At 43.2% G+C, this 72089-nt stretch overlaps 1 pseudogene; it reads right to left on the bottom strand.

Moving 5' to 3' along the window:
- Positions 1-28015: 28015 nt before the first annotated feature.
- Positions 28016-28133, bottom strand: LOC126189370 (5S ribosomal RNA; annotated as a pseudogene).
- Positions 28134-72089: the final 43956 nt, after the last annotated feature.

Below are 72089 nucleotides of genomic sequence, written 5' to 3'. Positions count from 1 at the left end.
GAGGTATCGGCGAGGACCATTCCCAACCGTCTCCATGAAGCTGGGCTACGGTCCCGCACACCGTTAATCCGTCTTTCGCTCACGCCCCAACATCGTGCAGCCCGCCTCCAGTGGTGTCGCGACAGGCGTGAATGGAGCGACGAATGGAGACGTGTCGTCTTCAGCGATGAGAGTCGCTTCTGCCTTGGTGCCAATGATGGTCGTATGCGTGTTTGGCGCCGTGTAGGTGAGCGCCACAATCAAGACTGCCTACGACCGAGGCATACAGGGCCAACACCCGGCATCATGGTGTGGGGAGCGATCTCCTACACTGGCCGTACACCACTGGTGATCGTCGAGGGGACACTGAATAGTGCACGGTACATCCAAACCGTCATCGAACCCATCGTTCTACCATTCCTAGACCGGCAAGGGAACTTGCTGTTCCAACAGGACAATGCACGTCCGCATGTATCCCGTGCCACCCAACGTGCTCTAGAAGGTGTAAGTCAACTACCCTGACCAGCAAGATCTCCGGATCTGTCCCCCATTGAGCATGTTTGGGACTGGATGAAGCGTCGTCTCACGCGGTCTGCATGTCCAGCACGAACGCTGGTCCAACTGAGGCGCCAGGTGGAAATGGCATGGCAAGCCGTTCCACAGGACTACATCCAGCATCTCTACGATCGTCTCCATGGGAGAATAGCAGCCTGCATTGCTGCGAAAGGTGGATATACACTGTACTAGTGCCGACATTGTGCATGCTCTGTTGCCTGTGTCTATGTGCCTGTGGTTCTGTCAGTGTGATCATGTGATGTATCTGACCCCAGGAATGTGTCAATAAAGTTTCCCCTTCCTGGGACAATGAATTAACGGTGTTCTTATTTCAATTTCCAGGAGTGTAGATTGTTAGTGAGTCTATAACACTGTCATACTCAAATTTACTCGGAGTGGCGTTAAGAAAGAGGTTTTGAATTAATCTGAACTCTGCACTTCCTACCTTGTATAATAGACACGGAAGTTCCCCAGTACTAGCAACATTGTGCTCCAGTAAAAGTGCCTCGAACTGTGCTAACCATTCGAGCCATTCCTGTTTAAAAAATTGTCGAAAAGGTGGTATAACAACTGTAGTGCTTGTTGTGGCAGGCGAGCAGCGTTGGCCAGTAGCTGCCGCACTGTGTTGTGTAACGTGGAGATTTGTCGAGTCTGGAACTGAAACATTTCATTAGCTGTGTGGCATCTAATGCCTGGCGCCTGAGCAGGGGCGAGACAGGTGGGAGGGGCACTTTGGAAGACCGAAATCTAACAATTAGGCGAATATATGCACAAAGAAATGTTATGCAACGCCCACCTGAAAACACTGATCAGCAAAAACGACAAGAAACGGTTAAAGCAAAGCGAGTGCTCTTGCAATGTGAAGACAAGAGAGAATTAAGGCACCTGCTAAAAAACGGAGTGCCGTCGCCGTCAGGCACTGGATTTGTTTGTAACACCTCGTCACCAGTTGTTGGATCTTGCCCAGTCGTCGCTTATAGTGTGCCTAAAAGATGCTGCATTCTCGTAATGCTCTACAACAATTCAAGCAAATAACATTAGTAGTTTTATTTCTATAAAGCAAATTTGACAATACTTACCTTTGGAGTTACATCGGTGTCGTAAGTGACATGCAACAGTAATGTTCGTCTCTATAGACAGAGTCGAGACAAATAACTGATAAGGATCACAACCAGTAGTTCTTGTAACGCACTCCGCAAATACGTTCCACTAATGTCGGTACACTGAGGGGATTTGAGCGGCCGAGCTGGCAGAAGCGGCGCTTATACTCACTTCGTGCAGGAGGCGCTACTGGCGAAGCTCGGTCCTTGTCAGCGGACTATTGGCTGACGTTTCCTCACCACCTTCTCTTATTTTCCGTTCTTCATCTTCGTTCCGGCGGTTGTGGTTACGAAATAACACTTTAAATACTGTCTGCAGCAGTTTATCAATAGTGCAGTCGTACGGTAGTGGCTTTCATTTCTTTATTCTTTATTCGTGTCAGAAGTACACTACAGTATTCACCCAGAATTGGGAAACTTTGATAGCACTGGGTGCTGTAGAAGTTAAGTCCTTCATGCTACAGGTGGTTGGGCATGAGTTACATTTGAAGAGATGCCGGGTTGTCTGCAATTCACCGCATTCGCACAGTGCTGTGTTGGCAGTTGGAAGTTCCATTTAAGGAGATTGTCCATCGATCTTGCGACTTCCGTCCGTAGTCTGTTCAAGGGCTTCCAGATGACCTACTTCTCCATGTGTCCAGGCGGCTGGGATTCTTGTGGTGTCATCCAGTTTGACAGATGTTGGCATCTTTCTTTCCACTTGGTGAGTTGGGTAGAAGCAGCTGATCCTTCTGGGGGCTGTGAAGTTGTTAGGAAGGTCTTATGTATGCATAATATGTTACATTCATCTCCATGCAAGGTCAGCTGCCAGAGCCTGCATCATTCATCAATTCTCTGAAAGTCATTCCGCAAGTTGATCTTGTCTTCTGGCGTTGCTAATTTATTATATAGAACCACATCATTTGCAAACAGTCTTAAGCAGCTTCCGACGCCTTCTACTAGATGATTTATATACTGTGAAAACAATAACAGTCGTATCAGATTTCCTTGGGGTACTCTGGAAATTACCTTTCCATTCGTCGGTTTTGTTCTGTTAAGAGGGACATGTTGAGTTCTATTGGGAAGGAATTCTTGAATAGGGTCGCAAATCTGATGCGATACTCGAAAAGCTCACTAAACGGCAGTCCGGGACTGTGTCGAATGCCTTCCTGAAGACAAGGAACACACCATCAACCTGAGCGCCGTTGTCTACCGGACTACCAATCTCTAAGACGAAAAGAGCGAGCTGAGTTTCGCAAGATCTCTGTTTGCAAAAGCCATGACGATTTTTATACAGATATTCCTTCTCCATGAGCGTCATATTTATTGAGCGTAAAACATGTTACACAATTCTGAAACAGACTGACGTCAACGATGTAGGTCTATAATTGTGCGCATTTGTCACACGGCCCTTTTTACAACAGGAATGACATGCGGTTTTTTCAGTATCCGCCATTTCTGCGCTCATGCGATGGTTGAAAGGATGAACCATATTAGGATCTTCCCATGTGAAACTGTTTCAGAAGACTGAATTTCGGCCTTCACACTTTAATCAGTCTCGTTCTGTATTAGTACGGGCACTGATCGGTCGAATAAACCATTCCTATTCACTAACTGTGTCTGCGTAAGACAAAAGCGTCAGATCATTCGTCAAAATTTTATATTCCAACTCATCTACTGCTTCTCGCGTTGCTTTAATCACAATACGGTACGTCTTCGTTTAGCTCTTTATCAAGTAACACGGGACTTCGCCTACTTTCCTGGCAACTTCCTAACAAGATTACTGAATCGCCGTGGGTGTTGTGCGTCGCCCACAAGCTTTCTCGGCATGTATTTGGCGATAATAGCACTTTTTCATCTAACACGGTGATAATGTTGATGATGATGATGAGGTCCCATACTCCTTGACAGAGCGTAGACCGATGCGGTGGACCCGCACCGCAAGGTCCTAGCGGAGGTGGTATACCTCCGACTGCAGTGGGGATGAATGATGATGATGATCATGATGACGACACAACAACACTCAGTCATCTCGAGGCAGGTGAAAACCCTGACCCCGCCGGGAATCGAACCCAGGTCCCCGTGTTCGGGAAGCGAGAACGCTACCGCGAGACCACGGTAACAGTCTTCAATTCAGTAGCCCAAAAGCGTGTCTAAAAAAGCGGTATCAGATGCTGAGAGACGGCACAATATTCAGTTTCGAGAAAATATATTGCATTCTGTGGAAGTGATGGTATTTATATTGTCAATCTACAACAGAAATCTCTTGTGTTGGCGCTATGGGCTGCGTTGTAATGTTTTCTCCCTCTCTCTGCAACTTTCCTTGCACTGAGTAGCTCTTCTTCCTCCTTCCTCCCCTTTCTTCTCTCTCTCTCTCTCTCTCTCTCTCTCTCTCTCTCTCTCTCTTTTGACGACTCGACACAGCGTATGCGATTCTTCCGTTCAGAGAAAAGAGATACGCGTCACTGAGCGCTACCTTTATTTCTCACTTGCAGCCGTATCCCAGCCAACAATCGACCGGAGGAGCGGAGAAGCTGTCGGACGGGAGGACAGCGACGGACGAGAACGGCGAGGAAGAGCTGGAGGATGGGCAAGCGGGAAGCGGGCAATATCCTCCCACCGCCGGCCCCCAGTGCCGGGGTGCGGTTCACGCATCATCGGACCCTTTCAGGCGTGGCCTCCCTGCTCCGGCGGAGCAGGGCCCAGATCGGCCGCCCGTTTAAGATAACGCCGGTCGCAGGACTGCCGCGTAGGGAGGGGTGCGCAGAGGGTTCCAGTTCTGGAACTAATAACGAGCACGAGCAGCCGAAACGAGGCTCCGAATCACACAAAGCGGACACAACGGATCTGCAGTGGCGTTGTCCCACAGCGGCAGGATGTATGCTATGCGAGTGACTGCCTCGTGAGTGGTATTCTATAACCGGAAACCAGTAATTGGCTCCGTAGTTAACTACAAGTCGACGAAGACGGCGGTGGTGAATGAGAGAGTCGTCAATACCCTAGCTGCTAACGTTAAAAGAGAGAAAACAGTTTCGTTTATCATGTGATTAAGTACGTCATAAAAACTAGGCGTTTCAGAAGTTTTTCACTTATTACAAACATTCATAAGGCATAAAATATGGCATATAGACAAACAGTTTTTAAATTGATTAGCATATGCAAAATCAAGTCTTTGTGTACATACATACAAACCGTTATTTTGTTTGTTACAGAGCCTAGTGACGTAACAACACCGGAATCGGACACCTTTTCTACACAACATGCCCTGAAATCAGGAGATATCCCAATGTGTCTTTTGATATCAGGAGGTGCAGCCACCAAAAACAATCCAGTCAGAGATCAAGAAAACAGGGAGCATGTGTGCTCTCCCTAGCCAGGAACTAATCAAATGGCTCAAATGGCTCTGAGCACTATGGGACTTAACATCTGAGGCCGTCAGTCCCCTAGAACTTAGAACTACTTAAACCTAACTAACCTAAGGACATCACACACATCCACGCCCGAGGCGAGATTCGAACCTGCGACCGTAGTGGTCGCGCGATTTCAGACTGAAGCGCCTAGAACCGCTCGGCCACTCCGGCTGGCAGAGCAGGAACTTATGCGGAGGCAATTGAGGCTGTGAGAGTGGCCTTTGTGAGAAGTCCCAAGAAATCGCCCCTCAGAGACGCACTTGACTTGCAAATTCCAAAGACATCAGCGGAGCGTATCCTACACAATCAACTCCTTTTCCGTGCGGACGAAGTCCTGATCGTGCAGTCCCTCTAGTCAGCGGATTACAATGCTCTTTATGACTTTGCAGTTGCCATGCTGTTTGAAATTGAGGAAGATGATTACTATCGGGTACTTGTTCCTTTCTCACATGACTCCACATATCATTTGAACAGTGTTATCAACACAATACTAGCATATATGAGTCCGAGAATCCCCATCCTGCAGCCGATGCAATAAGAGACAGCCCAAAGCTGAACGTGTGGTGCGATCTTACGCACAATAAAATCATAAGACCTTTTTATTTCAGCGAAATGACAGTCACAGCCGATGTCTATCCTGGTAAATTGCATTCATTGTTGTGCCACAGATTCTGGATATCTGGGACTTAATTTTCTTATAAACTGGTGCGGCATCTCATTGGAGATTACAAGTTTGTGCCCATTTGGATACAACATTCCGTGGTGACCCTATGAACCGGTCTCCGCGATCAGCAAACACAACACCACTGAATTTTTTCCTTTAGGGTTATGTGAAGGACCAGCTTCAGCAAACATCAATGACGACATAGCAGCAGAATTATGAAGTCGTAACTTCCATCGCCTCATGATGTGTTGACAGCCGGCCGGAGTGGCCGTGCGGTTCCAGGCGCCACAGTCTGGAGCCGAGCGACCCCTACGGTCGCAGGTTCCAATCCTGCCTCGGGTATGGATGTGTGTGATGTCCTTAAGTTAGTTAGGTGGTTTAATTAGTTCTAAGTTCTAGGCGACTGATGACCTCAGAAGTTCAGTCGCATAGTGCTCAGAGCCATTTGAACCATTTTTGAAATGTTGACAACATATGGTGGAATTTTAATATTGACTGGATATCTTCCGGTTAACGAAATGAGCACACATGGAAATGTTTTAACTGAGTGTGTGTGTGTGTGTGTGTGTGTGTGTGTGTGTGTGTGTTTGTGTGTACATAAAACCAGAATATCTTACCTTCACTTCAAGATAATAGTTATGCGTCTGTATGTCGTACATTGTGCCATATACGTATTTGTCATCAGGGAAGGATTGCTGGGACACCCTCTATTTTCTTTAGTAACATTCGTCACTAGCAATACGATTATATGCTAGGATATCCTACTCGATCCTAAACCATAATTTTCTATCAGAAAGGTTCGTGGTAATTGATGGAAAGTCGTCTAGGGGAAGTCAAGATATGTGAAAGATTCCCCGCCCTCTACTCTTTGTAACCTATAATAAAGGACTTACGAGACAATCTGGTCAGCTTTCTCATGTTCACCACTTTTCTTTTTTCAAAATTACGTTTACGGTGGCAACTGATCTTCTAACCATACTCTTCGTTACGTTTAATTAGGCGTCATATTCCATCAACGGAATTTCCCGGTAGATAGGTACTGAGTTAGAAAAGTGGCACTGTCCAAATAAATAAGTGTATAGTGGCTTATAGTGCACCTCTTTCAATACAACAGTAAATTTTTGAGGATGTAATGAAAATTCTACAATACATATCTCACGAGCAGAAACTGTACGTAAGCCTGTTTGCTTATAATGAATAATATAAACTGGCACTACAATATCCTTCCGGAGTAAACTGGAAGCTAGTTGTCTCATCAGAATCATAAGGTTCGAAAAAGGGGTCATCCATTACATTCAAATTTGACTACTGGTCACACTCGATGGATGAAGTATGTCATGGAGGTGTGTATTGCTTCATTCTAGGGCCAATTGCAACATACCAACTCCACGACAGAATGCTTAAATCCGTGATAAAGTAAAGCAGTTTTTTGTGTCTCCTGAAAACTTTACTTCCTTCTCCAACTCACCAACTTGATTACAAAATGATTTAAACAAGATATCTTCATGTTACCAACGTTTCCAATTGACCTCGAACAATATGAAGTGCCCTCAGATGTGTAGGTACTAAAATTTACTAGGTGCAAGCAAGGTTAATAAGGCCAAGGAAATGTTATTTCGACGATAACAAGTCATTTAGTCAGATCCGACATTTTTTGAGATGTATATAACGCTCTTAAACATGAAATAACTTTTTCATTCCCTACATTACATCCTACACTTTTTGGATTTGTACATTTTATTAATTTTCAGTTGAGATTGGCTATAAAGCCGATATAATGATTGTGTGGAATAAATGCATACAGATCCGTAGTCAAATGGTAGATAGTTCAAGACTGGGTTTGACCGTCCTCTTTTGGAGTACTACTGGGCAGTAAGGGCCACTTATCAGATATGATTCAAGTGGTCGGAAAATTTCGAAGGTGTTTAACTTGCAACATATATCCGCACGAGAAGCCTGCGACCAGTACACGAATATTAAGTATGTCCATATCACAGCTTTTGGGCCACAAATAATTCGAATCGTTACGCGCTAGGCCCATGGCCCATCAAAATATCAGAGAAAAGAACTTAATACGATCGTGTCAATTCGTCTCTGTCGTACACATTGGCGCTCAATCTTTTAACAAGCACACTATATTGGCTCAAATGGCTCTGAGCACTATGTGACTTAACAGCAATGGTCAGCAGTCCCCTAGAACTTAGAACTACTTAAACCTAACTAACCTAAGGACATCACACACATCCACATCCGAGGCAGGATTCGAACCTGCGACCGTAGCGGTCGCGCGGTTCCAGACTGAAGCGCCTAGAACCGCTCGGCCACAACTGCCGACAAACCACTTCCAGTTATTCCTGTAGATGTAGAAGATAGTTTCCGCTACTTCGTGAATTGTCCCTATCCCGTCTTCAAGAATTGCATCTACTTCTACATTCTGAAAACCACTGTGAAGCGCATGGCAGGGGACTCTTTCAACTGTGCCGCGTATTTGGGTTTCTTCCCGTTCCTCTTGCGTATGTTGCGCGGGAAAAAATAATTTGTCAAATGTTTCTACTTAAATGCGTTACAACGAGTCCAGTCATTACTTCAAAATTACTACGAGAGTAAGGGACTTGTATGTTCCTAGGCTCCTTACTTGACACTGTTCCAACAACTGTATGCGTCTATCTTCAAACGACTGCACAAATTTTTTTTTTTTTTTTTTTTTTTTTGTGACGCTCTCCTGTTCATCAAACAAACCTGCCACTATTGTTGGTGACCTTCCTTGTATATGTTTAATATTGTCTGTTGCTCCTGTTTCGTACGGCTCCCATACACTGGTTTTTCACGCAATCTCTTTTGTAGACTCGATGCATTTTCCCAGTTTCACTACTAATGGACCAAAGTGTGGCACCAGCTTCACTTATGACAGAGCCTACGTGATGATTCCTTTTCACAGCTCTACAGATTGCACCATATTGATATTTATTTGAGTTCAGTGACTCCATACGCGAGTCACTGATGTAATAATCATAGGATACTACGTTTCTGCCCTTTATGAACCGCACAATTTAACAATTTTGAACATTTTATGCAAGTTTACCGATATTTACGTCGATCTGATAGTGTATCAAAGTCTGAGTGAATATTTGTGCAGGTTATTTCACGCAGTACTCAACCAGAAATAATTGCATCCTTTGGAACACGTCTGCGGTGAGTATTAATGTCGTCCACAGGTCATTACTATACATCATGAACAGAAAGTGTCCCAGCACCCTTCCCTTGGGCTCTACAACATTTTTCGATGATTCTCCATCCAAGATCTGCTTACAGAATGAGTACTTCCATATCTATTCTTATACAAATGTTTCATTCATTACTCACGCTATGGTGTGGCCTACGACTGCTAATGAAAATGAAAAGATGGATTTCTAAGATGAAACCATCATCAAGTGGAGGGCACTCCTATGTAGAGGTTACTTGTGACAAATATTGGTGATACCTTCGTGAAATCGCAGTAAAACCCCAGCTAGGCCATGAGTCTGTGTTGCGTCGGTACTTCTGCTACATTTTAAAGTGGAAAACTGAATAAGACGCTTTTAATTACATAACGACTAACGTAATGTTCTGGTATTGTTGCAAAGAAATTTTTAGTGACAATGCTTTGCTCTATACGAGATTAACAAAACTACGTTGTACATTGACTTGAAGATAACCTTGTGTTGTGGTTGAAACATAAAAGTATCATTGTAATTGTTACAGCACATAAAACTTCATCTTTTTTTCTGCTTTCTCTTATTCTGCTCTTACATTCAGCGTAAGGTATTAAATTGTTACGACACCCATCTTTTCCTCCCTCTTCCTTGTTTTGTTCTCGTGTTAGGTTTATACCTCAGGGTTTTGATGGGTAGTCTTCGGCTGCTTCCGATTTTATTTATTTATTCACACGTCTAGCTCCGTAGGACCAAATCGAGGAGTAGATATCCAAGGTCATGGAACGTGTCAGTACAGGAAATTACAACATAGAAATAATAACACATAAAAAAGTTTATAAACCCACAAAAAAGACAAGCCATCAGTTTAAGTGAACGCAGTCAACAAAATAACATAGGAATCAGCTTAATTTTTCAAGGAACTCCTCAAAAGAATAAGAGTGACCCATGAGGAATACAATTTTGCTGTGTTTTCATGGATTTTATTTACTTTTTTACTGATGTGTTGTACATTTAAAATGTCACCGTTATAAATTCTATCTACTGCTTTTAACTGCTCTAAGATTCTTATTATTTCTGTTTTCTGAATTGTATACCGTTGTTGTTTACGCACTGGTGAGGTAAAACGTTATAAACACATTCGTAATAGATCTGTCCAGATTTAGGACGCAATAAAATGCACGCGTAGTCTAGGGGTCGAAGGCGTGGTAGCTCAGCGTGTTCGGTCAGAAAGCTGGTTGCTCTGTATCGTAATAACAGAAGAAAAAAAAGAGTGAGGCGATCAACAACGAACTTCAGCGGATGTCATCTGACATCTGCTATGACCAAATGCAACGAACAATAAAGAACAAAATAAAAAAAGGGGGTAATACCTTTAGTAATCAAAACGTACTCGGTCCCGGATTCGAAACCCGCCACCGCTTAAATTTTGATTAACAATCAGCATTGGCGACGATGACTTGCGGCATAAGAAGTCAATCTCATGCTGCCAACGACCTTATCAACGGCAGTGGCGGAGGAGACAGAGGTTCAGGGCATTCTCTAGTCTTGGGGATGAAAACTGGCCCTTAAGGCGGAAGGATCAGCTGTGATCAACAGCATGAGGATGGAAACCACTGCATTAAGGACACTTAACACGTATGTAGGGGACATGCGCCTGTAATTGAAAAATTGTCTTGATGATCTGTCCATTGGCCAAAGATTTCGGAATATTCACCCATTCAGAACTCGGGGAGCTAATCGCGAAGGAGGAGGTGATCGTGAGAAGAAGATTGAACAGTCAGCGAAAGGATAACGTCCTACAAGTCGGGACGTAGAATGTCAGAAGCTTGAATGTGGGGACAGTATGAAAAGGGAAACGCAAAGGCTCAATCTAGATGTAGTAGTGGTCAGTGAAGTGAAATGGAAATAAGAGAAGGATTTCTGGTCAGATGAGCGTAAAATAAGATCAACAGCAGCAGAAAATGGTGTAACAGGAGTTTCATTCGTTATGAATAGAAAGGTAGGGGAAAGAGTGTGTTACAGCGAACAATTCAGTGATAGCATTTTTCTTATCAGAATCGACAGCAAACCAACACCGACAACAATAGTCACGTGTACGTGATGACGTCTCAAGCTGAATATGAAGAGACAGATAAAGTATATGAGGATATTGAAAGGGTAATACGGTTAAAATGGAGATGAAAATCTAATATTCATGGGGGACTGGAATGCAATTGTAGGGAAAGGAGTAGAAGAAAAGGTTACAGGACAAGGAATGAGAGATTGGAAAGACTGAGTTCCGTAATAAATTTCAGTTAGTAATAGCGAATATTGTGCTAAGGAATCACAAGAGGAGACGGTATACCTGGAAAAGACCAGGTGATACGGGAAGATTTTAGTTAGGCTACATTATGGTTAGACAGAGTTTCCAAATTCAGATACTCAATTGTAAGGCGCACTGTAGTTGATACAGACTTAGATCACATTGAGGTAGTGATGAAGAGTAGGCTGAAATTCAAGAGAGTAGTCAGGAAGAATCAACACGGAAAAATGTGTGTTACGGAAGTACTAAGGGATGACGAGACATGCTTTAAATCCTATAAGGCTATAGATACAGCAATACTGAACAGCTCAATAGGCAGTAAGGTTGAAGAGGAATGGGCATCTCTGAAAAGGGCAATCACAGAAGTTGGAAAGAAAAACATAGATACAAAGAAGGTAACTGCGAAGAAACCATGGGTAACAGAAGAAATACTTCAGTTGATCGATGAAAACAGGAAGTACAAAAATATTCAGGAAAAATCGGGAACACAGAAATACAAGTCACTGAGAAATGAAATAAATAGCAAGTGCAGAGATGCTAAGGCGAAATGGCAGTTTGAAGAATATGAAGAAATCGGAAAAGAAATAACTGTCGGAAGGACTGGCTCACCACACAGGAAAGTCGAAACAACCTTTGGTGACATTAAAATAAGGGTTGTACCATTAAGAGTGCAACGGGAATACCAGTGTTAAACGGAGAGGGGAGAGCGGATATGTGGAAAGAGTACATTGAAGGCCTCTATGACGGGGAAGATTTGTGTGACGTGCTAGAAGAAGAAACAGGAGTCGATTTAGAAGAGATAGAGGATCCAGTACTATAATTAGAATTTGGGAGAACTTTTGAGGACTTAAGGTCAAATAAGGAAGAAGGGATAGATAGCATTCAATCAGAATTTGTAAAATCGTTGGGGGATGTGGCAACAATACAACTATTCAAGTTGGTGTGTTGAATGCATGAGCCTGGCGATAAATCATCTGAGTTTCGGAAAAATCCAAATAACTTCGAGGACTGCTAGAGCTGACAAGTGCGAGAATTATCGCACAGTCACCGGAACAGCTTATGCATCCAAGTTGTTGACAAGAATAATAAACTGGAGAATGGAAATGAAAACTGAGGATGTGCTAGACGACGGGCAGTTTGGCTGTAGCAAAGGTAAAGGCACGATGGAGGCAGTTCTGACACTGCGGTTGATAATGGAAGCAAGATTAAAAAAAAAAATCAAGGCTCTCTCATAGGATTTATCGTTCTGTAAAAAGCCTTCAACAATGTAAAATGGTTCAAGGTGTTCGAAATGGGGGTAAGCTATAGAAAGAGAAAGATAATATACAATATGTATAAGAGCCAAGAGGGAATAATAAGAGTGGACGAACAAGAACTAAGTGCTCGAATTAAAAAGCTTGCAAGATAAGGATGTAGTCTTTCCCCCCAACTGTTCAACCTGTAGGAGTGGAATTAAAATTCAAGGTGAAGGGATATCGAAGATACGATTCGTTGATGACATTGCTATCCTGAGTGAAAGTGAATAGGAATTACGTGATATTCTGAATGGAACGTACAGTCTAATGAGTACAGAATATGGATTGAGAATAAATCGAAGAGAGGCGAAAGTAATGAGAAATAGCAAAAATGAGAGCAGCGAGAAACTTAACATCATGATTGATGATCACGAAGGAGATGAAGTTGAGGCATTCTGCTACCTAGGCAGCAAAATAACGGGTGGCGGACGGAGAGCAGAGGACAGCGAAAGAAGACTAGCCAAGAGAAGTCTACTAGTACCAAACATAGGCCTTAATTTGATGAAGAAATTTCTGAGGATGTACGTCTGGAGCACAGCATTGTATGACAGTGAAACATGGACTATGGGAAAACTGGAACAGAAGAGAATCGAAGCATGATGTGGTGCTACAGGCGAATATTGAAAATTAGGTGGACTGATAAGGTAAGGAATTAGGGGTTTCTGCACAGAATCGGAGAGGAAAAGAGTATGTGGAAAACACTGGTAAGGAGAGGGGACAGTGGGACAGACATCTGTTATGGCACCAGGGAATGACTCCCATGTTTCTAGAGGGAGCTGTAGAGGACAAAAACGGTAGAGGATGACAGTGATTGAAATACATCCAGCAAATAAGTGAGGACGTATATCGGAAGTGGTACTCCGAGATGAAGAGGTTGGGAAAGGAGAGGAATTCGTGGCGGGCCGAATCAAATCAGTCAGAAGACTGATGACCCAAGAAAGAAAAAAAAGCATCGTTGGTGCGTGCGTGGTATGGATTCCACAAGTCCTTGCTGGAAGTATGTGAAACAGATTTCTACGCATTCGTCACGCTGGTTTAGTATATTACGGGAGGATTATTTGTGGGCGTGGAACTGGTGCCCGACGTCATAGCATACGTGTTGCATCGGGTTCAGACCAAGCGAATATGGGGCTCAAGACGTGCCCTAAAAGATACCTGGCGGTGTGTTGTCACTGTCTGCAGTGGTCTCAATGGTTTGTCACTTCAGTGTGTTCGTCATGTTTACCAATTATAAATGACAGTGGGAGGAGGTCATTCGCAGGTAGGATTGCAGGATTCAAACGGGTGGTTACTTCGTATCAGGCTCAGCTTTATATGCTTCCCAAGCCATTGCACAGTGTTTTGTGAAAGGCTACTTCGTACCAGTATTATCTATTTTTGGTCCGATTCTGCTCTGCGAGGGGCAAAACGGGCATCCTGGCCAAGAGAAGTCTACTAGTACCAAACATAGGCCTTAATTTGATGAAGAAATTTCTGAAAATGTACGTCTGGAGCACAGCATTGTATGACAGTGAGACATGGACTATGGGAAAACTGGAACAGAAGAGAATCGAAGCATGATGTGGTGTAAAGGCATATATATATATATATATATATATATATATATATATATATATATATATATATATATATATATATATATATGACCCCAAAATTCTCTTATTTTCGTAGTTGCTACACAATGGTGGCAGAGATATTTTCACACAATCCTATTCGAAGTTGTCGAAATTTACCCAACATGGATTCGTAGGAACTATGTCGTCATTCTTCCAAGAATTCCGATCCAAGATCCACGAGCACTTTCGTTCGCACTCTATTGACCTGTTACGATAGTAGCAGGGCCTGTCTGAACTCATTTGATGTGTAATGTCTTGCATACGTAGTAACGACTGTAAGCACTGGAACAATAGCTTATTCTAGAATTGGTAGCAGTAGCGTATTGCACTTGTTTACCTTTACAGGTGCCACAACACTTCAAGCACACCTTACGCCTCAATTGGCTTTACTTAACATTGATTTTACGTTGTCGACTCATATCACATCGCTTCTTAGCATTACCACTTTTACTTAAGATTTGAAGTGTCCAAGATAGCAGCTGATATTGTAATCCCTTAGTATCGAACTACTCAGGGAAAATATTGGACGGTTCTTTGTATCACAAGCCGTAGTTCTTGCAATATTTGAAGTAAATTTAAGGATGATCCTTTCAAAGTTCGTTCTAATAGAGCGAGGTATTTAATAGGTGTGCAGCTACAACATGAATCCTAATTTCCCTAATAACACACTTATTTGGAGACAACTGAAAGCAGAAGAATCTCCATCGTGAGAACCCTTTCTTGAGACATTTATTACGGAGAATACAAAATATTCCTTCATTTATTTTCCAAATCTGTTACCTTTTAGTGGAATGTTATTTGCTAAGTTCAGTGGGCTTTCATGGAGGAGTAGACCTTTGTGGTTCCTTGTAATACAATTGGTCGATCTAAATAGTTATTCCGTATGTTACACGTTATACAACATACGGAACACATTGAGTTGTAGCCCCGCTATGTATATGTGTACACGCAGTAGCCTACAAAACGTTGCCTGAGTCTTAATCACGACCATTTAGATCGATCGACTGGATTAGAAGTGTGAGTACTGCGATCATATTTGAAATGAAATAAGCAAAATAAAAAAAAAACTGAGGCATAATATAATAGGACGTGAGATTATACGCAGTTATAAGCATCAAATAACAAATTATTACGTCTTCAAGCGGTTTCTGTAACTATCTTTCGAAATACGCAATATCAGAACTCACTGGGACTCAATTGTATCGTGTCTTAAAGGGAACAAAACACAATGACCGATCTCATGTAACTCTAGAAGCTTTCGTGGACTTTGCCACTGAAGGTAAAATCGTCTGCTGTAGTGTTAAGCGTGAACACCAGAAGATTTTCAAGAACATCCCAGCAGTGCAGTCGAATCGCCGATCACGGAGAAGGAACTGATGTGTAACGTGAATCAGCATAACCTTTTATCTTTTAACTTTAAAGGACAATTATTTTCTATCGATGACACTCTAAGCCTAAAATCAGTTGACAAGGTGAATAAATACTACAGGTCATCGCACGATTGAGGAATTGGAATTCAGTTCACTGTGAAAATAAACGAAGTAAAGCGTGAGGAAATAGGAAAGCTTTTAGAGCCCGCTACGGTTGCTCTGACTTCTGGACTCGTAAGACGAATGGATCCAAATACCACATTCATATTCTGCATCAACAAGAACTGTAATAATACTGGGGCCTGTATTGTACATTTCATCGTCTGTTTAAAAAAATTGCATGTAAAGGCAACTAATAATAGCTTGGTTTAAAATATAACGAAGTTATGTATCATAGTCTATTTAGTTAGGGTTACTTTTGTGAAAATTGCAGATTAAGATTTATGTATACTGTGGGAGCACTCAGCATAATGTCCGCACCACTTTACTTTCTCATTATCTTCTTCTATAAAAATGTAATGAAAGGCAAAGTAAAAAGTTTACAGTACTGTAATTAAGCGTAAATCATGTTAAAACCCTGCAGATCTTCATAAAGGCAATGAATTATGGGTCTCGTTGTATATATAGGTCGATTTATGATAATTTTGGGAGAATAATAGCTCCATTAATCTGCAAGTGAGTGTTTAATCGAGTGTTCCACTTCGAAAGGTAATTGGAAAATTAATTATAGATGGGCCGTTAACGCAGGTCTCATCGGGGTCCGTCTGATTAAAGGGCAGTTTTGCGCTCTGATTACCAACCAACTGTTGGGCCATGAAATGGATTTGGGTGGGGGAAAGGGGGCTGGGGAGGGGGGATGGAGTTGGCTACAATTCTCCCGCTGGGCCTTGCTGCAGCAATTGTGTTAGCAGCGGCTATGCCTTGCCCAGACTCGGAAACCAGTGGTGTAAAGCGCTAGCCTAGTGCTTATTATACCAAAACAGTTGCAATTCCCCATTCAGCACTTACAACGTCTCTACGGTTGAAGTAACTTTCTTTGAATAATAACACTTGAATCTCGAGTGTTGCAGAAGTTTATGTGAGGAACCGGGTCGGAGCCGTTCTAAAACGTAATTATATTATCATGTATGAAATTTTATTGTGTGTAACATCAGTCGTTTACTCCTCGGAATCTTTCGCGACGGCATACATGAATAAAACCTTGTCAGTCGGTGAACTCCTGACGACGATGGCGGAGATGGCCATCGAAAGCTCGAGGATTTTATTCGAATTGACGCGGCTGGAAAATCGAGAACGTTTTATTCATCAGACGTTTACTATTATATTACCTGGAGACAAGTCTTGCCATGACCTCGTAATGGAATGGCTGAAGTGGTTTCCTATTTACTTTTCTGTATAAAGCATTTCTTCCTGTCCCAAACATCGCTAAAATATAATTTTGGCGACGATCGGGTTGATGGTAAAGATGACGTAGCACTACAGTGCTAATGCATTATATTAAATCGTATCGCGTGCCCTTCTGTTGCAATACGTCTATTAAATGTTAAGAGAAATAAAAATCTTAGTACACACATCAAAAAAGGTTTGCATCACCTCGGTTCCGAGAGTTCCGAAGCCTGTATAGAAAACTGGAATAGAGATCAACATAAATATCATTTCCGTTCCTTTTATTGCATGTTGTACCAGCATACAGCGAGAGCTTCAGAGGTGGTGGTCCACATTGCTGTACGCACCGGTACCTGTAATACCTAGTAGCCGGCCGGGCTGGCCGAGCGGTTCTAGGCGCTTCAGTACGGAACCGCGCTGCTGCTGCGGTCGCAGGTCCGAATCCTGCCTCGAGCATGGACGTATGCGATGTCCTTAGTTACGTTTAAGTAGTTGTAAGTCTAGGAGACTGATGACCTCAGATGTTAAGTCCCATAGTGCTTAGACCCATTTTTTGAATTCCCAGTAGCACGTTCTCTTGCAATCATGTATTACACTCTGTATTCGTCGTGGCATATTATCCTCAAGTTCATCAAGTCACTGTTGGTCCAGACTGTCCCACTCCTCAACGGCGATTCGGCGATCCCTCATAGTGGTTGGTGGGTCACGTCGTCCATAAACAGCCCTTTTTAGTCCATCCCAGGCCTGTTCGATAAGGTTCACGTCTGGAGAACTTGCTGGCCATTCTATTCGAGCGATGTCATTATCCTCTAGGAAGCCATTCACAGGATGTGCACGATGGGGACGCGAATTGTCGTCCATGAAGACGAATGCCTCGCCGATATGCCACCGATATAGTTGTATTATCGGTCGGAGGATGCCATTCACGTGTCGTACAGCCGCTACGGCGCCTTCCGTGACCACCAGCGGCGTACGTCGACAGCACATAATCCCATCCCAAAAACAGAAGGGAACCACCACCTTGCTGCACTCGCTGGACAGTGTATCTAAGGCGTTCAGCCTAACCGGGTTATCTCCAGACATGTCTCCGACGAGTGTCTGGCTGAAGGCATATGTGACACTCATCGGTGAAGAGAACGCGATGACAATTCTGAGCGGTCCATTCGGCATGTTGTTGGGCCCATCTGCACCGCGCTGCATGGTGTCATGGTTGCATAGAGGGGCCTCGTCATGGACGTCGGATGTGAAGTTGCGCATCATACAGCCCATTGAATCGTAGCACGGCTTCCTGTGGCTGCACGAAAAGCATTGTTCAACACGGTGGCGTTGCTGTCAGTTTTCCGCAGAGCCATAATCCGTAGGTAGCTCTTGGGTGGCCTGAGGCAGGCATGTCATCGATAGTTCCTGTCTCTGTATCTCCTCCATGTCCGCACAACATCCCTTTTGTTCACTCCGAGACGCCTGGACACTTCCCTAGTTGAGAGCTCTTCCTGGCACAAAGTAACAATGCGGACACGATCGAACCGTGGTATTGACCGTTCAGGCATGGTTGAACTACAGACAACACGACCCGTGTTCCTCCTTCCCGGTGGAATAACTGGAACTGATCGGCTGTTGGACCCCCTCCGTCTAGTGGGCGCTGCTCATGAATGGCTGTTTACATCTCTGAGCGGGTTTACTGACATCTCTGAACAGTCAAAGGGATTGTGTACGTGATACAGTGTGCACAGTCAACATCGGTCTTCAGCAGTTCTGGGAACCGGGGTGATGCAAAACATTTTTTGATGTGTGTATATGTGTACACAATTAAGTCGAGAACGGCAAGTAATCTTTTCAGTGCAGATGCACGTTGGGATCGAACTCTTACGGAAATTTGCAAACTGTTGCGAGTAATGAGGATAACGGGCAGTGGGGACCAAAACTGTACTATGTGTATAATTTGACAATTTGGGTCTGACGGAAAGCGTGCTGGGTCATCCGCGCTTTTAAGATGATCACTGTGGGTGGATGGCTCATTACTCTGAACATCTGCCTAGTAAGCAGGAGAATGACAATTCGGCACAGATTTTCATCTTTTCCCATTGATTTACATGACTGTTCACTCGCAGCCAATGTCAGTAATTCCTTTGTGTCTTAAAAATCATACTGATGAAATCTTCCACTGATTGGTAGAACATATTGATATTTATCGAAAAAATAGAAATAGCCCTAAATTCTATCTTTGCTTCCTCCAAATAAAAGGGATTATTTCAGAGCAACTGTTTAAAATCAGTAACTACAGGGCAATCTCCTTACAAGTAAGTCACACGCATTCAAAACGAAGAAGGTTCATCACTTTTAGTGTTCCAAGATTCACCATCGTCCAAAACTACATAGAACAATTTACAGTTATTAAAGATGGTTTTCGTAACATTACCCGTGGTCGCCGTAAACGGAAAGCCTCATTTTCTCCGTGCAGAAGACAAACATAACGTTTATGACATGTTTGTGGGAAGAGAAACACTGACAGGTGTACATATTGAGGTGTTCCATACAAAAATATTTTCACTTATACCAGTTATTGTTTCACGAGAGATTGTCAAGAATGGACAAGTCTCATTTCTTCTTAAGTGATTTCTTGAATTATTTTATATAGTGTCTGGTTTCCAATATTTATTTGTTCAATGAGCAACTGTTTATTTTGTGTTAAGGGTTTGCGTAGGTGGAAATTTTCTTGGAAAAGGTGGAGGTGTCTGTCTGATGCTCATACCTTTCTCAATAGCACTTGGTCTTTTGTATTCCTGCTTTAGATATTCGGCAAATGTTGGATGGCTTATACAGGGTGATTTTTTCCACCGTGTATAAACTCTCGGGAATACAAAATGTCTCGAAATGCATGGTTTCCATGCTAGATATAATTTTTCAGTCATACATTTTCACAGAATCTGCAGTCGAATACACGCTGTACCATGGAACCACAGTTACAGCAAGTGTTGAAAGTTTCTGGACGTAAGCTTGTACACGCCGTAGTATGTTCTGTCATAACGTTCACATCGGACAGGCTGTATCCGAACAGACAGTATGAACACGTTGTTCCAGTGTCTCCGCATTTGGAATGCGCTCTGCATACACGACACTTTTGATATCGCCCCATAAATAGAAATAGCGGGGACTGAAATCCGGTGAACGAGAAGGCCATGCAATTGGACCCTCTCGTGCGATCCATCGACAAGGGAGGACACGACTGAGTTGCATCTGGACGTTAACGACGAAGTGGGCTGGAGCGCCATCACGTAGCAGCCACATAACCCTTCGAATCATCACCATAGCATAGTGGCCCATGAACCATGGACCCTGCCGTTGGTGAGGAGGCTTGCGTGCCTCATCGATACAGATGGCCGTACCGTAGGTGTAACCACAACGGAGGGGTATCTGTTGAGAGGCCAGACAAACGTGTGGTTCCTGAAGAGGGGCAGCAGCCTTTTCATTAGTTGCAGGGGCAACAGTCTGGATGATTGACTGATCTGGCCTTGTAACAATAACCAAAACGGCCTTGCTGTGCTGGTACTGCGAACGGCTGAAAGCAAGGGGAAACTACAGCCGTAATTTTTCCCGAGGGCATGCAGCTTTACTGTATGGTTAAATGATGATGGCGTCCTCTTGGGTAAAATATTCCGCAGGTAAAATAGTCCCACATTCGGATATCCGGGCGGGGAATACTCAGGAGGACGTCGTTATCAGGAGAAAGGAAACTGGCGTTCTACGGATCGGAGTGTGGAATGTCAGATCCCTTAATCGAGCTGGTAGGTTAGAAAATTTAAAAAGGGAAATGGATAGGTTGATGTTAGATATAGTGGGAATTAGTGAAGTTCGGTGGCAGGAGGAACAAGACTTTTGGTCAGGTGAATACAGGGTTATAAATACAGAATGAAATATGGGTAATGCAGGAGTGGGTTTGATAATGAATAAAAAGATAGGAGTGTGGGTAAGCTACTACCAACAGAATAGTGAACGCATAATTGTGGCCAAGATAGACATGAAACCCATGCCTACTACAGTAGTACAAGTTTATATGCCAACTAGCTCTGCAGATGATGTAGAAATTGATGAAATTATTCAGGTAGTGAAGGGAGACGAAAATTTAATAGTCATGGGTGACTAGAATTCGAGAGTAGGAGAAGGGAGAGAAGGAAACATAGTGGGTGAATATGGAATGGGGGAGAGAAATGAAAGAGGAAGCCGTCTGGTAAAATTTTGCACAGAGCATAATCATAGTTAACAATTGGTTCAAGAATCATGAAAGAAGGTTGTATACATGGACGAAGCCTGGAAATACTAGAAGGTATCAGATAGATTATACAATGGTAAAACAGAGATTTAGGAACCAGGTTTTAAATTGTAAGACATTTCCAGGGGCAGATGTGCATTCTGACCACAATCTATTGGTCATGTACTGTAGATTAAAACTGAAGAAACAGCAAAAAGGTGGGAATTTAAGGAGATGGGACCTGAATAAACTGACAAAACCAGAGGGTGTACAGAGTACCAGGGAGAGCATAAGGGAACAATTGACAGGGTTGGGGGAAAGAAATACAGTAGAAGAAGAATGGGTAGCTTAAAGGAATATAATAGTGAAGGCAGCAGAGAATCAAGTAGAGAAAAAGACGAGGGCTAGTAGAAATCCTTTGGTAACGGAAAAGATACTGAATTTAATTGATGAAAGGAGAAAATACAAAAATGCAGCAAGTGAAGCAGGCAAAAGGGAATACAAACGTCTCAAAAATGAGATCGACAGGAAGTGCAAAATAGCTAAGCAGGGATGGCTAGAGGACAAATGTAAGGATGTAGAGGCTTATCCCACGAGGGGTAAGATAGATACTGCCTACAGGAAAAGAGACCTTTGGAGAAAAGAGAGCCACTTGTATGAATATCAAGAGCTCAGATGGAAACCCAGTTCTAAGCAAAGAATGGAAAGCAGGAAGGTGGAGGGAGTATATAGAGGGTCTTATACAAGGGCGATGTACTTGAGGACAATATTATGGAAATGTAAGAGGATGTAGATGAAGATGAAATGGGAGATACGATACTGCGGAAGATTTTGACAGAGCACTGAAAGACCTGAGTCGAAACAAGGCCCCGGGAGTAGATAACATTCCATTGGAACTACTGACGGTCTTGGGAGAGCCAGTCGTGACAAAACTCTACCATCTGGTGAGCAAGATATATGAGACAGGCGAAATACCCTCAGACTTCAAGAAGAATATAATAATTCCAATCCAAAAGAAAGCAGGTGTTGACAGATGTGAAAATTACCGAACTATCAGTTTAATAAGTCACAGCTGCAAAATACTAACTCGAATTCTTTACAGACGAATGTAAAAGCTGGTAGAAACCAACGTCGGTGAAGACCAGTTTGGATTCCGCAGTAATGTTGGAACACGTGAGGCAATACTGACCCTACGATTTATCTTAGAAAATACATTAAGGAAAGGAAAACCTACATTTCTAGGATTTGTGGACTTAGAGAAAGCTTTTGACAATGTTGACTGGAATACTCTCTTTCAAATTCTAAAGGTGGCAGGATTAAAATACAGGGAGCGAAGGGCTATTCACAATTTGTACAGAAACCAGATAGCAGTTGTAAGAGTCAAGGGGCATGAAAGGGAAGCAGCAGTTGGGAAGGGAGTAAGATAGGGTTGTAGCCTCTCCCCGATGTTATTCAATCTGTATATTGAGCAAGCAGTAAAGGAAACAAAAGAAAAATTCGGAGTAGGTATTTAAGTCCATGGAGAAGAAATAATAACGTTGAGGTTCGCCGATGACATTGTAATTCTGTCAGAGACAGCAAAGGACTTGGAGGAGCAGTTGAACGGAATGGACAGTGTCTTGAAAGGAGGATATAAGATGAACATTAACAAAAGCAAAACGAGGATAATGGAATGTAGTCGAATTAAGTCGGGTGATGCTGAGGGAATTAGATTAGGAAATGGACACTTAAAGTAGTAAAGGAGGTTTGCTATTTGGGGAGCAAAATAACTGATGATAGTCGAAGTAGAGAAAGATATAAAATGTAGACTGGCAATGGAAAGGAAAGCGTTTCTAAAGAAGAGAAATTTCTTAGCATCGAGTATAGATTTAAGTGTCAGGAAGTCGTTTCTGAAAGTATTTGTATGGAGTGTAGCCCTGTATGGAAGTGAAACATGGACGATAAATAGTTTGGAAAAGAAGAGAATAGAAGCTTTCGAAATGTGGTGCTACAGAAGAATGCTGAAGATTAGATGGGTAGATCATATAACTAATGAGGAAGTACTGAATACAATGTGGGAGAAGAGGAGTTTGTGGAATAGCTTGACAAGTAGAAGGGACCGGTTGGTAGGACATGTTCTGAGGCATCAAGGGATCGCAAATTTAGCATTGGAGCGCAGCGTGGAGGGTAAAAATCGTAGAGGGAGACCAAGAGATGAATACACTAAGCAGATTCACAAGGATGTAGAATGCAGTAGGTACTGGGAGATGAAGAAGCTTGCACAGGATAGAGTAGCATGGAGAGCTGCATCAAAACAGTCTCAGGACTGAAGACAACAACAAGAACAACATAGCATGGGGGATCTGCAAGCTATACCACAGATGACTGTTACGAAAGCTGGATATCACTCCGCGTAAAGGTGGCCTCATCTGTAAACAGGATGGATGATACGAATCCCTGAATCGTGGTTGTCTGGTGAAGAAACCACCGACAAAACTGCTCCTGATGTGGAAGTCTGTCGCTAGTAAGCCCTGCGCTCGCTGTAAGTGATAGGGTAGTAACAATTGTCATGAAGAATGTTCCACACGGTCGTCTGGCGTAGCCTATACTGGCAGGCCAATTGGCTGGTACTGAGACGGCAGTCGCCTTTCACAGTATTGACCACCACGTCTAGTGTCCGAACAGTTCTGAAACGCCCTTCATGATTTGCTGCTACCCCTGTATCAGACAAAATTGTTGCAAGCACTGCATGCTGTATTTGTTGTAGGCGGGGATAGGTATTCCTGATACAACCTTGCTGCCCGCCGCCGGTTTCCATTTGCCTTACCTTTAAGTAAACACTATGTAGGCAAGCTCTTTATTCGAATACGGAGCCATTGTGTACAGCGCTATTATCACATCAACTACAAGGTGCGTCAGCAAGAGAAGTGAATCTGACATAACACTACCATTTACTGTGGTAGGAGAGGGCGCTAGGGCATGGCGTATGAAAGCAGTACCAACCTCTCGGAGGAAAGGATGCATACTGTAACTGTGGCTGCATGATACAGTGCATATTAGACTGCAGTCTCTGTAGCAAAGCGTGACTGAATAAATGGTCTCTAGCCTGCAAACCATGCGTTTCCAGACATAAGTTCATTAGACCTATTTTTTTCCGTATCCTGTCATCGTTCAATCCCTAGAGATTATACAAAGTGGAAAAAATCGCCCTGTACCGTCTGTCAGTGCTCTAATGTTTTCTTTATATCTTGTGTCAAATGACCTGACAGTCCTCCCAATGCATATTTTTTCACAATCCTTGCTGCTGAACTGATAGATACCAGATTGTTGGTATCTCACTGGGATGGGTTTGATTTCAGTTTTTGGGATGTGCTTTCGTGTTCACTTTTATTTTGTAAGCACTGTTTATGCCTTGTTTTTTGAAGATGTTACCTATCGTAAGTGTGAATCTGCTTTTCTAGTTGACTGCAAGCCATGTTTGTAATAGTTTACGTCGTATGTTGTGTGTTGGTGTGATTTGGTTAATTTCATTCATTATTTCTGCTTGGTTTCTTGCCTACAGAATTTACCGTAAGTTAAAACAATGAATTGTTAAAGAACTGTCTCCCAACCTCGGAAACAGATCCGGCTGTATATCTTTGATTACAAACCACTGACGATGCTTTACCTCAATAAATCGAGACGTGTCTCATGAAAAAAAAGACCACTCATTCACTTATGGTTGTAAGGACGGGACGAACATACTTCAGGTGTTGACGATTTGATTCCTGTTCCGAGTAAAATGATTTATAAAGTTGAATTTTACGCGCCCTTTCGGTAGACCGGTCCCCTATAGTCAACTGTTTTATCGATATGTAGTAACAGGGGAATTAAAAGACGAAGATTAACCGGGGGATACTCGTATGCCGCCTGACCTGCTCTGACTGTTTCCGATATTCTGGGGCGCTCCTCTGTCGCTGGTGGAGTACTGGGTATTCTAACTGTACTGATAAAAAAAAATACGTACTTATAAGACAAACTAGGCAGTCGACTAATCTGAGAACCGCTCTTTGGGGTGGCTACGTAAAATTCCTTTAAAAATCATTTTCTTGTATGGGAAACAAACCGACGCTTTTCGTAGACGCTAGAAGTCACATGAAAGACGAGATAATCGTCTGGTAATTAGACTGCGATTCCGGAATGTGCGTAGATAGTGGTGTCACAATACTGCATAATCATAAGTATTATCCAGATCACGTGTCACTGAATAAAGAACTTCATGGCACCGATTTCCATAATCGGTAGTGTTTTGTGAATGTGCACGTCAACAAAAGCAAACGATCCCCACGTTTTTGCAGAGGTACTATTTTCCAATGAGTCTACATTCACAAACCATGGTAGCTCTAACCGGCATAACATGCAGTACTCAAGTGTAGGCAATCCCCACTGATTACGGCTAGCTGACCATCAACGTCCTTGGTCTGTTAAGGTATGTTGTGTCATCATGGAGAACAAACTCACTGGTCCGCATTTTATCGACGACACGTTGAATGGACGCAAATACCGATCTTGTTTGGGAAAGGAACTACCGGTGCTACCACAGGATGTCGCCCTGGACATTCGACAACATATATGCTTTCAGCGTGACGGTTGCCCAGCACATTCGCAATTAAAGCACGGGAAGTATTAGAGCGTGTCTGGACTGGGTGGTGGATTGGCAAAAGTGTCCGTAATAACTGGCCCACTAGCTTGTTGGATATGACTTCACTGTGTTTCTTTCTTTGGGGATATTAAAAAGATAAGGTGTACCAGCAACTGAAGACAGGCCATGACACAACACATGAACACAACAGAAACGACTATGCTGAATTTCAAAGGTATTCTTGTGCCCTGTGTACGGTCACTTGAATAGCGGACCACTAAATGTGTTGAAGTTAGCGGTACTACGTTTGTGCGCTTCCTCTAACTCGAAAAGTAGAGTAGCTTTCGCATCGAACCACGGCCACAGTGGTGCGTCCAGTACTATGATTCAAAATGGTTCAAATGGCTCTGAGCACTATACGACTTAACTTCTAAAGGTCAGCAGTCGCCTAGAACTTAGAACTAATTAAACCTAACTGACCTAAGAACATAACACACATTCATGCCCGAGGCAGGATTCGAACCTGCGACCGTAGCGGTCGCCCGGTTGCAGACTGCAGCGCCTAGAACCGCACGGCCACTCCGGACGGCCCAGTAGTATGCTGTTCGATATTTCGTTGGAACGTAGCGAATGGAGTTTCCAATAAGAAGCCATGAAATACTGGCCTTTCCTGCCTTGCAACATAGGATGGTCGAGTAACAAGTCGGAAATTATGGTTGTGTACCCGTTCTATTCCTCCGATTACAGCGCCATCTATGGCCAATCGAAGAAAATGCTTCAGACAAGACGTACGTAGATTTTTCTTCAGAATCGCAATCTACAATAAAAAATTGGGGCTCCCACTGAATATTTCAAAGTTAACCGCTCGGTCCCGCACATGGTTTCGGGGGCTCCAAGTGTGATGTCATTGGATGCCCTCCGCTCCCCCCTCCCCCCCCCCCCCCCCCCCGGGGCATACAAATTGGAATTACAACTTTGTTTGATCTGTAGTGTAGTTTTAGAGATATTTCAAAGTCTTCAGTAAAAATGGGCACCATGTGTAAACGGTACCCCAGAGGAATAGTCAGTATTCATGCATGTGACAAGAAGCAAAATATTTAATATGGATTTATGCTCAATTCTGAATGGTTTCCGAGGTAGAATACATTTACCGTAAATTATATGCTGAAGCGTCAAAGAAACTGTTACACGTATGCGTATTCAAATACAGAGATACGTCAACACCAACGCTTATATAAGACAACAAGTGTCTGACACAGTTGTTAGATAGCTTAATGCTTCTAGAATTGCAGGTTGTCAAGATTTAATTGAGTTTGACCGTATTGTTATAGTCGGAGCACGAGCGTTGGGACACAGCATCTCCCAGGTAGCGTTGAAGTGGGGATTTTTCCGAATGTCCTTCTCACAAGTGTATCGTAAATATCACAAATCCGGTATCTTCGACATCGCTGCAAAGAGATCCTGTAAGTACGGGGCCAGCGACGATTGAAGAGAATCGTTCAACGTGACAGAGCTGCAACCCCTCCACAAATTGCTGCAGATTTCAATGCTGAACCATCAACAAGTGTCAGCGTGCGAACCATTCAACGAAATATCATCGGTATGGGCTTTCTATTTCTCTGCCTCGTGATGACTGGGTGTTGTGTGATGTCCTTAGGTGAGTTAGGTTTGAGTAGTTCTAAGTTCTAGGGGACTGATGACCATAGATGTTAAGTCCCATAGTGCTCAGAGCCATTGGGCTTTCTAAGCTGAATGCATACTCGTGTACCCTTGATGATTGCACGACGTTCTTCTCCATAGGTGAGTTGTCAGCAGTGCAGAATGCCATGTGAGGGGGCCGCGTTCGATTCCCGGCTGATCGGATATTTTCTTCGCTCGGGGACTGGGTGTTGTGTTGTCTTCATCAGCATTTCATCGTCATCAACATGCAAGTCGCCGCAGTGGCGTCACCTAAAAGGACTTGCACCAGGCGACCGGCCTACCTGACGGGAATCCTAGCCACACGACATATCATTTCATTTCGTGTTTCAGCAATGGCTAAGTTGTAAAACGTAAATTTTTTACGGCCGGAATTGGAAAAAAGAATAAAATAAAAACCAAAACTAAACTCCACCCGAACAGGCCATATAGGCTCAACGTTAACCGACCGGCCGCCGTGTCATCCACAGGCCACAGGCTTCACTGGATGCGGATATGGAAGTGCTTTTGGTCAACAACACACCGCTCTCCCTGCCGTAAGTCAGTTTCCGAGACCGGAGCAACTCCTTCTCAATCAAGTAGCTCCGAAGTTTGCTTCCCAAGGGCTGAGTGCACACCGTTTGCCAACAGCGCTCGGCAGACCGGATGGTCACCCACCCAAGTGCTAGCCTAGTGCGACAGCGCTTAACTTCGGTGATCTGACGGGAACCGCTGTTACCACTGCGGCAAAGCCGTTGGCACCAAATAATAAAATGTTTCGAGCTATTATGACGTGGTTGAATGTGTTTCACCGTAAAACCCAACGTTTCGTCCCCATTTGCAAAGGACATTCTCAAGGGGGAGACGCACCCCGGCTCGCCACAGACCCAGTAGCGAGCAGGGATGTGAAGGGGGTGAATCGGGTATTCAAAAAAGCTACAATTCCCCTTGAAAATGTTCTCCACAGATGGGGACGAAACGACGGTTTTTACGATGAAGTCCATTTCACGACGGCGTAATAGCCCAGAACATTTTATTAATTATGGCCAAGTTGTTTTAAATGCCATAAAGTAGATCGTTGTCTTTGGGTTGGTTACCTAAGTGGCTTGAATCCGGAAGAGTGTAAAGATTAGTTCCACGGGGTTCTTGTCTGTGTGACAAAAGGTATATTTGTTGGTCTATTATTTTAATCTCTGTATCAGCAAACTGTCTCAGTATGTTCGGGGCGCAAGATTAATTAGTGTTGAGACTTGGTGCCTTTGACGTGGCCAATTGACACGTTTTGGTGGATCCATCCACCGGTTAAGCACATGCCTGTGTTAAATAATGAAGTGAGCCATTCACTCCCTATTTAGAATTCAGTGGCTTGTCATGATTTTGGGTACTGAACTGTAAGTTGAAATTTTCCCAGGAACTGAGCACTGTAAAGTTTCAGTGATTTCAGATCTTTGAATGATTGTCATGGCTAAGTTACCTGAAAGCATAGTCAGCTCTTATTGTGAGCTGTTAGACGTGAAGTAGCTGTTGCTGCGAAACTTCGTTGTATAGAGCGTATTGTATTGTTCATTAAGACAGTTTGATTTCACTGTTTATTCAGCTAGTAAATATTTTCATGTAGGTTACTGTGTTACGAACCCTGACGTCAATTTTGGAGCAGCCATCAAGTGTGTATTTTCGAATCCTTTTAAATTTTCTAAGCTTGGTTTAATTAGTCTTGATGAGTCTTTCATTTATTTTAAAGTTTAAAACAGCCGCTACAGTTGATCTCTGAAGTATATCTTTGCTTGATATCGTTAGAGTAATTAGTACGGTTATACTTTTTTAAGCTATAATTGGCTATCAGTCGGGTCTTATGCAAAAGAGTTTCATACTGGATCTCTGTAATTCGTCAAGATATTGAGTTTGTTTGGTAAATTCGTATTGTATAATAGGTTGTTTCATTTGGACGCCAGAGCATTACCGCTCCTAATAGCTCCCTACCGCCTGACTGGTAACCTATGACACTATATGACAATGGTCACAAGCTGCTTTTCCTGTCGTACTTACATCAAATACGATACACTTAATTACGTAAAGATTGTTTTTAGTACTTAAACGTACTCATTTCAAATTCTTTAACATAAAAATGCGATTAAGGATGCTAAATTTCCGCCTTCCGACCTGAAGACGACATCATTATGAGCTGTCCGTACCGGAGGAAAGATATTAATGACTATTTCACCTTTGGAATACTTTACCCAAGGGAATGCCTTCAGCATTAAATCACACAGTCGAATTGCGTTTCCTAGTAAAACAAAACTGCTCTACGCGATCCTTGCTTTCAGTCCTTCACCGCTCCAAAACAGCAAGGCATACTGGCTAACGTCACAAGGCCAGGTCAGTCAGTCATCCAGACTGAATCTACAGGAACGGCCCTCTTCAGAAACAATATGTTAACCTGACCCTTGCACAGTCATCGACAGTTGTAGAAGCAAATCCGGGTGCGCCAGAGAGAAATGTCCGGCGACCCTTGGTGTCGCACACTCACTTGACGAAAGATATGGGATACTTCGTAATATTATGGCAGACCTCCTTTCGCCCGACGTAGTGTAGCAACTAGACGTGGCAAGGACTCAACAGGTCGTTGCAAGTAACACGCACAAATAGTGAGCCATGTTGCCTATGCAGTCGTCCATAATAGCGCAAGTGTATCGAGTCTACATAAATGTTCTATGGGATTCATGTCGGGCGATCTGGGTGATCAAATCACTCACTCGAAATGTCGAGAATGTTCTTCAAAGCAATCGCGAATAACTGTTGCCCGCCGACATAGCGCATTGTGATCCCTAAAAATTCTATCGTTGTTTTTGAACATGAAGTAAATCACTGCTTGCTAATGGTCTCATAGTAAGCGAACATAACCAATTCAAGTTAACGATCGGTTCAGCTGAACCAGAGGACTCAGTCAGTTGCAACACAGTTCACACCTTAATGGAATCACCACCAGCTTACAGTACATTGTTGACAATTTGGGTACATGGCTTCGTGTGATGTGCACCACACTCGAACCCTATCATCAGCTTTTCCCAACAGAAACTCATCTGACCAGACTACGGTTTTCTAGTCTGTAGGGTCAAACCGATATGGTCACGAGCCCAGCAGAAGCGCTGCAGACGATGTCGTGATGTCAAGAAAGGCACTCGAGTCGATCGTCTGCTGCCATAGCCCATTAACGCAAAATTTTGTCGCACTGTCTGAACGGACACGTTCATCGTACGTCCCACATAGATTTCAGCAGAGTTGCTTGTCTCTTAGCACAGAGAACTATTCGCAAACGCCGCTGCTCTCGGTCGTAAACTAAAAGCCGTCGGCCACTGTATTTTCTATGGTGAGAGGTAATGCCCGAAATGTGGTATTATCGACACGCTCTTGACACTGAGGATTTCGGAACAATGATGTCCGTAACGATTTACGAAATGAAATAACCCACGCATCTAGCTCCAGCTACCATTCCGCCTTTAAAGGCTGTCAATTCAGGTAGCGATGCGATAATCACATCGGAAACTTTTTCACATGAATCATCTCAGCATAAAATGACAGCTCGGCCAATGAAGTGCCATTGTGCACGCGTTACTACTGTCATCTCTATAAGAGCTTATCACCATCCCATGACTTTCATCACGTTAGTTTAAATTAATGAAGTTTCCGACAATATTAGTAGTAACCTCAGAGTTTTAACAAATATTCCAGTCATTTATGAAGAAGTACTGTCTAAGAACTGCTGTAAAAATTTTCTGTCAGATCCTGAAAGGGTTTCCAAGTCGTACAAAGGTTGGGAGGTTGCTTTAGATGTTCATAAATACGAAAGTGTCCACTTCACAATAGTATCAATGAGTCCAAGTGGAATCAGTAAACTCATACTAGTGTAACATTCTGTAGGGATATGAGATGGAACGATTAGATAGTCTCAGTCGTATGTAAGAGCGGTTGCAGACTTCGGTACACTGGTAGATTAGCAAAATGCTTTCAGTCTGCAAAGGAGATAAACAACAAAATACCCATGAAATCCACCTTAGGCTATCGCTTAAGTGAGTGGGATCTGCAACGGTTAGGACTTACAGGGGGTATTGAACTTATACGAAGAACAGCAGCACCAATATTCACAGGTTTGTTTGGCCAATGGGAGAACGTCACTGAGACGCTGAAAGAACTGAACTGGCAAAAGCCTGAAAACAGGCGTTGGTTACTTAGTATGTTTCAAGAACAATCATTAAGTGAGGAATCTAGGAATTTACTAGAACGCTACCTGAAGATCCAGCAGGAATAGCAAAGGTAAGATTACCCTAATTACAGCGCGCATTGAGGCGTTTAAGAATGGAAAATACCCCCTGCCACGCAGATCAAGGTGGTTTTGCAGAGTATGGATGTAGATACAGAGCGTTCATAGCATTATAGTATTGCAACACGGCAGCGATGGTTACTTTAAACATGAATAAATCAATGTTGTTGCTATAAATAATGGCATGACACGTTTTTGTTTTTATTAAATTCATTAATGGTGGCCAAACCGAATTCTAAATGCCTAAGCATTAGCCGGAAATTTATGAAGATGCGATCCCTCGGATTCCGCGGTGACAGTCGTTGTAACCAACTATTACAGGTAACAGCAATGTGGCGTCACATACCGAACTCATAAATGAATTTTAAAAGAGCACTGGATTAGTAATAAATTTTTCAAAAATCAGTTCGACGGCAATGTGGTTGACTCATTAATTCAGTTGGTTTAATGTATTATCTATGTATGTACGTCTGGCCACTATCGGTCCGGCAAATGCATCGGCTTTCTAAAAGCTGTTACGAACAAGATCCACGCTACTGCCCTCTCGTATAAAGAGATACTAGTAACATTACCATTGTAGAAAGTACTGCTATCTGAATTAGGACGAGTTAAGAACTTTGTCTATGTCACATGTTATCTGGATGGGTGCAAAAGGGAACCCAGTAATATAATGTGAAGCTTCCATGAGCCACAACTTGCTTTAGCTTCCATGACTATTATTACATTTGTAAATCAGTGTCGCGTAGTTATTAATTGTTGTAAATAGAAACTAAGTACAATTACACACATTTATTAATTATGAGAAATGAAACGAAAAATTAATAGGAATTGAGCGGCTAAGAGCGTTAAAGATGCATGTGTATTGAAAATTCAACTAAGAGAGTGATTACAGTAGTAGAGGCATTCGTGTAACACCTGTTACGTATGTCATATTATTAACAAGTTTCTTACACAAACTGAGGATGTAGGCAATGACGATGATGTTGCTCGCTATTCGAAAAGTCAATTGTGTAGTTTTGAAATTGTATCCAGGAACGTTACAGGATATGGAAAGAAACCTGATTTTTTTTAATTCACCAGACATCTCCAGGCTTCTGAGTTTAGCCTAGACACTGCTATTCTATCCTGTGCCAACCTCTTCATTTCAGAGCAATGCTTAACACACAAGGACCTCAATAATTTTTTGCATATTTTCCCATCAGTGTTTTCTATAATATTTTCTCTCTACGGCTCCATCAAGTATTGCAAGAGTTGCGTCTTGATGTTTATTACACATGGTGGAATCCTGTCATTTGTTCTACGCAGTGTTTTCTATAAACTCTCCTTCCCGTCGAATCTGTGGAGAACTGCTTTATGTCTTATCTTAGCAATCAACTTAATTTTTAGTGTTCTCCTGTAACACCGTATCTTAAATGATGGTTCCCTTGCGTCCTGCACTGTGTTATAAAGCTACACGACCCCAAGCATCATATTACTGTACACTTAACTGACTTAGGAACATTTAAGAAAGGGAGAGACGTAAAAACACTAGCAAAGAAGAAGCAAAACACGTAAGTTATAAAACACGAAAGATGTAAAACGAATAACACCCACAAAGAGACTGGAATCTATTACGGAAAATGGGAGCTTCAGCATACATTACTCGTACAATCAAAAAAAATTCACAGAGTACGAAACAACATGAGTCAGCTGAGGGTTACAGCACGAACAGAGGATAAAAAAGAAGCAGTAAATACAAACGGAAATAAGGTCTGATTACGAAATCCCTCTTCGACGAACGAGAATAAGGTTGAAGTTATGGAAGACGGGAAACATGCAATAACGGAAAATGCGTTTTGGGAATAAAGGACATGTTGCAGAGTAAAAATTCATTCTTCTGTTGAACTCTATGGATAACATTCAGTCTTCGATCGAGCGAGAGTTTATTTTAATTAGACTAGAGGTTAACGATGTAGAGGATGAAACGGTAATAAGTGCTGATATTTCTATTGGCGACTGAGGACGGTCTACCAAACAACATTACATCGGTATTTACATAATTTGTAGAGCAATAACTACAGCAATTACAAGTAGTTTGTTTTTAAGTTGGATAATACCTCCAAATACATGTGGCAAGAACAAGACCTTCATGCTTATGCCCCCTGGGCACCAGCTGATTTGTTTAAGTGTACATATGAACGAAAATGGTGGGTCTATACTTATAGATGCAGTCGACCGATTGGTGCTATTATGGCCATGCAGAAAACACCAGGCTGAAAAATCTGTGACGTGTTCGTTGGAAGTCTGTTCGACGCAGGGAAAAAACAAGCAACACACTGACGCATGTTCATATTAAGGCAAAACACAAAAAATATGTACACTTATAACCATTGCACACTCTGTATTCTACCATTGAGCGACGACCCACCGTAAGTGACCTGAAATTCTGCAAACGGTTATCTTTACAAGTTTCTCTGACTTATCTAATGTTTGCAACGGCAAAGAGAAGAAGAGACCATGTATTTGATATCACTAATACCGACAGAGGACTCCGAGATAAAATTTCTTATTGTAATGCATTTCTAGCCCTGGCTTGATTGTCATCCAAATTTACCTGTTGGAGCCACTAAAACACTGCAGCTTTCGAGTTCCACATAAGCACTCTCTGTGGGTGAAAACTAAGACCTGGGTTCCATTCCAAATCTATTCATGAATGCTGAATAAATAAGTTATCTTGTAATACTTCGAAACTGGAAAAACAGCTTACAAACCGAGAACTAGGACATGCGACCAAGTGGAATATGGGATAAAGAAAAGTATACCTTATCGTTATAGTGTCTCATCGAGTTGATGTTAATTTTTGTCAGCAAAATGTGTATATGTGTTTGTGTGTGTGTGTGTGTGTGTGTGTGTGTGTGTGTGTGTGTTTTACATATGCCTTATTGTTCAAAACAGGAGGCTAAAGCACAATCAATCTCGATGAGTGGATGCTTTGTTCACGACTTAAACAGCTTTGTACATCGTTCGCAGTGTAAAATATATGCTCCCAGTAATCCAATGGGTCGTAGAAAGTTATTGTTTCAGATAATGACCATTATTATTTTTCAGCTCGTTTTAGTCGACTAGAGTAATTTTGTGGAGAATTACATTCATATGGGATGCACGCCGACTAATTTAAGAGATTCTAAAGAGATATCGTGATCTGGTTAGTGACCGGCGCTGGACTGCATAATGGAGTCAAATATATCTCCCACATACATAAAGACGAAAAGCTGTACGATATTGTAAATGAACCCCATTTGTCCAGTTTGAACTCTCAAGGCAGAAACGTGTTTAAAAAGCTGTGCAATGACCGTAACGATCGCTTAAAATATGTAATGTTCACATTACCGGTTACGCCACCGTGCTGCCTTCTTCAGATGTGATTAATACACTAAAAAGGTTCGTTAAGATATATTACTTACACCGCAGCACTTCGAACTTCAATAGGTATCAAATAAGTTTTTCTTTGATATGACGATAAAATGTACATCCATTGACGTGTTTTAGACCTTGTGATGTTCCACATGCCTAACTGAAAGTGATACATACACACTGAAACACCAAAGAAACTGGTATAGGCATGTGTATTAAAATACAGAGATATGTACACAGGCAGAATCCAGGACTGCGATCGACAACGCCTATATAACGCTACAAGTGTCTGGCGCAGTTGTTGGATCGGGTATTGATGCTGCAATGGCAGGTTATCGAGGTTTAACTGAGTTTGAACATCGTGTTACAGTCGACGCACAAGCGATGGGACAAAGCGTCTCCGAGGTAGCGATGAAGTGGGATTTACCATGCGACCATTTCACAAGTAGACCGTGAATTTCAGGAATCCGGTAAAACATCAAATCTGCCACATCGCTGCGGCTGGAAAAACATCCTACAAGAACGGGACCAATTACCCCTGAAGAGAATCGTTCAACGTGACAGAAGTGCAACCCTTCTACAAATTACTGCAGATTTCAATGCTAGGCTATCAACAAGTGTCAGCGTGCGAACCATTCAACGGAACATCATCGATCTGGGTTTTTGGAGCCGAAGGCCAACTCGCCTACAATTGATGACTGCACAACACAAGGCTTTACGCCTCGCCTGGATCCGTCGACACCGTCATTGGACTGTTGATAACTGCAAACATGTTGCTTGGTCGGACGAGTCTCGTTTCAAATTGTATCTGGCGGATGGACGCTTACGGGTATCGACACTACCTCATGAATCCATGGATCCTGCATGTCAACTAGGGACTGTGTAAGCAGTTGCAGGCTCTGTAATGGTTGAGGCGCGTGCAGTATGATACTCCTGATACGTCTAGATGTGACTCTGACAAGTGCGTAAGCATCCTGTCAGATCACCTGCATCCATTCGTGTCCATTGTGCATTCCGACGCACTTAGGCCATTACAGCAGGACGATGCGACACCCCAACGACTATAATTTCTATGGAGTGGCTCCAGGAATACTCTTCCGTGTTTAAACACTTCCGCTGGCCACCATATTCCCCAGAGATGCTGTTCAGATGCAATGTGCTTTGCAACGTGTTGTTAAGAAGTGATCTCCAACCCCTTGTACTTTTACGGAGTTATGGACAGCCCTGCAGGATTGAAGGTGTCAGTTCCCTCCACCACTACCTCAGACATAAGTTGAGTCCATACCACTCGTGTTGCGACATTTTCGCGTGCTCGTGGCAACCTAAACGACATTAGGCAGGTGTAACAGTTTCTTTGGCTCTTCAGTGTAGGCCTATATGTTAACGCTGTTTGTTAGTGGATTAACAGTATCTGAAGATGTAAACTTGGTGCCGAAGCCGATGATGTGGATATTACATAATTTTAATCCGTCGTTACGTAATAAATCACTAAACACACGTTTGTGAAGGTTGCATACTTCCGTTCGGCAATATGCCAGTTTAAAAGTTAGGTATAAGGTTGTCGCTTATAGTTATTCATCTTTTCTGACACTGTAGTGTGATAGCAATGAGCAATGGTGATTGACAGATTTCGTGACACTATTTCTCTTTGCACATCGCTAGGTCTTCAAGACGGTACGTGCCTAGATACGATCGTTGTGACTTTGTTCTCTGGATAAAAGGCCACACATTGCATTACGAAACGTAGTCTAGGATAAAACTAACACTTGCAAGGGTCTATGTCAGAGTTTCGGTTACTAAATAATTACGATTGAAACGGGATACAATAGGTTCAGGGTAGGCATTGGTTACTTATGGAGCAGGCTGGCGTGGATGCAGGGATTCTTGAGCAGCAAGCATCTGGGCCTTTTGCATAATCATTTATTTTGGTGAACAGACAATGTTATACTTTTCTTTGCATTCCCGAATAAATTCAAAACAAACCCTGGAACGGGGTAACGGGATTAGGAAATTTAAAATTTAAACAAATCTTAAGAATTCACACGGAGCCATGTCACCTAAGCAATTAAGAATTTCAACAGTTGACAAAACTTGTAATAAAAATACTCAACACATCAGACATGCAAGCAGAAATGACCTTAGCCACATTAAATAAAATTCAATAATTTAATTTAAATAGCGTCTCATGCGGAGTTCAGTCACCTCTGATGGAGCACCAATTTGAAATTCACACTCTGTTGAATACAATACTTAAAGTAATCGTACATGGCGCACGATCAAGCTTTACTTTAGGCTACAAAGTATGTTCTGTCAGTTAACAAATGAAATATTAACTCAAAATTCTGGTAATTAACAGGATTAATGAAGGACACAGTACAGAGGATAATAGCAATATTTATCAATACAATCTTTTGATGAAGTCACGGCGAATGACCCTAGCTGCACAAGTAACCATCTGGGTGGCACATGTCCAATAAACTAACGTCTGCTCTGTCACATCTGGCCAAAGCACCATTTTCGACAATCATTTGAGTCGTCTGCCAGTATGTCACACCCCTTGCCAAATTAATTAAATGCTTCACAGATACTAGAGAGCTTCAATAAGACAGCGAAGGGCTCGATTAATTTACATGTAACAAAGAAGTTAATTACGCAAGAATTAATACTACCGTACCGCCCAGAAGAACAAATGGCTGCAACTGACACTGCAATTAAGAAAAAGAATAGTTAAACAATCACGAGCACATGGGTCAACAGCTCAACAAAGAAATCGAACAAAGGTTAATGCTGACAAAGCGCAGTCTTCGCCGACTGCAACGAGCAAATACGAACTTCTAACAGGGGTTCAAAATAACTGTCTGGCGTTCGTCACTGATACCATTTAGAATAATCACCAAGTGAATTATAAAATTCCGTAGTCTTGAAGGAACTGAATTTGCCTGCTGTGTCGAGTAAACCCGTTGTGTTGACCAGAAGCCGAGACCGCGGGCAGAACTCCAGTTATCAGTGCAGTGCTGCTTGCACATCCCGCAACACTGCCGCACGTTGAAATATTTGCTCAGAAAACCAGTCAAAATTATTTTATAGGTTTTTTGGCCAAGGTATCAAATGAAATACGCTGCTTGATTTTAATTGTATGTAAAAATTTTCAAAATATATAAACATGTCCTGCAAATTACTTTAGTACATCTTTACTCAGTGAGAGCCTGTTGGTCACCGTTCTCCTCATCATCTTTGCCGTTCTCTACAGTTCGTGGCTGTCATTTTCATCTAGATGGTAGAGATGGAGTGCTTGCGACCATTAGACTGATTGTCTCTTGTAAAAATCAGTCGCTATCCTTATGATGTTTTGGTCTGCTACAGATTAAATATGGATCTGAACATAGTAACAATCTGTGTAATAACCCTCCGTTGGAATCCTCACGTGAAAACTTACAAGCAAAATTGATTTTGTATTGCCGTTTGTGCTTGTTCGACGCTTCAGCAGCTTTTTCTGACAATTGGCCTACAGTTAGAATTGTTTTAAATATGACTTTGTCACCATGCATTAGAACTTCGAGAAGATTTGGTGACATAAGATACCAACCATACAAATCTGCGTACATTTTTGCAGTTTCACGAGCAGAGCCTGTAAGAGGCCTGTTTGTATATTGGCAGCGCTATAGACTGTGTTAATATCGCTGACAGCGCTCTGCACCCACCGCAAGAGTTTTTGTGGTGCAGTTAGCGAGTGGATAATGAAGTGTATGAAGATGATATTCTTAGTGGAGAGTCTGTGTTGGTAGGACATACGTTGTTAAAGTGAGATGAAATGATGTGTTTATAAGAAAATTGGCAAGAAAATGTATGATGACAATGTTCGATTGGTAATATTTGGGCAGTGGAATTATAGACAACTGTATAAGTTTTCGGACTGGATGTCACAAGAATATGGTAAAATGTTCTAAATTTATTGTTTGTTCCTAAAAAAATTGTGTGCACAGGTGGTGGCTCATGGGCTTGGTATATTATCCTCAAGACTCTTCAGCTGTGATTGTGCGTCCGCACAGTCGCAACGGGTGGCTGCTGGCCGTCTTGCAGTGGTTTAACTAATGTAACATTTCAGTTTCAATCAATAAAAAACAAAATGTTATTGTGTTAAACAGTAGTCTCGGTTTGAATTTCGTGGCTGTACAAGGAATATAGCTCGAGAAGCTCAGCAGGTAACTAAAGATATTGAATACTCAAGATTTTGAGGTAACAGACTCACCTTCAGGAATAGTCTATAAGCGCAAAATTCAAGCAATAAAATAATAAAGGTACGACTTAAGATAAATTACGTAGTATTCATTTCCACACTCAATAGGTGTTTAATTTCAGGACATATATACTGCCACTTCGGTTACACAATATTTTTCTCAATTGACCCCGGTTTCGATTGCACTATGGCAATCTTCTTCAGAATGAAATACATGTAATCACACCATGGCTTGAAGTGTATGAGCACAAGTGTTCTCGTCTAACATAAATGTCATAGGAATAAAAACCATAGTCAACTGACCAAATTTTGTGCAACCCAAGTGGCTGTATATACGTCCTGGAATTAAATAGCGTACGGTTGCTGGATAACAGCCAATAAAATGTTTAAAATTTCAATAGGAGTTTTTATCGAAATGTGACAACAATAGAGAGGTAAGCAACAAGAGCGCCGGGACGAACACGTGAATGTCCCACTACGTATGGTTTGCGACTGACTTTGCAAGAGGTGGCGTGAGCGTAGAGGAGGTTTCGCTGCCGAAAGAAGGGAAGTGATTCAACCTCAAGATCAATGCGCCAGAAAGGATTTTACGATATCTTGACTATTTTGACTTTGACCGGTTTTAGAGCGCAAATACTTCTGCGTGGGTTGGGTGGCCCAGTGACAACCTGCCAACCTGTTCTCTCTCTCTCTCTCTCTCTCTCTCTCTCTCTCTAGTGCATTGCATCGTGTATCTTCCGCATGACTGAATATCTAAAACTGCCCGTCTGGCTACCTGTCGGTCTCGGACGTAAACCCCAGCATGCCAGACCAATAGCCGGTTTCCTCCACCTGGCTAGCGTACGCTCTGCTCACTCTTCACAACCAAGGCTTCTTTTCCCGCTTGCGCGCTGCTTAAAATTTCTCCCAAACGCGGCTGTGCCCTCTCGGCAAAGGGAGGACCAGCAACGCCCTATGCCTCAGCAGAATTCGGTACAGATATATCAACAGTGTTTATAATAATCCAAACAAGGAAGATTATAGTTTGAGTTTACAGTAGGCGGTGACACCATTGGTGCCGGAATACAACATTTGATTGAGAGAAGGTAGGGCAGGGGACGATTCGCACCACCTTCAAATTAACTGTGTCAGTGTTCACCTTAATCGATGTTGGGAAACCATGGAAACCTTATTGTAGAGGGCAGGACGGGGATTCAATACGTTGTCCTCCAGAACGTGGGTCTAGTGCCTTGGCGTTGTCTGTAACGAAGACGGGGATCGGTTCACGAATCGCTGACCAAGAGACCATTCAGGTAGGATGGACAAGAACACAAAATTAGTATTCGGAATGCCAAGCATTCGGAAGGTATCAAAATTCTTTCATCAGAACAAGAAAATGGATGTACAAGCAGAAACCTATACATGCGTAGGTGGGGTATGCAAGGGAAGTCTACGCTCCCTAAATCGCAATAGACACTGATTAAACTAGAAATAACAATCAAGTAACATAACACATTTAATTTCCGACATCTTCCTAGCAACATACTGTCGGTGGATGAAATTCCAGTAAGAAAAAAAGTTAGAAGGAATCACAAGACACTAAAGAGAACTAAATAGAGCTAATGTTAAGAAGGTAACAAACATATACGGAAAATAGGAAAATAATAGATGAGGAATCAAATGGAGAGAATGAGTAGGCTGACCAGACGTCCCGCTTTTTTCGGAACAGTCCCGATTTTCACGTGAATATCCTGGTCTCCCGATACACAATTGTCCCACTTTTTAATCGGGAAACAAAATGCGTGCAAAAACATTTCTCATTCAATTAAATATTTGTGAAAAACAAGTTTCCCAGATGGACAGCGTTGTAGAAATGCAGGATATTCGTAATTTTCCTTCAGACTTTAACACACATACTTTAAGGTTTTAACACACTTAAAACTATACTGGATATTAACAAATAATTTTCAAGATGTGATATGATAAGCCAAAAAGCTTTGTTTCCTCATTAATACACATCTGTGTGTGCAATCTTAAAGGCATGGTTAAGCTCTAGTCGGAATTCCATTTCTCTCCAAGTACCATTCAAAATCTTCACGGTAACATGTTCAAATGCCTTGTGAATGTTTGTCTTCAAGTCCTGTAGGCGTCCAGTTCACCTATCAAGAATCTCTTCATTTCTAAATTGACGCACCTTCAGGGAAAAGTACGGTGGTGCCCCATCCTGCTAGAATGTGACATCAGGCTGCAGGTGTTCCAAAAGTGACACAACAAACTCTTGTACAATACCCAGGTAAACATCATTGTTGACGGCAGATTTCCTGAGAAAGAATGGACAAATGCAATTGTGCCCCAGTCCGCATCTAACATTGATTTTGGGACTGTTTCTTTCCATTTCAAGTGTAACATGAGTATGCAGTGAACGCCGTATACAAGTGTCATGACGATACATGAAATGTTACCTGATCAGAGAAACAAATATTTTCCAAAAAGTCGTTGTTTGCGTCAGTCTTGCATAACACATTCACTTAAATCTGTTCGCTCTGAGATTTGTCGGTAGACTGTAATGGCTGAAGTAGCTGTACCATGTAGAGACGTTGCCGTAACCTCTTAAGCAAGACATTGTGCACTGTTGATCGTCTATTTCCAACTCTCTGGCCGCCATACGCACCGAATTTGTCGGACGCCTTATAAACACCTGTCGTACCTTATCCACGTTGGCGTCTGAAATAAATGGGTGTGCCGCCCTTTTTTTTATGGAGAACACTGCCTGTTTCAGTGACTGACGATTGCCAAGCCCGAGTATATGGTTCGGACGATAGTTGCCTCCCATATCGTGTTTGGAAGTTTCGTTGCTCTTGAATATCGGCAGTGGTCTGTAAGAATCAGGCCACACTGAGGTTCCTCCTGTGGCGTCCACATTATAACAGGTCTTCAATTCTGCGACAAAATTGCGTCACCTTAAAATACAAACCTATAAATTATCTCAGCACATGTTGAAAACCATTTCTTAATAGCCAAGTACTATGTAAACGACTAAAGATTACAGAAAAAACACTGGAACACCAAAGAGACGGGTATAGGCATGCATATTGAACTACAGAGATATATAAGCAGCAGAATAAGGCGCTGCGGTCGGCAACGTCTGTATATGACAAAAAGTGTCTGACGCAGTTGTTAGATCGGCTACTCCTGCTACAATGGCAGGTTATCAAGATCAAAGTGAGTTTGAACCTGGTGTTATAGTTGGCGCACGGGCGATTGGACACAGCATCTCCGAGGTAGCTGTGAAGGGATTTTCCCGTATGACCATTTCACGAGTGTACTGCGCTTATCAGGAATCCAGTAGAAAATCAAATCTCCGACATCGCTGAGACCGGAAGAAAGATCCTGCTAGAACGGGACCAACCAACGACGACCGAAGAGAATCGTTCAGCGTGATAGAAATGTAACCCTTCCGCAAACTGCTGCAGCATTCAGTGCTGGGCCATCAACAATTGTCAGCGTGCGAACCATTGAACGAAACATCATCGGTATGGGCTTTCGGAGCCGAAGGCCCATTCGTGTAGCTTGATAACTGCACGACACAAAGCTTTACGCCTCACCTGGACCCGTCAACGCGGACATTTGACTGTAGGTGGCTAGAAACATGTTGTCTGGTCGGATGAGTCTCGTTTCAAATTGCATCGTGCGGATGGAATCCATGGACCCTGAGGGTCACCAGGGAACTGTTCAAACTACTGCAGGCTCTGTAATGGTGTGAGGCGTGTGAAGACGGGGTGAATCGGGACCCAGGATACGTCTAGATACGACTCTGACGAGTGACAAGTGCATAAGAATCCTGTCTGGTCGCCTGAATCCATTCATTGCGCATTCCGACGGACTTGGGCAATTCCAGCAGGAAGCTGCAACATCCCAATGTTCATCATTTCTACAGAGTGTCTCCAGGAACACTCTTCCGAAATTAAACACTTTCGTTGGTCAACAGATTCCCAAGACATTAAGCATATGTGGGATGCCTTACAACATGCTTTTCAGAAGAGATCTCTACCCTCTCGTACTCTTACGGATATATGGACAGCCCTGCTGAATTCATGGCGTCAGATGGCTCCCGCACCACTTCAGCCATTAGTAGAGTCCATGCGTCGTCGTGTTGCGACACTTCTGCGTGAACACGGGGGCCCTACACGTTATTAGGCAGATGAAGCAGTTTCTTTGGCTATTCAGTGTGTACCCAGTCTACTACAATAAAGAAGTATGTAGCAGTTTTTTTTTTCTTTTGAGGAAAAGAACTTAATTTACATTTAATGTATCTACTTTTTCCTTTTCAATACACAAAATACTTGGAATGGCTTTTTCACAGGCTGCTTCGCCATAGACCTATTATCAGTTTCAAAATATCACGATAACTAGAGAGACAAGTGTAAGTGTAGTAATGATGTTAGGTATAAAGTATGAATACAAGTGTCGGAGTTTCTTCTCTTTGAAATCTAGTCAGCGTAGAGAATGAGTTGAAAGAAGAGTGTTATTAATGTACATAAGAGGCTAAGGTAATAGAAGTAGACAGTGGCTGGAACGTAATAACTCCTATTCTTGAGTCAGTTTTTTACCTATATCTTCATACAACTAGACATCGATCATTATGATATCGCGAAAAATGGGAAATATTTGGAAGTGTGTGGGCATCCTTTTTATATTTCCTTCGGTTTTACGAAATTACTCCAGTTATTAGCAGTTGTAAGGCTTTCCTCCGCGTAGTTTCTTAAATAATCAGGAAAATTCGTAGTTATTTTTAATTGTCGATTACCTCGATAATTTGTCTGTCCCAGGAAAAGAAACTATTTCTTTAACAACTGCTGTACAGAGAGAGGTACGGAAAGCAGATTGTCTGCAGTATGACGCGAGCATGCTGCTGAATGTGTCTCAAGGGGAGAACCGAGTAACAGGAAGATATGCTATCGGTGCCTAACTGCCCCTTTGTGTGCAATTCACTTGCTGCGCCATTCACTCCAGCGGCTATCGATGGTCGTTGGCTGCGGGGCTTCAGACATTGCCACATAACTTCGACATACTATAAGTCGTATCCGATCCATGCAGTTGCAGAAAGTCTTGCGCGAGGCAAGGATACCTGCAGTTCTGATACTGGCTGAAGTAGCAAATACAGTGGCACAGGAGGTAGAAGATTTGATGATTTAATTTGGTTAATCCAGGGAGACAAGGAAATAGTGGTTTTAGCCCTCTGTTGGTAACTTCGAAATAGTTTATCGTGTGGTTTGGCTCCCTGTGATTCTAATAAAGCCAACCGGCACATTTAAGAAGTAGTAGAAGAGGCTTAACCGGTTCCTTATCAGACACGATTTTTGTAGGCTCTCCCGACTGGACTATTCTGTGTCTTTTGGCCCCAGGACTTCACTTTGGAAGATTAGACACGTTGCGCTTTCATCTTCCTCACCACGCAGTCTGACCTTAAGGGCTTCTTACTCTATACCCATTGCATGTAGTTGAATCTTAAAGTTCCCAATGCTGGTCATGACTCCTACCATTTGTTTAACATGTTGAATGCTCAAGTTCTGTATCATAGAACCTCCTTTGAAACCAGATTTTGACATAATTAGATTGCGACGTTTCTGCTTAGTCCTGATACAACTACGTAATTTTGATTCCATCACCGCCTTAGTAATGGTTAGAATAGGTTCCGGTTCAATAAATGGAGTTGTCGCGCCTATCCGTGCCAGTCTATCAGGGAGTTCATTGTCATTAATTTCCAACTGACCAGGGGCCTAAAGCACGTTTAACCTGTTGCTTTATCCTAGTCTTTCTAGGAATTAATGACTTTCGGCAACGATCATTGATCTCATTGCATACGTTGACAGGGCTTTCAGAGCTGCTTGTCTGTCTAAATTTAGACGCTATGATCCTTGTAGCACCTACGAGAGGTCTGCTCGCATACTCTCTTGGAGGATATTTCCGCTTGGGGTACTGCGACCAGCATCGATAAACTCTCTGTGGTCTAGGCTGTAACCCAAAAATTCCGGCACCAGCACCTTCATCTGTTTTACACCTGTCAGCAAACCACAATATGTCTCCCTAAGACACTTGTGGTTCATTCTTACATTGATCCCTTCTTCTAATTGTAACACTGAAAGATTGGTTGGAGCAGCTGGAAGTTATTGTATGAAGACCTGGAATTTCCTTGACCATTGCCATATTTACTACTCTCAGTAGATTCTAAAGGAATCCAGCTATTTCCAGTGTAAAACCTGTTTGTCCTGTCGCTACCTCCACCGTAATCCAGAGGTGTAATAAAGGTATGTGCCCCATGGTTCCAATCCCAAAAACAGGTGTGCTACTAATTCAGCCTGTTATAGCTAAGAATTTTTTTTTTGGTCATCAGTCTACTGACTGGTTTGATGCGGCCCGCCACGAATTCCTTTCCTGTGCTAACCTCTTCATCTCAGAGTAGCACTTGCAACCTACGTCCTCAATTATTTGCTTGACGTATTCCAATCTCTGTCTTTCTCTACAGTTTTTGCCCTCTACAGCCCCCTCTAGTACCATGGAAGTCATTCCCTCATGTCTTAGCAGATGTCCTATCATCCTGTCCCTTCTTCTTATCAGTGTTTTCCACATATTCCTTTCCTCTCCGATTTGCGTAGAACCTCCTCATTCCTTACCTTATCAGTCCACCTAATTTTCAACATTCGTCTGTAGCACCACATCTCAAATGCTTCGATTCTCTTCTGTTCCGGCTTTCCCACAGTCCATGTTTCACTACCATACAATGCTGTACTCCAGGCGTACATCTTCAGAAATTTCTTCCTCAAATTAATGCCGATATTTGATATTAGTACACTTCTTTTGACCAGAAATGCCTTTTTTGCCATAGCGAGTCTGCTTTTGATGTCCTCCTTGCTCCGTCCGTCATTGGTTATTTTACTGCCTAGGTAGCAGAATTCCTTAATTTCATTGACTTCGTGACCATCAATCCTGATGTTAAGTTTCTCGCTGTTCTCATTTCTACTACTTCTCATTACCTTCGTCTTTCTCCGATTTACTCTCAAACCATACTGTGTACTCATTAGACTGTTCATTCCATTCAGTAGATCATTTAATTCTTATTCACTTTAACTCAGGATTGCAATGTCATCAGCGAATCGTATCATTGATATCCTTTCACCTTGTATTTTAATTCCACTCCTGAACCTTTCTTTTATTTCCATCATTGCTTCGTCGATGTACAGATTGAAGAGTAGGGGCGAAAGGCTACAGCCTTGTCTTACACCCTTCTTAATACGATCACTTCGTTCTTGATCGTCCACTCTTATTATTCCCTCTTGGTTGTTGTACATATTGAATACGACTCGTGGTCCGCAGCTCGTGGTCGTGCGGTAGCGTTCTCGCCTCCCACGCCCGGGTTCCCGGGTTCGATTCCCGGCGGGGTCAGGGATTTTCTCTGCCTCGTGCTGACTGGGTGTTGTGTGATGTCGTTAGGTTTAAGTAGTTGCATGTTCTAGGGGACTGATGACCATAGCTGTTAATTCCCATAGTGCTCAGAGCAATTGGAAACCTTATATGACCCGTCTCTCCCTATAGCTTACCCCTACTTTTTTCGGAATCTCGAACAGCTTGCACCATTTTATATTGTCGAACGCTTTTTCCAGGTCGACAAATCCTATGAAAGTGTCTTGATTTTTCTTTAGCCTTGCTTCAATTATTAGCCGTAACGTCTGAATTGCCTATCTCGTCCCTATACTTTTTCTAAAGCCGAACTGATCGTCACCTAGCGCATTCTCAATTTTCTTTTCGATTCTTCTGTATATTATTCTTGTAAGCAGCTTCGATGCATGAGCTGTTAAGCTGATTGTGCGATAATTCTCGCACTTGTCAGCTCTTGGAGGGGGAGGAGGAGGAGATCAGTGTTTAACGTCCCGTCGACAACGAGGTCATTAGAGACGGAGCGCAAGCTCGGGTAAGGGAAGGATGGGGAAGGAAATCGGCCGTACCCTTTCAAAGTAACCATCCCGGCATTTGCCTGAAGCGATTTAGGGAAATCACGGAAAACCTAAATCAGGATGGCCGGAGACGGGATTGAACCGTCGTCCTCCCGAATGCGAGTCCAGTGTGCTAACCACTGCGCCACCTCGCTCGGTTTGTCAGCTCTTGCCGTCTTCGGAATTGTGTGGATAATGCTTTTCCGAAAGTCAGATGGTATATCGCCAGACTCATATTTTCTCCACACCAACGCGAGTAGTCGTTTTGTTGCCACTTCCCCCAATGATTATAGAAATTCTGATGGAATGTTATCTATCCCTTCTGCCTTATTTGACCGTAAGTCCTCCAAAGCTCTTTTAAATTCCGATTCTAATACTGGATCCCCTATCTCTTCTAAATCGACTCCTGTTTCTTCTTCTATGACATCAGATAAATCTTCACGCTCATAGAGGCTTTCAGTGTATTCTTTCCACCAATCTGCTTTCTCCCCAGCATTTAACAGTGAAACTCCCGTTGCACTCTTAATGTTACCACCGTTGCTTTTAATGTCACCAAAGGTTGTTTTGACTTTCCTGTATGCTGAGTCTGTCCTTCCGACAATCATATCTTTTTCGATGTTTTCACATTTTTCCTGCAGCCATTTCATCTTAGATTCCCTGCAATTCCTATTTATTTCATTCCTCAGCGACTTGTATTTCTGTATTCCTGATTTTCCCGGAACATGTTTGTACTTCCTCCTTTCATCAATCAACTGAAGTATTTCTTCTGTTACCCATGGTTTCTTCGCAGCTACCTTCTTTGTACCTATGTTTTCCTTCCCAATTTCTGAGATGGCCCTTTTTAGAGATGTCCATTCCTCTTCAACTGTACTGCCTACTGCGCTATTCCTTATTGCTGTATCTATAGCGTTAGAGAACTTCAAACGTATCTCGTCATTCCTTAGTACTTCCGTATCCCACTTCTTTGCGTATTGATTCTTCCTGACTAATGTCTTGAACTTCAGCCTACTCTTCATCACTACTATATTGTGATCTGAGTCTATATATGCTCCTGGGTACGCCTTACAATCCAGTATCTGATTTCGGAATCTCTGTCTGACCATGATGTAATCTAATTGAAATCTTCCCGTATCTTTCGGCCTTTTCCAAGTATACCTCCTCCTCTTGTGATTCTAGAACAGGGTATTCGCTATTACTAGTTGAAACTTGTTACAGAACTCAATTAGTCTTTCTCCTCTTTGATTCCTTGTCCCAAGCCCATATTCTCCTGTAACCTTTTCTTCTACTCCTTCCCCTACAACTGCATTCCAGTTGTCCATGACTATTAGATTTTCGTCCCCGTTTACATACTGCATTACCCTTTCAATATCCTCATACACTTTCTCTATCTGTTCATCTTCAGCTTGCGACGTCGGCATGTATACCTGATGTACCGTTGTCGGTGTTGGTCAGCTGTCGATTCTGATTAGAACAACCCGGTCACTGAACTGTTCACAGTAACACACCCTCTGCCCTACCTTCTTATTCATAACGAATCCTACATCTGTTATACCATTTTCCGCTGCTGTTGATATTATCCGACACTCATCTGACCAGCAATCCTTGTCTTCCTTCCACTTCACTTCACTAACCCCTACTATATCTAGGTTGGGCCTTTGCATTTCCCTTTTCGGATTTTCTAGTTTCCCTACCACGTTCAAGCTTCTGACATTCCACGCCCCGACTCGTAGAACGTTATCCTTTCGTAGATTATTCAATCTTTTTCTCATGGTAACCTCCCCCTTGGCAGTCCCCTCCCGGAGATCCGAATGGGGGACTATTCCGGAATCTTTTCCAATGGAGAGATCATCATGACACTTCTTCAATTACAGGCCACATGTCCTATGGATACACGTTACGTGTCTTTAATGCAGTGGTTTCCATTGCCTTCTGCATCCTCACGTCGTTGATCATTGCTAATTCTTCCGCCTTTAGGGGCAATTTCCCACCCCTAGGACAAGAGAGTGCCCTGAACCTCTATCCGCTCCTCCGCCCTCTTTGACAAGGCTGTTGGCAGAATGAGACTGACTTCTTATGCCGGAAGTCTTCGGCCGCCAATGTTGATCATTTATAAAAATTGAAGTAGTGGCGGGGATCGAACCCGGGACCGAAGACGTTTAGATTACGAATCGAAGACGGCACATGACATCCAGTCAAGTTCGTTTTGTTCATCCTTTCACTCAGGTTTTTTATTACAGAGGCCAACCGGCTCTCTGACCGAACACGCTGAGCTACTAGACCACGGGTATCTCTAGCTAAACATAAGCAGGCCAATGCGGCAAATTTCCCAAGTCCTTTAGCAACCACATTCTGCTCTACTTTATTCTACTATGTTGTAGCACCATATCGTAGGATTGTCTTATAGTGAAGTATAGCCAGTACATACTTCACGTGTTGAACACCCGTTTTTACCACAGGCGCTTCAGGTGTTCATAAGAGTACTTTTTGTCTTGGAATATACATTCTCTACGTAAGGAGTGCATGACAGTTTAGTGTCCAGGGCTATTCCTGGATACTTCACTATCACTTCTACTGGTAGAGTTTCATCGAGGAACTTGGGATTCCATAATGTGTGTATTACAACCGTTTTCTTGAGACTGACCCTTAAGTAATGTTTTCTGCACCAGTTTTCCACAATGTCTAGTGCACATTGTGCCATTGTCCTAAGAGTGTTAGCAAATTTGCCCAGTATCGTCTGCGTATCTTTGCCAAAAGTTGCCTCTAGTATTTAACTCATCAAATGGTTCAAATGGCTCTGAGCACTATGGGACTTAACATCTATGGTCATGAGTCCCCTAGAACTTAGAACTACTTAAACCTAACTAACCTAAGGACAGCACACAACACCCAGCCATCACGAGGCAGAGAAAATCCCTGACCCCGCCGGGAATCGAACCCGGGAACCCGGGCGTGGGAAGCGAGAACGCTACCGCACGACCACGAGATGCGGGCATTTAACTCATCAATGCTTTTATTTACCACTAGCTTCCACAGTAGTGGGGACAGGATCCTCATTGTGTTTGCCTTCAGTTGGTGTGTATCAGCATTTACTTCTTCATCGCGGTGGCTTGTACCATTCTTGTCTTAATGGTCTTAATTCACCAGCAAATCGGGGTCTCAGCACTATGCTCCTCTGGATCCCTGACCATGGGCTCGTAGTTCGTGTTCCAAAAGGTCCTTGATGTCCAGGAAGATGCAGAGAGCTATTTCCTGAAAATGTAGAGCCTTCTCCACCTTCCCAACAAGTTGAACTGTTGTTTGAAATGATTTACTTGTTTGATGTGCATATTGATTTACATGTAGATAGACCTCATTTACCCTCTTCTCCCTAGCGTCTTTAGAAGAAAGGAGGACAGACTGTTCGGTCTCACATGTTTAGCCTTGGTGTATTCGATTCTCACAGGCACTGGGATGAAAACAAGCCACACTGTCCTCTAAGGAGCAGGAACGTAAGGTTGAGCCAGATAGTAGGGAACTCTATCGTTAATTTAATTCGAATGATTGATACCATTCTCTCGTTATGGTCAAGCATTAGCCGGCAGCTTCGGCTGCTTGTTATTTTCTTGTTCCATGGTCTGGCAATAGCCAGTCACCACTGGAGTGGGCAATCTCGATCACGGGCCTCCCTTATGTGCTGTCGAGGTAACACCGCCTAGACGATGCTGACCAGGCCACACTTCGGAACTTTCCATGTCGCCCCCACGGGTTTCTCGGCTTCTGACTAATCAGGACGGAGGAAGTCGCATGGCTGTGCTGGATGTACCCTGACCCCCGTCGGCAAGACGCTGTCTCTGCTGCGCACCCTGTAGCTGTGAACACCACCTGCCTCTCCCGGTGCTGTAGCGCTGTGGACTTTGACTCTGTAGCCGCCATGCCACTCAGACTTGTCCGAATGGCAGACGCAACTATTTATTAACTTCGCCCAAGTTTGATGCGAACTATGCATCACCTACCACTACGCTCTGGGTCAACCTCGCCTCCCTAGGCCAGGCTCATGTCATTTAAATGCATTTTCTGCCAATAAATAGCCCTATCAGAAAAATTATCCAAATGATTTATTTCCACCCACCGCCTTAGCCGCTCCGGCAATCCTGAACAGGAATGATATCTACTGCTGGGCTGACACTGAACGGTCTGTATAGTGAAATCCTCTCCTGCTTTGTCGCAGTACAGCCATAAAGATGCCATGTGGGCCTGGTTACTTCAACTGCGAAACATTCCTACCAACCGCTGGGTATTTTTGAAATCAACACATACTCTGGCAGATTCCCAGTTTTTTCCTTTGATTACCTGTAAACCAGTGTCTCTCAGAGAGTGACTCGTGTTCTGTGTTGTCTGCCAGCTTGAATTGAGGGAAGTGGGTTTTGAAGAGCATATCCAATATCTCTCAGACTTTCCTTGTATGCTTACCAACCCCTTCCTTAAAGTATATCCTTGATTAGTTGGTATTCTACTCAGGATGTTATGAACTCTAGCGCAAGTAGATATGCCTTCCGCTTTCTCACAGAGTAGGCTACCTTCCATAAAGATAGCTTCACTGGCTTGATCGCAAGATTCTATTTGACAATGGCCTCCCAACATATTGCCTGTTGTGCTTTCTTTCCTGCAAGGTTGAACAGTCTTCTTAGCTGCTTCCTATGCATTTCGAAATTGTTTTTCACAAAAGGTACATTCCTGTTTGTACTTGCCTGTTGATTGAAGAAACTAAGTTTGAGGTTGTGCTGGAAAATGTCAGTGCGTCTGCCTCTTTCTTCAAAATCAACTGGGTTCCTTGGCGAAGATCTGAGAGATATGAGTGAGTTTAGGTCTTTCCCATACGAGTTACAGCTTTTTTCGCTTCCTGTAAGCCATGTTCAGTTTAACATCAATTTCAGCCACAGAATTAATATACATGTCATGGTCTATCGCACCATGTCACTGTTTGACTACCCATTAGAGTGGACCCGAAAGTCTTTTTCAGTTATTTCTCCCCTTCTTCTATTCCTGCAGGTAGCTTCCCTACCCTTATTGTAGGTTTCCAGATAAATTTATAGTAGAAATAGGAATAGGTACTCACTCCTACTGTTGGTTTCGCAGTATCCCCACATCAGGTTTTGGGCATTGGATTTACAACCAAACAGCTCTTCATTCTGCTGTGAGCAGCTACCTAATAGTCTCCTCATTGCCTGGGAAGGAAGACTACTGTCCTCGTAAGGAAGAGAAGCTGAAGCGCATAAAATTTCCTCATGCTTCCTTCTGTATGTTGTTTAATCCTAATATCACTGAATCCCTGGAAGAAAATATATCATTGGCATGAATGAATACCCACTCTTAACAGAAATGCATGTTCTGGAGTTGTTTAGGTTTTACCACAGATCAGCTTTCCCCCATTTCCTCCAGGGTCTGAAACAACCCTCCCTCTATGTAGACGGGGTCCCTGTATCAGGGCAACATAAGCCTCCTGTCTTCCCAAAAGTTGACTCAAGGCAGTAGTTGCACTTTACTGTGTCGCAGATTTATCGAGCCCTAATACAGTTTCAGGTCCTTTTGTCACACTGTAGCCAGGTATTCTTCATTGACTTCCACTAAAAGAGGTTGGTCGTTTGGTACAACACTTCGGTTGATACCCTCCAATCCTTCGTCGAGATCTCCTGGTTCTACAACCTTATTTTCTCGAAAATAATGTCTGGACGCGTATCCTTAAGAAGTTTGTTCCCTCATTGATACATTTGCAATATTGAAGAGGTAAGCCGATTTCTTGGTCAGCAACTTCACCTCTTCCCATGAAGACAGTTTAGGGATCATCTGCTTCAAGCACTGCACTCTTCCCATTCCCTCAGACACTAAGACAAGAGCACTTTTGTCCAGAGAGACCTTTCAAATCTGGGTCCTGGACTTGTGCTCCCCCCCCCCCCCCACCCAAATCTTCACTGACAGAGCCATGTGAGCTCCATCTTCTGCAAGGTGATGTTAATCAGAGGATGTCCCTGTTGGATAAACACCATCCTGAAAACCGAGGTTGTAGTACTGTAGGTCTGTGTCCCCTCTGTCTGCCACAGCTTTCTCTTGATCCGTTTGTCCTGAGGAGCGGGACTATTAGACTCCTTCCCTGTTCTCATGATCTTTGTTATACAAGTAGAGGGGGTCTGATTACTCCAGTTAGCCAGAACGGGCTTTTTTTGGTGGTCTCAAGTTTCAAGACCTTATAGTTGCCAGCAGTATTTACTTTCACTGTTTTTGTTCTTTGAGGAACTTCCTCCTCTGAGCCCAGACAAGGCCTTGATCTTGTGCTGGTCCAATTCCCAAATCGGATTTCTTATCAATGTTTATAGTACCAAGGCTCAAAGAACGAACCTTGGTGCTTATACATCTATTGACCCACCATTATTAGGAAAACTACAATGTAATACAACAGTGTTATCGTTATTCAGATTTCTATATTAGTTCTAAGGTTGCATAACAGAGAAATAAACAATGAGTGACTTTGAAGTTTTTCTGCCGAAATGTTCCTTTTATGATGGATTTTGCAAAAGGCAGGGTGAAATTGTTGGCAAATTTAGTCTAATAAAAGAAAGTGCGAAATACATATACACAAACTGCTGAAACAGATCATGTGATAACAGGGAAAGCAGTGAAAGTAAAACGAGTGGGTGTAGCAGTGGACATCAACACTGCGCTACTGAGGAAGTTGCCTTCTTTATGATTATCTTCTAGTCGTGCGCTACGTCCTTCCAGACGGACTGGTCGACTTTACAGCGACAGCGCTCGCCGATTCCTTTCGTAGCAATGCTTCGTAATTGTAAATAGGGGGAAAATGTCTTGTTCACGAAAAACAAAGTTTAGGCTTTGCTTTGAGAGGGATAGGGCTCGATAAATCTGCGACACAGTAAAGTGCAACTACTGCGTTGAGTCAACTTTCCATTTTCGCTCTCCTTTTGGAACTGGCTGGAACAGGTTGTAGAACGGAATGATGAGGTATTGTTCAAATGTATTCGTGAAGTGTATCGGTGGGGAAGTTAGTGAAAGAATCGTACGAAGTTCGAACAGCACTGGTAAATTTAATTACGATGATGGTTCATTAAGCACAGCAGCAATTGCTTATGCTGGTTCAGGCTTACGCTCTCCCAGAATTTACAGTTTTCCATTTAACATTCATGTGACTCAGTACGAGATACCCTGAAGATTTACTGCACTGTCTACGATGTCAGGGAGAATACACGATCAGAGAAATGTTTTGTTGGTAAAGCAAATGGAATAAGAGTGAGCAGAATAGATTTGCTGAAATATCTCCCGTTCTGTCTGTTTATTTGGGGCCACACAGCCTGTGTAAAGTACGAAAATCAGCGTCGTACGTGTTAAGTTTGCAGCTCAACAGAGCGTATAAAGGCTCCTTGTGATCTGGGAAGGGGCCTGTACTACTTTCTGGTGACATGAGCTCCCAGTAGGTAAGTATGTACGCAACCATTTTGTCCAGGCGAAGTGAAATTACTGATTTCCAAACCAGTGAAGAGAATGAAGTGCAGTGAGTAGAAGAACCGAATAACTCAGTGGAAACTGATGAACTTGAAATAGCGAGCGCCTCACAATCAGATAAACCGAAAACTGAGAAACTAAATATGATTAGGCAGTGTCAGTAAAATTTAGAAAAGCAGAAGAAACCAAAATTAAAAGCAAGTAGCGTGGAACAAATACAGGAATATTAGCAAGGAATCAACTAAATGGACACGAAAGGCACCTTTGATCAAGAAATATGTGAGTCGTCAATGATTGTGGAAAAGATGTAGGAAATTACGGAAACCAAGAATGAGCAACAAATGATGAACAGACCAATAAAGTACAAAGAAAGTGGGGCAAACGCAGGTACGACTTTAAATCAATCTTGATTCAACCGAAAGGTCGACCTCACTGTTCACTACGCAGGAAGACTCAGTAGCAGGCAACAAGTAACATAATAAAAAACGAGAGACAAAAAGAGACAAGAAAAACTCAGAGATGGATACTGATACTCCTCATGTTAGTAAAAAGAAGCATTGCACTGAAAAGAAAAATCGCGTAGGCGTATCAGGCAAAGTAGAATATGATCTAGAGTACGAGGGCGTGGGACAAGTATATGGCATTCAAAGTACTGATCCTATGTAGATGAAACTCCCGACTTACCGGGCTCGTTTTCAACCTATCCCATACACGCGAGGATTTAATAGAGAAGATCTACACCACTCAAACAATAATTGTACATAAACTAACGAGTAAATTAAAAATATAATTAAATGCTGACTTTCTTTATTGTTGTGTGTCGTAACAGCCTTACAAGGAGGAAATCCAAGTTACAGGCTGCGAATCGTACATGAATATTGCTAGGATGGTTGTTGCGGGACTGGTATTCTCGTGAGAAAAGGAATTCAGTTTTCGGAAATAAATCACTTGGATTAACGCCGTGAAATACCTAGAGACACTAATAGTGATTATATATGTCCCTTCTTTGTCCGGTAACAAAATAAGACCAAAACTTTTCAGACAGAAGAAGAATACACGTTGTTTCAAAATTAACAGAAAATTATCTTAGACCGTGGTTTCAACTGCGTACTAAATGTTATTATAAACATATAAACATCAACCCTTCGGCAGAACTAAAGATGCTCATTGAAAGCATTGTCTTCCGTGATACATATTAATCAACAAATGCATCAGTACCGACTTACAGACCGAGCGAGGTGGCGCAGTGGTTAGACACTGGACTCGCATTCGGGAGGACGACGGTTCAATCCCGCGTCCGGCCATCCTGATTTAGGTTTTCCGTGATATCCCTAAATCGCTCCAGGCAAATGCCGGAATGGTTCCTTTCAAAGGGCACGGCCGACTTCCTTCCCCGTCCTTCCCTAAACCGATGAGACCGATGACCTCGCTGCCTGGTCTCCTTCCCCAAAACAACCAACAACCAAAAAACCGACTTACAACTGCGTAAGGTGTACATCAGCGAGCAGTTTAGATGGAATATATTTATGTAATAGGATAATTAAATGCGAATGTTATTGAGTGCCTGTTTCATTTGTCGGTTGTGCTTCGTTTTGCACACCTCACCCCTAGGACAGATTTTCTTTTAGCAGTGATTACGACTTGCGTTCCGATAGAAACAATTGTCTCTTTCGTGCTTTACATCACAGTATGAAGAAGATTGTAATCTAGTATTTCTGTACTTGTTTACTGACCGTTTCAGTTGAGTAGCGTGCGTGACCTGTGATTCTCACGTTACCCCGTGTCTAGTGGGCTGTGTACTGAATACGTCAGCATGGTCACCAGATACGTGCATTTGTCCATATTTCTCAATCAACGCCGAACGGAGTTGTAAAGACAGGTTTGTGGGATTTAGCACGTTCTTTTTTTTTATCTATTGTAGGATGAATGCTTAATAAGCAAGTCGCAAATTAGCGAGTCTGCATTCGATTTGTTACATTGATTATTTTCACAATGAATTTTAAATTCCCTCGTCAGGATATGTAATTGAGTAACACAGTCTTTATAAATCTGATCTGAATTCTTGAAATATTGAAGAAAAAAAATCTTTGTCTATCGACAACAACGTAAACCTGCAGGTCAAAATACTCTGCACGAACCACTGCATACTATTAATTCAGCACAAACATCCACAGTATTAGAAAAGTGTTTCCCTGCTATGGTTCCTTGAAGAAAGCCTAACAGGGCGGCACTATAACAAAAATGTGACTACACAATATGAAATTACTATTAATGTGGTCAGAACACCTCCCTCTCGGCCGCATGTCAATTTACGAGACCGGAGCCGCTAGTGCACCCCGCTTGCCAACAGTGCTCGAAAGACCGGATGGTCACCCATCCAAGTGCTAATCCATCCCGTCAGTGCTTAATTTCGGTAATCTGATTGGAACCGGTGTTACCACTGCAGTTTTGCGGTCCCTTGGCAGACCATAACGTTGTCATTATAACTGAAAGGGATGTTGCAGACACTCTGTTAATGATCCTAGATCTCTGGAGAGAAGTCACAAGGTAGTCTTCATAGTATTGTACTAAGCTGACGGCAGGCACAGAGATGAAGTAATTGCTGAAGCGGAAATGTGTTAGTGTCCGCTTTGTGCCGTGTTTTGGTGCCAGTTGGTGAGAGAATTTCCATGTCCGCCAGGAAAAGCAGGAAACAGTGCAGTCTGCAGTTAACAGTACTCACTATAGCGGCTGTTCACATTATTGCCGGATGTACACGACATGCTCGAGGAAGTGTTGGGGAAGCAGGAAGACGTCCTAGTTTGTGAGCGCCATCTGGAGAATGCTGCACGGAACGGAGGGACGCCCGGCCCGACTGTGTGGTGGTGACCTCTCGCAGTAGCTGTTTGGTACCTCTTGTTTGACACACTATAAACATTAGCATCTGAGTTTGGTTATGAACTCGTCAGTTCATTTTCACTTATGAGATTTGCAAAGTCATTATTAGCTTGTTGAGCTAGAATACTCTTATTCCGATACGTTATCTTCTGCATCATCAGATGAATCGCTAATAATCATCAACCTGCTGTAATCACCATCCTACTTTAATTAGATCTCATACACCGACAGAACAAACCACACAGAATACGACAGTGGAAATGATCCCACTGTGCTCTGAACAAAAGACTAGTTCCCTTCATGCTCAACAGTGTTGCCAATCCTATAACATTTATTTGCAGTATCTGGATGCAAACATTTTACTACCTGAAAGCAGCTTCATAAACAGCAGTTAGATATGTAACAAGTTCATAATGACCTAAAATTGACTTGAGTCCCTTATGAGCTTGTTAAGAAGGTTCGAAAGCAAAAACATGTGACGCAGTGAACGATGACCTGTAGGATACTGACATTTGGTGCTAGGATTAAAAGTTTGCTCCAATCATCGTGAGTTAAAATGGCTCTGAGCACTATGAGACATAATATCTGACGTCATCAGTCCCCTAGACTTAGAACTACTTAAGCTTCACTAACCCAAGGACATCACTCACATCCATGACAGAGGCAGAATTCGAACCTGCGACCGTAGTAGCAGCGCGGTTCCGGACTGAAGCGCCTAGAACCGCTCGGCCACAGAGGCCGGCTCATCGTAAGTACAGATAATGTGTTGTATGTAAGTCTGTGGAAGGGCCCATTTGTTCCCTTTTGTGATTGGCTTCAGATCAATAAAACTGTTAAATCCTTAGGACATGTCTGAAATGAGGTGAACTGGAACGGCCACTTAAAAACTACTGTAGAATACGCCGATGCCGTGATGAAATTCATTGGAACGATTCTAAGGATACATAAATTATTCGCTGAAGCAATAGCTGAAGAATCATACATTCGAGTGGTTTTGAACATTGACAGTGCTGCTTATTCTGGAAGGCTTATCAATTGGGATCAACGAAGGAGATAGACAAAAAGCAAAGAAGAAGACCACATTCCACCAGGATAAGTTACGGTGGCTTACCCGTAGTCGCTCCACCCACTCAGCTTTGGATACTCGAGCAGGAGAGAAATCCGTTAATAGTGGAACCACAAGTACATTCCCACACGAGATGCCCTAAGCATTTTAGATGTACCGTACCATAAGATGTAGACGTACAAAGTTTGCACTAAACCTTGATTCCAATCACAGGAATCCGGTTTGGTGTTGTTACTTTCAGAAGCGTTCAAGTAATAAGTTCATCAAAAAAAAAAAAATGGTTCAAATGGCTCTGAGCACCATGGGATTCAACTGCTGAGGTCATTAGTCCCCTAGAACTTAGAACTAGTTAAACCTAACTAACCTAAGAACATCACACACATCCATGCCCGAGGCAGGATTCGAACCTGCGACCGTAGCGGTCTCGCGGTTCCAGACTGCAGCGCCAGAACCGCGCGGAATAAGTTCATCAGCAATTAAGTTACTTGCTATAACGTTATTCGAATCATCTTTTACATTAATATGCATTGTTTTATATTAATAATGAACACTAAATATACAGTCGTCTGAATGGAAGAATACTGACTGCTTTCAGGGTTTCTTTGCAACAGCTTACAAATTAAAGCTGCTGTTCTTTTGCTTAGATACCGGCGTCCTCTGGCGCGGACATTATTTTTCATCTTGGTCTTTTGCGACTTTACGCCGTTCTTATGTGCGACCCCTGCGTACGTGCAGCTCGCTGCTTCATCCTTTATAGCAACATTTATGACAGACGGAGTAATTTTTCAGTACCTCCCAAAGCGTGCTCCGGAATACAAGTCGCCTGGCACGTGCGCTCTGCATGTATAATGGCGTGGACGCTGAGTCTTTCTCTCCCCCTGTGTTTTCCTCGACGCATTTTCGTTATCTGCGTGATTCTGCTGTAGCGAATTTCGAGCCTGATGTCTGTAATGACTCATGTCCCTGTACCTCCATTACCAAATTTTAAACTGCTGACAACCACTACTTATAGTTTTTTTTTTCTTTTGACGTCATTTCAACATCCTAGAAACGAGAAACGAGGATGGAATACGAAATTTCTATTGAGATTACCGTGATGTGCTGTCCATTTCACACTTCACCCCCTCAGCGTCGATGTCCTCTTCACCCCTGTCACTGTCCATCTGCTCCTACCCCCCCCCCAGACCTTCTCCTCTTTCTTCTCTCCATCTCCTCCTATCCCCTCCATCTACATCTCCAATTCCTCCTCTTCCATTTCTCTGCGCAATTTCTCCACCTCTCTGTTTATTTGCTTCTCCACTGTCTCTCTGTCTACATCTTCCTCCCTTGTATCTGTCCATCTCTTTTCATTTCCTTTCTGTGTGCATCTTCTCCTCTCACTCTCAGCTTTCCCTGTCTCCACACCTGTCTGTCTACCTCCTCCTTCCCCCTTCTCGTAGCACGTTGTCACGCTCATCTTAACAGGACGCTAGCGGTTTTCACTCCCACAGTATTTCTTTTCACATAGTAAATAATACGTGTTCCAAATATTGTTGCCATCGTTCCAGGGGTTTGGTACGAACTTCTTACCCGAGGTTTTGTTCGCGTACGCGCATGAGAAATGTATTTCACTTTATCTGGCATATTTAACACGTATCTGAGGATATACGTATTTCGACTGTAATTCTAACGAACTTCAGCCTGCAGTTTCATTTTCACACAGCTTAATGCTTACGACGTCATATCTCCTGAATTATGCGCTGTACAGTGATATAATTTTGCATGTACATCTACTGGTATATGGGTGTGGCTACTGTCTGCAAGACGCGTGGTGCGTAGAGTTTGCAATACAGAAATAATAAATTAAAATGTCATGCATCATTCGGCAGTTCTTCACCCATTACGCTTATCTCCTGAACTGTGTATCGAACACTGCTAAATTCATCTGTATTCGTGTATTCTGTCTGAAAATGGTGTCGGGAGTACATCACGTACTGAAGAACGAATACATTAAAACGCCATGCCTGATGCAGTAGTTTTATTTCACGAACAGTGAAAATGTAGCAAGAGACAAATATTTTTTCTTTCGTCATTTTATGGGCGTTCTCAGTCTGAAAAAGTTTCATAAAGGTCTTAAATTATGAGTAAAGTTTGTTGCTCTCAGTCTCAAATAATGGATAACAAAAGTATATCAATTCACGTGTCGTTGGTTACACTGCTGTTTCACACAAATCCCCACATCTCTGTTAGATAGGTGATCCTTATCCCACAACAATGATTTCATGTGTACGAAGTTTGGTTTAAATCGTAAAGTAGTTTAGGAGGGTGTGTGGAACATACATACACCCATTTTCAAAATACGTACACCAGTTTTCAAAATACATACGGAGTCTCTAGTGTAGCTGAATGTCGAGGAGCGTTGTATTGATAGACATTTAGCAGCGGCTGGTTGAATTTGACCCAGCGCCACTGAGCGTAAGATTTGGGATAGCTACAGCTAGTCGTCAGCATGGATGAGGTGCGGTGATGAGCTGCCATGTGTGTCATGGCTCACTGTTAATAGGTTACAGTTTTATCTTCTATTCTAAAACAACATGGTCAACATCATACCAAAGTGAATCGAATTTCAGCTCGAATTAGCAAAAACGTTTGAGTGCTTCCAAGTTCAAATGACTGTAAACATGCACTGTTCAGATAAAACATTAAGACACCTGCTGCGTCTTGGTCCTCCTTTGGAACGCGATTCTGCGGATCATGGAATCAAAAAGTCCTTGTTCTGGAGTTATGTGGCACAAGGTGACTACGCATATGTCACAAATTCTCGCAAATTAACGGCCATTTATTTGCAGAAACGAAACTGGCGGCCGATGGAATATCAGACGTGTTCCATCGGGCTCAGAATAGCCGAATCGAAAGGTCAAGACATAGATGTGAGGTCCCTGTCACGATCCTCAAACCATTGTAATGCGATTCCCACCTTATGACAGGGACAGTTATCGCTCTGGAAGATTCTATCGATGTCGGAGATGACATCAAGCATGACGTCATTCAATAATGTTCTTGTAGTCCACGTCCGTCATAATGCGTTAGATTTCCACCAAAAGTCTCATGGAAGCCTAGATGAATATGGTACAAAGCATAATATTACGTCAGTGGTGCAGTGGATGTTTCGAGCATCCGTCCACCTGGATGACGGTTTACCTACACATGATTATCCAACTGGAGTAACGAGAAACGCCGTTCATCATACCAGGTGACACGTTTCGATTAACTACGTTCCAATCTGATAATTCCGAACACACTGCTCGCAACATCGACCATGACGCTGAACAACAAGCGCTGGGCAGTATCAATTAACGAGTGGTTAGCACACTGCACTAGTATTCGGGAGGACGACATTTCAAATCCGCATCCCGTCATATGGATTTAGGTATTTCATGATTTCCCTCAGTCCCTCCTGGCAATTGCTGGGAATGTTCCTTGGCACGGTCAGAGCTTGTGCTCCGTCTCTAATAACCTCTATGTCGACGAGACGTTGAACCCCATTTCCCCAATTAATTGAGCACGCACAGGCATTGTATTCTGTTGCCACGTCTGAGAATAATCGAACGCATCCTGCTATGGAGAGCGGGAGGGCCTCGGACATCGACTGTCTCTGAAGGGGTGTGTACGTGCAACATCCTGCTATGGATTGTAAGAAAATGAAACACCTACAGCCGTCCGTACGAAGTCATTTATTGTACGGCTACCTGTTTCGGTGATTCATTTTCTTAGAATAGTGAATGGCCACAGATCCCCAGACCTCCAGTCGAGAGGATGGACATTCAAAAACTGTCACGTATTAATCGTTTCACCGTCCTCCATACGGCTTCGATGGCAGCAACACTCGAATAGTCAATCGGCCTTGCAGTTTCGGGGATGCTCGTTACCAGGCATCTGGCCGTAGCAATCAACCCTCGGTCAAAGTCGCTTGTGTCAGAGGACTTCGGCCCTCTCTCTCTCTCTCTCTCTCTCTCTCTCTCTCTCTGTCTGTCTTTTTGAGTCATAAGTCTTCTGACTGCTTTGATGCTTCCCGCCACGAATTACACACGTGCGACGATCTCGTCATCTCAAAGCAGCACTTTCCGAGGGAGGTGGCGCAATGGTTAGCTTACTGGACTCGCATTCGGAAGGATGACGGTTCAAACCCGCTCGCGGCCATCCTAATTTAGGTTTTCTGTGATTTCTCTAAATCTCTTAAGGCAAATACCAGAGTGGTTTCTTTAAAAGAGCACTGCCTGTTTTTATTCCCAGCCTTTCCTCATCCGATGGGACCGATGACCTCGCTGTGAGGTCCCCTCCCCCAAACCAGCCAATCAACCAATCAAACTAACACTTGCAGCCTACGTCCTCAGTTATTTGCTACTCTCAAGCTTTTACCGTATACGGCTCTCTCTGGTACCATGTAAGATACTCCGTGATGTCTTAACAGAAGTCTTGTTACGCTACACATTCTTCTGTGGCCTAGCGGTTATAGGCGCTTCAGTCCGGAACCACACTGCTGCTATTGTCGCAGGTTCGAATCCTGCTTCGGACATGGATGTGTTTGGTGTCCATAGGTTAGTTAGGTTTATGTAGTTCTAAGTCTAGGGGACTGACGACCTCAGATGTTAGGTCCCACAGTGCTTAGAGACATTTGAACCCTATATTCCTTTTCTCGTTGATTCTCTGAAGAATCTCCTCATTCTGTGTACTATGAGTCCACATCTCAAATGCTTCGGGTTCTCTTCTCTACCACTTTAACCTCCGTCCCGTACCATGCAATGCTGTGCCTCAAACGTACATTCTCGGAAATTTCTTCGTCAAATCAAGGCCTGTTTTTGATATTAGTACATTTCTCATGGACAGGTATGCCGTTGTTACCAGTGTTATTCTATTTTTGATGTCCTATTTGTGACGTCCATCCCCGGTTATTTTTGCTGCCTAGGTAGCAGTAGCCGGCCGTTGTGGCCGAGCGGTTCTAGGCGCTTCAGTCAGGAACCCCGTGATCGCTCCAGTCTCAGGTTCGAATCCTGCCTCGGGCATGGATGTGTATCATGTCATTAGCTTAGTTAGGTTTAAGTAATTCTAAGTTCTAGGGGACTGATGACCTCAGATGTTAAGTCCCATAGTGCTCAGAGCCATTTGAACAGTTTGAGGTAGCAGCAGTCCTTAACTCCACCTATTCTGTGATCACCAAATATGATGTTAAGTTTCTTGCTGTTCTCACTTCTGCTGCTTTTAACTACTTTCGCCTGTCTTCTATTAACTCACAATCCACATTGTGCACTCATTACACGGTTCGTTCCATTCGATAGGTTCTGTAATTCTTCTTCACTTCCACTAAAGATAGAAACATCAGCGAATATTAACAGCGATGTTCTTTCACCATGAATTTTAGTCCCACTCTTGAACCTTCGTCTTCTTTCCATCAACGCTTCATCATTTTGAAATGATTCCTGACTTGTCTCTGCTGCACTTACATACAGTGTCACGTGCCATCCAGGCTCCCAGACGGCGTAGGGTGTGAGATGGACACATTTCAAAGTGATTCGTCTCATCACTGTATTGTAACTAAGATGCTAGTTGGGTTCGTGTATTTATACGTGTACTGCGAGCCTGTGTAGTACTAAGTGTGCACTTAATTTTGCAGCCCCAATTTGATGCAATGTCGTTGTGAGCATCCAGTAAGAGACCCTAATACCACAACATAACCGATGAAATCTGCATATTTTAGTCCCAATGGGTGAAGCCAGTATTACTTCACGGTCAATCTGTGAGGGTACTATGGAAGGATAAGTACAACTCGTGAAGTGAAGTACACTACTGGCCATTAAAATTGCTACACCAAGAAGAAATGCAGATGACAAACGGGTATTCATTGGACAAACTTATTATACTAGAACTGACATGTGATTACATTTTCACGCAATTTGGGTGCATAGATCCTGAGAAATCACTACCCAGAACAACCACCTCCGGCCATAATATCGGCCTTGATACGCCTGGGCATTGAGTCAAACAGAGTTTGGATGGCCTGTACAGGTACAGCTGCCCATGCAGCTTCAACACGATACCACAGTTCATCAAGAGTAGTGACTGGCGCATTGTGACGATCCAGTTGTTCGGCCACCATTGACCTGACGTTTTCAGTTGGTGAGAGATCTGGAGAATATGCTGGCCAGGGCAGCAATCGAACATTTTCTGTATCCAGAAACGCCTGTACAAGACCTGAAACATGCGGTCGTGTATTATCCTGCTGAAATACAGGGTTCCGCAGGGATCGAATGAAGGGTAGAGCCACGGGTTGTAACACATCTGAAACGTCCACTGTTCAAAGTGCCGTCAATGCGAACAAGAGATGACCGAGACGTGTAACGAATGGCACCCCATACCAACACGCTGAGTGATAAGCGAGTATTGCGATGACGAATACATGCTTCCAATGTACGTTCACCACGATGTCGCCAAACACGGATTCGACCATCATGATGCTGTAAACAGAACCTGGAATCATCCGAGCACACAGGTTCGTCGTTGGGTACTCCATCGCAGGCGCTCCTGTCTGTGATGCAGTGCCAAGGGTAACCGCAGCCATGGTCTCCGAGCTGATAGTCCATGCTACTGAAAATGTCGTCGAACTGTTCTTGTAGATAGTTGTTGTCTTGCAAACGTCCCCATCTCTTGACTCAGGGATCGAGACGTGGCTGCACGATCCTTTACAGCCATGCGGATAAGATGCCTGTCATCTCGACTTCTAGTGTTACGAGGCCGTTGGGATCCAGCACGGCGTTCTGTATTACCCTCCTGTACACACCGATTCCATATTCTGCTAACAGTCATTGGATCTCGACCAACGGTAGCAGTAATGTCGCGATACGATAAACTGCAGTCGCGATAGGCTACAATCCGACCTTTATCAAAGTCAGAAAAGTGATGGAACGCGTTTTTCCTTCTTACACGAGGCATCAGAACAACGTTTCACCAGGTAACGCCGGTTAACTGCTGTTTGAATATGGGAAATCGGTTGGAAACTTTCCTCATGTCAGCACGTTGTAGGTGTCGCCACCGACGCCAACCTTGTAGGAATGCTCTGAAAAGCTAATCATTTTCATATCACAGCATCTTGTTCCTGTCTGTTAAATTTCGCGTCTGTAGCCCGTCATCTTCGTGGTGTAGCAATTTTAATGGCTAGTAGTGTATATGACTCTGTGACGTCTCCGTCAACGTATTCAAATTATGGATTTGCCGGATCTGCTCACGTCTCCGCTCCAGCTGCTTTTGATATTTGATTCTGCTTGACCGGATATCGTCATCAGCATTGTTTCTTAGGTTTGCCTCATTTGAGGAAGAGTGTGACGAGAAAGTGCACATTCTTTTCGATTGCCATCGCCAGAGATCGCCGTAACATAGTTGTTGAACTTTTTGTTGCTCGGACAATAGGCGATAGTATTCAGCGATGAAAGGAAAATACTGACCTCAGCCGCATGAAGAAAATTGGACTCGAATCCGAACTTACCGCTTTACACGAGCGGTCGCCATAACCGCCTTCATGCATGACGCTCCCTGTTTGGAGAGTACTGTGGGCAGGTTTGGGATGTCGAGGGCTAGCCACGGTGTCCTCAGCATCCTCAACTACCGGGAGTGACATCGGGAAAGAAGGAAGGGTAAATATAAAGAAGTGTGATATTTTATTTTGTTTTTTATTCATTTATGTATTTACTCACACAATTTTTATTTTGTTTTTATTTCTATTTTTGTTTTTCGCCGTAAAGAAAAAATATTTCCTCTAAGAAAAGGAAAGAATAAGAAATAAGCAAAGAAAACCTCTCCAGCGGTGAGAAAGGCTGAGTCACATAGCGATCCAAGCCGCTTGGCACATCCGGCGCTGGAGGTATCGTGTACTTCTTCAGGGAATAATTAATTAGTTCCCCAGAGTGTGGTTCTGCACGTTCGAAGCGTTCGTCTCCGAATGGGGAGAATCCAGCTGCAGGTAGGGTTACGGAAAGCTCTTCCTAGGTAATTTGAAAAGAACTGTCGATATTTAAGGTTGTGACAACTTTGAGATTCCTTTCTTGTAAATAATTCCACAGGTCCAAAACATCCTTGATATCATTCCGAAACAGGTAATGAACAACATGTCCTTTGATCACGAGACTGTATTAGTTTTCAAACGAGGGAAGTAGATACAGTCCGGGAAAAGGAGGGACTGTGGAGCAGTATGTGCCGATTTCACTCAAAGTGGGCCAGGATTTGTCGTACCAGCTGCCTGATGGCATCCGCCTCTTCACAGTAAAGACGATGTGCATTTGTGTCCGGAGTTCCGCAATTTGGTGAGACTGCAATGTTCATCCGGTGAAGTCTTGATTGTGTCACCTGTTTGCAATTGACCGTTATATATCACGTGGACTGAACATCAGTGTCTATCAGGCCAGTCCTGATCGTTTTTCGCACGAACTTCCGTCGGACGAATGGGTGTTTCGTCTCTATGATGTTCGGGGTTGACCCCTTTGGAGGACACAATAAACGTTTTGCGTCTTCATACGACGCGTTGCCGGCACAGTGAGGCAAACGTAGCTAAATTCGATTTATAAATGGCTTACATGGTGTAAAAAGGGGGGAGGGGATATTTCGTGTCGTCACCGGGGGAGGGGGGGGGGAAGAAGATTGCTTAAATGATCCCAAGAGGAGACCCGTCATGCTTGGCGGGCAAATCCTCCATAGCTTGTGTGTTCAGGAAGAGGGCCATCGCCCTGTCATGAACATGAACGAGCCCGGTTCCCCCTCGATTAGTGAGTAGGGTGAGGGATCCGTAATTGACTCCGAATAGCATGTCACTGGTGACGAAATATCCGAAGGCTGCTAACAAGCTCGTGCGATTGTGCCGGCATAGATAGCTCTGGCCAGATGAGGGACACGAGAAACCAAGTAGGTGCTGACAAAGTGTGATTTCTGAATGATCTCCATGGCTGCAATCGTTAGTCTACGATGAAAACCCAGATGTGTTGCAGAATGCGTCGATAAATAAGGGCCGCTGCGCGGCGTATTTCGCTACTGAATTCGATGCCTAGGCACTTCACTGTTTCACAAAATTGGAGAAGGTCGAACAGCCAGTACTGAAATGCGCTAAGTTCACAGCGACCGCTTTTTCGATATTAAGGACGCCACCAAAGGCCGTACCATACGTCCAGTGCACCATTCCGGAGAGCAACCAACAGATCGTCGGCGTGGGCTGTACATCAAAACGTAATTCCACGGAACATCATGCCCTTAATCTGCTAGTCGAAGGCCGCATAACAGAGGTTCAAGCAGCAGTGCGTAGTGGATTGTCGATAACGGGTAACCCTGCCGCCGAACGTGGGATAGTAATAGGGTGCGTGAGGAGGTTGTTGATCAGGTCTTTGGACGAGATGTGTGACCACGGTAATGAAGGACTACGGATACCCAATTTTCAGGAGAGTGTGTGTCACGTATGATCGAGTCGGTCGAAAGCCTGGCTGCAGTCCAGGGATGCCACAGCACCTGGTAATTTGTCCGTCTTCGCAAGGGTTATCATATCACACTGCCTACACAGAGAAGCTTGGGTATTATCTGATCCTCATAACGGCGGTTGTCCGTCTGAGACGACGCTAGACAGCGTCCGACTGGTTCGTGCCGCCAATTAAGAAGTAGTTAGGGGCGATAATTCTGAATCCGTGTTCCGCATTTTGGTATTTGGATAAGGATGACCATCCCTTCAACGAACATAGCAGAAATTGACGCCCCGGAGACAGCAAGGCTTGACAAAGGGATCGCTAATGCGGTGCGGGAAGGTACGAGAACTTTCCAAATGTCCAAAGGGAATTCGTCTAAGCCCGGTGATCTATGTGCCTCACACTTACTGGTTTACTGATGGTATCAATGACTTCTTCCTGAGTAAAGCTCATCTTCAAAACGTCACACGTGACAGGGGTTAACATACCATACATATGGTGTGTGACTTCCATTACCGCCAGTCGGTCGGGGTCTTGAGCCGAGCAGAGCGTGATGTAGCGTTCGCGAGAGACTGCACTGACCTCGCGCTGTGTAGAAATAGCTCAGCACGTGGTACGCATGAATAACATTGAACAGTGGTCGTTGGCGTTCTGTACTAACATAATAAACGAGGGTGGGGGCTGTTCACCATAATCCTATTAGGCGTCTGTGCGCGAACGACCTGTCCGCGCATGTGTTCCACGATCCGTCCTTTGGCCTGTTGACCGCCGCCTGGCTTTCTTTTAAGGGCGGCATTCAAGTGCCACGTAAGATCCGTAATAGAAGTCGACAGATCGCCTGTTCCATAAGGAGGCGTCCCGACTGCACGCAATCAATTTACGCCGTATCGATTTAGTGCAAAAAAATCACCACTGGGATACACTTTTGTGTTGCAGACGCATGATTACAAGGCACCCTCGATGGCGAGTTTGCGGTAGTGGGAAGTTAGGTGAGCTCTGAAAGGCTTGCAGGGGCTTCGGCTTCGGCTTCGCCACGCCTGCTGGCGGTGGAGGGCGATAGAGCTTATGTAGGCGACGTGGTCCGTAAAAGCATTTGGTCACAGCTCTTCATCTCGAAAGGTGGGTATAAGGGGTCGAGAGACATGTATCCTTTCTATGCGACTGGATGAATAACTCGTTTAGCGGGTGAACTCGGCAATCTCCTCCTGGTTGGTCCCAAGAATCCACTACGGTCCTGAACAAGAGCCCCTAGATCGGCACACGGCGAATATCGAGGGAACTAGTTCTATGGCGTTAGGACGCTATTAAGGTCGCCACCGAGAACGATTTCGTCAAGTCTGCCCTGAAAAACAGTAGCAACTTCTTGGTTCAAAAGTAGCACACGGTCTTGGGGGCGTGTTGAACTAGTCGGAGCGTAGACATTGATAAGTTGTAATCGCAGCAATGTGAGCGCCATCGTTCTGGCCATGGGGAGGCATAACACGTGATCACCCTACAGCCCCTCCTTGAGGAGTATCGCGACGCCGCAGCAAGTTACAGTTCTTATGAATGCTCAGGACATGGTTGTTATTGTACAATAACAGCTAAAAATATTTCTAGAAATTAATCTGCCTTAGAATGCGCTTCAGGACTAAAAAAATATTTCTTATATATTAATGACTAATTGCAAACGGCGTAAAACGATAATGTTGAAATTACTTTAAAACCTTCTAACACGAAGCAGGAGTCTAGTGACATAGTGAAGTCAACCATATTGAAAATGAAGTTTCCACTTGTTAATTGCGTAAAATACTCTTTATGACCGATTCCGCACCATAGTACAGCTCAAAACCTGGTGCTCTGATTCGGGAGGATGGCTTGGTTCAAATGGCTCTGAGCACTATGGGAATTAACTTCTGACGTCATCAGTCCCCTAGAACTTAGAACTACTTAAACCTAACTAACCTAAGGACCATCCTGATTCAGGGTTTTGTTATTTCCCTAAATTGCTTGAGGCAAACGCCGAGATGGTTCCTTCGAAAGGGCACCGCCACTTTCCTCATACATTCTTCGCTAATCCGAGTTTATACTCCGTCTCTAATAACCTCGTTGTCGCCGGCCGATTTGGCCGAGCGGTTCTAGGTGCTTCAGTCTGGAACCGCGCGACCGCTACGGTCGCAGGTTCGAATCCTGCCTCGGGCATGGATGTGTGTGATGTCCTTAGGTTAGTTAGGTTTAAGTAGCTCTAAGTTCTAGGGGACTGATGACCTCAGATGTTAAGTCCCATAGTGCTCAGAGCCATTTGAACCATTTGAACCTCATTGTCGACGAGACGTAGAACACTAATCTCCACCTCCTCAAACTGCATTATAATGGCCGTACTTATCAAATATGGTGTGTGACAGACTATAACCGATCACATGAATGTTGCATAAAAATGAAATATTGAAATTCACAGGGATTTTTATCACACGGGAAACAAGCAGCCACCATTTCCTCTGTTTGTTGAAATTTTAATTCGAGAAAATAAAACGATCATCTGGTAACGAACAAATTTCGTACTCGGTTGGCTGAAATAACGAATTAGTTTCACGGATACTACGATTGCCACGTTGAACTGACGTTGCACCTGCGTCACCGACGTAATTGATTTAATAAACCAGACGACCGAACATAAATGTGAAAAACATGAGAAAATAATGATACAAATAGGACATACGTAATTCAGTAGCACCTCGTTGACGCTGTACAAAACAAAACACGTAGAGTAAAATGAAATTAATGCCTGGAAACGGTAGCCCGTTATACGCAGCGTCACAATAACGACACACGAAAACAGCTGAGTTGTGGTTATCTGATGGAAGGTTGCTTTTATATCAAGTTTATATCATGGTACTAGAGGGAGCTGTAGAGGGCAAAAACTGTAGAGGAAGACAGAGATTGGAATATGTCAAGCAAATAATTGAGGACGTAGGTTGCAAGTGCTACTCTGAGATGAAGAGGTTAGCACAGGAAAGGAATTCGTGGCGGGCCGCATCGAACCAGTCAGTAGACTGATGACAAAAAAAAAAAAAAAAAAAGAAACACATACCAACATTCTATTTCTTCATAATGCTGTCCATCACATTCCACTTATCTGTCAAAAGCCGCAGGAAAACACATGAGTGTGTCTTGAAAGTGCAAAGGCACTCACGGCCGTGTCCGCTAACCAGAGCTGGCAATATTTCAAAACAAAATCGGTGTAGTGAATGGTGTTAAAGAACGTGCAGGTGCTGTTTTTGTAATCCAGACATAAGCCGACAAATGCTTTAAGCGGAATAAATTTCGGTTGGATGAGGCATAAATTTGGCGGTATTAAGAAAATCCACGTCAGTCGTAAATAATACCGAGCACACGCTAGGAAACATCAGAAAATTTAGGTGGCTCAAGGAATGTAAGAACGGAATTGGAAAACAAGGGTAAATTTTGCCTATTATTGCCTCATAGTCCTGTAGATAAAAATATTGAATTTTCTTTCGTTTTTTTAAATTATCCCTGAATTTCGTGTGCAATGGGTAAACGAAAACCGTCCCTATTGTTTCTGGATGAAAGATTGGACTTTCATTCGTTCTCTTAAAACAACAAGAACGTGATATATATTATACACATCGTAAGCTCAGTATTATCTAGAGAGTGCCTTCAAAGTCGTCTGCGCTTAATAGCCAGATTTTATGCATACCGCTCACACCCGTATCATCAGATTTATGGAGGTCTCTTTTACACTGTATAAAACGAAACGCTTTCTGTTTCAAAAATTTCCCAAAGACGTTTATACAGAGGAACTGTATAAAATACCTAGAATGTGCTACCCATTGACAATACATCTAAGCTAATAACCAGCAATTCTTACTAAAATTCCGGGAGATGATCAACGAC

Source organism: Schistocerca cancellata, chromosome 5 (assembly GCF_023864275.1).
Source record: "Schistocerca cancellata isolate TAMUIC-IGC-003103 chromosome 5, iqSchCanc2.1, whole genome shotgun sequence".
In the NCBI taxonomy this organism is placed as follows: domain Eukaryota; kingdom Metazoa; phylum Arthropoda; class Insecta; order Orthoptera; family Acrididae; genus Schistocerca; species Schistocerca cancellata.
Note: the sequence above shows the minus strand (reverse complement) of the source record. Positions and strands in the feature narration are given on the sequence as shown.